At 36.7% G+C, this 72089-nt stretch overlaps 2 protein-coding genes and 1 long non-coding RNA gene across 3 annotated transcripts; all 3 read left to right on the forward strand.

The window, feature by feature from the left end:
• Positions 1–8539: 8539 nt before the first annotated feature.
• Positions 8540–21051, forward strand: LOC140139680 (uncharacterized; the record flags this gene model as incomplete). The annotated part of the gene is made up of 9 exons (XM_072161382.1): positions 8540–8564; positions 9901–10161; positions 10482–10595; positions 11971–12314; positions 14389–14527; positions 16708–16922; positions 17424–17584; positions 19287–19468; positions 20921–21051. Coding segments are annotated over exons 1-9 (1572 nt in total), but the record flags the coding sequence as incomplete, so codon positions are not given.
• Position 21052: 1 nt separating this feature from the next.
• LOC140139759 (uncharacterized) lies at positions 21053–25332 on the forward strand. Its single transcript, XR_011857179.1, has 3 exons — positions 21053–21222; positions 23506–23647; positions 24915–25332. It is a non-coding gene; the product is annotated as an uncharacterized lncRNA (long non-coding RNA).
• Positions 25333–60924: 35592 nt separating this feature from the next.
• LOC140139681 (retinoschisin-like) lies at positions 60925–62872 on the forward strand. The gene is made up of 3 exons (XM_072161383.1): positions 60925–61051; positions 61875–62179; positions 62864–62872. Exons 1-3 carry the CDS (start codon positions 60925–60927, stop codon positions 62870–62872), a joined length of 441 nt encoding a protein of 146 aa, XP_072017484.1.
• The last annotated feature ends 9217 nt before the right edge of the window (positions 62873–72089 follow it).

Below are 72089 nucleotides of genomic sequence, written 5' to 3' on the forward strand. Positions count from 1 at the left end.
TTCACAAGGTCATATCTTGAAATCCTGTCCATCAAATTGAACCAAAATTACACACAGATTTACTTCAGTAACCAAGCAGTTATCCAACTGACACAACAGCAAAATGCACTGACATGGGACAGCTTCCTGGACCACATTCACAGCCCAGCCCTGTTTCATGAACAAAGTGTATGTAAAGCATAAAGCAGCACCGTTTTATCATCTGTGCAAGGATCTTGTGTGCATTCTCACAGATTTTTTGTCCTGGGTGCCAAATGTTGGGCTGTGAAAGTGAAGGAAGTCCAGGAAGCTGTTCCATGACAGTGCATTTTGCTGTTGTGTCAGTTGGACAACTGCTTGGTTACTGACGTGAGTTTTGAGTAGAGTATTAATGTAATCCTGTGTGTAATTTTGGTTCATTTTGATTGACAGTATTGACAAGTTTCTTTTTGAGCTCAGTTTACATAATTTCGTGATTGCTTACTTGAAGGTAACACCAAGAGTCTGCACGTAAGTGTGTTTAACCCGGACTAGTATATGAAAAAATATACATTGTTTGAATTTATTGAAGAAAGTTACCTGTTGCTTAGTTACTCAACACCTTTACAAATGTATTTGCTGTGCAGGAACATTGCAAAATTATTAAAAACTAAGGCACCACATCTTAGTTGGTCCTATAGTACGATCGGTGACCGGTTAGGTACCGATGACTCTTTCTTCATACTCTGGTATATAATCAATTATTGAACTAAGCATAATAATAACATTTGCATAGTGTTTTTCATTTAAATAAGAAACGGAAGTACTATGCAAATGTGAAGAGTACAATAGAAAGAGCGTCGGTACCTATCGGGGCACATATTAGATGTTGTGCCTAAGCTATCACGTTCACCTTGTATAATAGTGTACTTTTGAAGATATATGTTGTAATAGGTTACGGGTTTTCTAAACCAGGAAGCAAGATTTCTTTTAAGCGTAGTACGCGAGCGCAACGCTTAAATCCATAATGTGCGATATTTTAAAATAAATTTGGAAAAATTCAAACCTGATTTTTGTGCATATGACTATTTGTAATGTTTACATATGTCCTACATTAGTATACCATTATGTAAGACAACAACAATTTTGAATCAATGTTTTGTTAAGACATTAAATCCACCAATCATTAATCATATTGTTGAAGAGGATAATAAGCTTCTATATATAGAATTCTTAAATAGCCCCAGTCTTTGTTTGTATTTTGTTGAGGTATGTATTAACAATGAGAGGACATTCCTGTACCTTGATGACTTGGGGGATGATTTTGATATTTATTACCAGCAATATGGAAAAAGAGACATATGTAGCACCGAAATAAGGTAACCTTTTGCTGAAGGAGCAATTTTAAACAAACCATAACGCCGCTTCTGAATATCGTTTGGAGGCAAATGATATACGGTATCATTTTAAAGCTTATGGTGTATATTTTCTAAACACGATATAAAACACAATTTACCGGAGGCCGACTTTACGGCTCATTCGTGGCGTATGGTTACATATGATGTTTATGTGCCATGATGAGACCCGGTAGGGCGGGTATTTATTATTATTATTATTTATATCAGGCTTTTAAGCGATACGACAAAAATAGATATTGTATAGTTTTGCAAAATACCCGGATGCAGTACAATATTGTTTTTTATATTGTACGCGTACCGCGTACGCCATCGCGCGTTTCCATGGTCACGGCACCTGACAGCACCAACACGCATTACAATACAACAACACAACAACACAGCCACCGTACCGGTTCACAGGAGATTTTATAAACAAGTAGGCCTAAAATCACAAACTTAATTTGCGGCAATTCTGGATGATGAGTAACCTAGGAAATATAATCAACATCTACTAAGAAACCTGCATATTTTCCGAATTTGTCTTTGGGGAAGGAAAGAGCAGAAAACAAGAAGGTCAAAAGGTAAGCAGTGAGCTTACATAATTACAATACGCATTGGTTAGGCCCGGTGGCTAGGTAAGCTGTAATTTTCATTTTACCGCAGAGAGAAAGCCTGATATAAATAATAATAATGATAACATTGAAAAAATTTCTTGTATCACACTCAAAGCCATTCAATATTATATCACACATATTTGCGCAACTGTTTCACATAGTGACGTATTTACACGACGTACTTGTCATTTGAATGGCGAAATTGTCATTTAGCCCTTTTCACACACTAACGTATTTTATTTTATATTGATTTTTTGCATAATATAAGTTATGCTCTGATAGTGATAGTGACAAATGAATTACATTGAAAATATGATATATTTGCATTACTTTTAGGTTTTGATCGACAATAATGTTTTAATTAAGATTATAAAGCAAATGAAAATCGCTAAAATTTCAAATTCGATTTCCTCGAAATGAGTATTTTGCAAATACGCCAGTATGTGATGCGGCCGACGATTTTGCTCTCATCGAATGCCCCTTACTGGGAAAGTACCAGCCCTACACCTATATCAATTTCATATTGATGTGCCCCCCGGTTACTTAACAGTAAGTCGAAAACACATTGAAAACACCAAAATACAGGCACAAAAATATATAATATTAGTATATCACCAAAACGAAGGGCAAATAATTATGTTAACGTAGGTATTATATGCAGAAAAGAGCTGTATTAAGAATAACAAAGTACAGGCTGAGTCAAAAAGAAGTAAACTCATGTTTGAGGGGCTGCAACTCGAGATCTGCAAAGAATCTGCTAAAAATAAAAATACCACTGGAAAGAGCAAATTCTATACGTCTAAATAAAAAAAAGAATTGTTGTAATTAGTATATATAAGAATAAGTTATACTCATTTGAATACAACCACCCATTTTTGTAGCTGCACACGGCTGATTGATTTTCATCCATTTCAATCTCGACGAATCAGGAAAGTGCTAACAGGATTTATTGTTGAAAAGACAACTTTTGCTTTTAATTAATATTCAACAAAGTCCATTACCCCAGCAAACACAAACACGTTTTAAAAACGTTTTAAATAAGTTATATTTTGGCTTTTGGTTTAGGTAAACACGTTTTAATAACATTAAAATGTCGGGTTATATGAAGGTCAAGATAACGTTTTAAAACATTTTGTATGGAAACACACTACAACAATATTTTTAAATGTTTTAAAAAAATGTTATTGTAAACTATTTTTGCAAACATTTTTGGCAAATATTGTGTCAATACTTAAATAACATTATGTTAAAATATTTGAACCCAGCAAACACAGAAATGTTATTAAAATGTTTTTTCAAAACCTTTTAATAACATTTAAATGTCAGGTTATATAAAGGTCATGTAAACGTTTTTAAAACGTTATTGAAAATATTTTGGGCAAACATTTTTCGCAAAATATTTTTTCAACCCCAAAATAACATTCTGTTTTGAATGTTTTGTATCAAGTTTTCAAGAATGTTTTTGGAATGTTATTAAAACGTTTTTATACCCTTTATACAACCCGACATTTAAACGTTTTCTGTAAAACATTTTTGTTTGCTGAGTAGTAGATTATCAAAAAATGTTTTTTAAGATTATGAAAACGTTTTTTTTTTTTAATATACCCTTTATATAACCCGACATTTAAACGTTTTCTGACAACTTTTTATAACCTTTTGCGAATGATGTCGAAAACGTTTTGTGTTTGCTGGGACGGTACTATAGTTTGTAGGGATACCAATTCAAGTCTTTACGAACGATCCAGCAGAAGCTTGATTGAGGAATGTTGGGTAAAGGATTGAGCTGATCTTTGGTCTTGCTGTAACGCATGTCTAACTCTAGCAATGGTCACTTGTGATCTAGCAGTTCGTGGTGTGCCTGAAGCTTCCGGCTGTCTGTTCCTTAGTGTCCCATGCACATTGAGCTTGTTCACATTTTTATATACTGCTACCTTACATGAAACCCGGTTAGCTGTAGGAAATTGGAGACGAAAAAGATGCTGAACTTCAGTGGGACTCTTAGTTTATGATACTTCGTCGACAGAAACGTGCGCTCCCGTGCGGTAAATTGTGGTGTCAATATGTTGTCATTTGGTCCGTTTTATTATAATGTAGTGCAATGAGGTAAAATTCATATTGAAAAGAGCCCTTTAACATGTAGGAATTATTGATCGAAACCACACCTGCCACAGAACTTTATTTGCATTTGAATATCGCGCCTTACCAATCAATATAACAGGTGTGCCCCTACTTGGGAAGTGAAACCGTGTGCAGCTACAAAAATGGGTGATTGTATTCAAATGAGTATAACTCGAGTTTGCTGTCTGCAATTGCAACAATTTCTTTTTTTATTTAGACGTGTAGAATTTGCTCTTCTCAGTGGTATTTTCATTTTTAGCAGATTCCTTGCAGATCTTGAGTTACAGCCCCTCAAACATGAGTTTACCTCTTTTTGACTCAGCCTGTATGTGCCCACAGTTTTGTCTTTGGCATGTCGCTTTCTTGAAATATCACCAAAGATATCAATTTTGGGGAAAACGCCCCAAAATTTAAAACAAAAATGAACCTTCCAAAATAAATACACATTTTACCCTGATGTGGCAGTGACGTCAGTGTGCATTACAACGCTATCCTGGGAGACGTTGCAGGAATGTTAGGATCCCCGCCTAAATTGGTATTTATTGAAATAATTATTTTATATTCCAAGCATTTGCATGTATTCTGGAACGTATCTGGATGGTGATTTGAACCAATGACCTTCCGAGCGAAAACCGGGGGGGGGTTGAACAACCTTGTTTAAATTAATTTTTATCTACGTGCTTTACGTTTTGAACTGCGCGTGTTTAACAAAATTGTTCAAGGAAGTGTACAACCATTTTATACGGCGTTTTATACAGCATATATCTCGGTTTATACGCATGCGTAAACCATACACATCATACCCACTGTTACTAAAAAAATCCCACAATAGTGGCATTTGAAAATAGGAGTACAACCAAGTTATGGACGTTTATTGTTAGTGTCTATCTCAGTAACGTATCGTGGCAGAGAAGTAGCCCAATGTTATACAGCGGCATTGGCAATATTAATTTTCTCCTTGCAAATGCTTTGCAAAGCGTAGTAAGGCATTTCTTAGTCATTATTACCAGTTGTGCTATTATTCATTAACTCGTAACGGAAATGTAGGCGACGACAGGATCTTATTCAAATTATGGTAAGTGTATTATGAAATAAACTGATAATACTTAAGATGCTAATGATTTTGAGCAATCTTTTTTTATTATTATTATAATCACAATTAAAGCCATACTGTAACATTTCTATAAGAAATAGATTGCTTTTCTTTTCCACCAAATGTTAGTTGTCACTCTTTGATATATCCCCTGTTATGTTTAAGCCCCACTAAGGCAAAACAAAGAAACTCGCCATTTAATTCTAGCGTCTATGTCGATAACCATTGCGTGTCATTTACTCCGTCGATTAAGACTGAGGTCGGTCCTTTAATGCTTTATGACCATCCCGTACTGTATTATGAACGCGTTTGACTAATATTTTGATCATGGGATAAAACGACGGGAAACGAAATTCTATTTAAATATCACATTGTGTCACAATTACTGTACAGCGAAGGCTTTGATTTTGAACTACAATACTGTCATGTAAAAAGGGTGCCTTCCTCAGTAAATGTTACAATATGGCTTTCAGGCGTACAATATAACAAGTAAACGCTTGACTTAGACGAAGGAGGCAAGGAACACTTTCTGGAAATAAAACAAGCGTATAAGGAACATTTCTGACCCCATGCCGACGCCGAACAGGTAGAGGTAAGATTCGTGATCCTACCCTATATAGAGGATTGCGGCAAACGTTCAGCAAGGCGGTGCTACAAGTTCCTATGGTTTGGTTAGTAGAACGGTGTATCCGTTCCAAAAATAATCCATTTCTAATCGACGTCTCTATATCAGAAAAGGTGCATAAAAAAGACGAAATTATTGTTTTGTTTAAATAATTATAGGTTGATTATCGTGGACAATTTTGCTTGTTTGAATGATTTAATAAATAAGTTTTGCTTTTTCTTTGCCACCCAGAGTTGTTCTGCATGCTATACTTGTATATGATAATCTTTTCATGTAATTTTATAATGTTAAAAAGTGCAATATTATGATAAATGTTTTTACTGTGACTTTTATATATGCAATTTTCTTAAATAATGTAATTCCAATTCTATATTTTTGTGTGTGTCTTATAATGTGCAATTTTTTGCTTAAATATTTAATTCTGTTTGTTTTATATGTGTATTTTTATATTGTAATTTATTGTATGTAATTTGGCCCACGGGCCACGAATTTGCAATAAAATAATATCAATCAATAATATCAATCAAATTTGATTTACCAACATGGTGAAGTATAATCATTTCCTACACCTTCAGAGTTGCCCATTTGGAAAGATCATGATAAACATGCAAACGTTGGTTAAACCTACGTAGCTGAAGTTCATTGTGGTGGCTACTAACCCTCTTAATGCATCTAAATAAATGTCATATTCGTGATTATGATGCTATGGATCAAGAGGTACCCCTAATGCCAATTTAATAAAAGCCATAAAGTTAATTATGCCGACTTACTACTTGGAAATGGCAATTATTATTTGATATATTCTAACCACTTCTTTGAGCGCAATGGAGTGAAATATTAGTGACCATCTTCCTTGGTAAGACGATTACAAATTAAAAATAAATAAATTATGAGCTAATATTAAGCAAATTTTACAAACTCATATAGGCTATAATGAATTTTGTATTTTTCCACTTTTTTAAAATCATTTTTATTTTGTTTTTTGTTTGACCAATCCACTACAACTCTTGAAAGCAGGTTAATGAGAAATAAGAGAGCGTATGGAAGCATCTTCTTATTCGATGTATACATGTATTTGTTTTGAGCTTATATTGAACTTTCTATTATTGAAAATATTGTGTATATTAATTAAGCAATTGCAACGTTAATTAATTTCATGGCCTCGTTAAACTTTAAATACTGAACGCACCAGAAAATATTTATCATTATCTTTGTATGCGTGTTAAATTATTAATACATTCAGTACCAGTCAGATAATAGTACGAGGGTCGGTCAGTATTTCGGAATTATTGTATTAAAGGGCATATCTACTGCAAAAACAAGTGAAACTCCATTCGAAGAGAATAACTATTACGTTAGAAGTTGACACTAGTTGCAATTTTTTTATTCGTATTTCTCCTGAAAAAGGAGAAATTGTGTTGGTAAAATATTGCCTCGTACGGTCCTCCCCCCGTTCGAAGCAAAATTGATTTCCATTACAGGAGACTGATGATGTACAGTAAATTAAGAGTAAATGTTTACAAGCAGTTACATAGACATGGGCCCTCGATATGAGCTCTTTTGAAATTCAGTCATGTATATAATGCGCGACCTTGTAGCACGAGAATTTGTGAAGGTTCAACAAAAGGTTAGTTCCTGTGCCATTGAAATTGTTTATTTGCATAATAAATACAATATGGATATGTCACGGTCAAATTCTAAGTTCGTGTACGGTAACATTGATCTAAATACTTTTTTAAATTTTTAGTCCAAATATTTCTCATCAACTTAATATACATATGAATTGTAATCACAATTTACTAATATATAATAAAGAAGCGGTCTGATTTTATCCATATGTGTAAAAACCATTAAATTTGTAATACTTAATTCAGAGGTTTTTTTTCTGATAACAAATACGTTCTGTGCATTGAGCGTGTTGACAGTGCATTCTCTCAAAGCTGGCACACTTTATTCATGACATCACAGTAGTTTCTTGGTCAAATCTGTCTCGTTCGAAGGAACTCACCACTTGCAGTTGGTTTTAGCGGAATATCAATTTTAAACGACTTATTTTCTCAAAAAAGGAGTCATTTTCATTGTCCTCATAATAATACAAATAACAAATGTTTATGAGTGCAATGGTAAGAGTTGAAAAATGGAATGTTCCATTCAACGAAGCGAAGATGAGTTGAATGGAACATTATATTTTTCAACAAATGAAAATATTCTTTCCATTGCACGAATGAAAATGCATTCATTATTTGTTTTATATGACATCTAAGTAGATCTTTGCCATTTGATTGGTTGATTGGAATGGCCTTGCCTTGTTCGAGTTTTAAAAAAAACCCGTATGAATCGTAGACGTGTATAGGCCTTTTTTAGCAATATATTTTTGTATCACTCAAAAATAAGCCATTAAACATGTACAAAAGTATTATTATGGGCCTATTTTTTATTTATATTAGGCTTTTCTTACGCGAAATAAAATTTAAGCTTACCTAACCATAGGGACTAACCAATGCGTATTGTAAGCTTATCATGCTTATTGTAAGTTACCTTTTCACTTTCTTGTTTCCCAAACATGCCAAAGAGAAAAATCGGAATAGACCTATTCGCAGCTTTATTTGTAGATGTGGATTATATTTATAACGGTTATTCATCATCCAAAATTGCCACAAATTAATTGGGTTGTTTTAATCTCCCGTAACTCGGTATACTGCTAGTATTGGCCTGAAAATCGGACTGAAAAAACATGCAATCTCGCTATGCAATAGATCGTACGGAATATAACAAAAATGCACGGTGCATATAACGAAAATGCACGGCGCATATAACCAAATGCCACGGTAGGGACGTAGGCATGTGACCAACAATCAACCAATCAAATGACTTAAGGATATACTTATTAGGTGTTATGTAATATTAGCTTGCCAATGATATGATGTTGTCCGAGCAATATATGACCTTTAAATAATTAAACAGATCAAGTTAAATCTATATAAGATATCACACCACCAAATAAATCCCCATAGAGATATGTACTAAATTCGTCTCAAGAAAACGCAATTTTTTCTTCGCAAGAGCTACTCAGATCTTAACGACAGCTATGATGGTTGAAATTAGCCCTAGCTTGATCCCTCTGACTGGGATAAAATATAGGTTGACCGTCATTATTTTTTACGACTGGCCTTCGAAGTCTATGATGTCTGAGAATTACCTAATTTACCTTCAAAATCATGCCAGTGTTTCGGTACAGAAATGACTGCTTACAGTCATTAAAAATACTCGATCTCTCCCATCTGTGGTACACTTGCAGGATTTGATATTACTAATCATGACCAATCCAAATTAATAGCCAAAGTTATGCAAATTTCTGCTCATTTTAATGCTTACTTTAGGTTATGCATTTTTTTTGAGAAATGCATTCAGGGCGCACGACCGTATAATACTATTTGGTGGTGTGAAATCATAAGATATGGAATACAAAGCAAGGAAATAAGACCCCTGACGATGCAATTTTATACCGTTTCAGAGTACCATGTGGCGCAGTTGGGAGAGGAGGAATCGCTTACAGATGATAACATGTCTTCTTTTTAGCATACATGGTATTATTATAGTAATGTATAAAATAATAAAAATGTTTTGCACAATGAACGTTTACTTTTCCCAGGCGCCGACATTGTCCAGTGCAATGACGTCCTATAATACAATGAAGGCTGACAACAACTGAGTACAAGTAACTATGACGTCATTGCACTGGACAATTTCGGCGCGGGAATTTTGAATATCGCGTGTTGAGCGCCGGCTGTTTTTATTCGTTTTAATGGTCAATATGAGTTTGTTTCAAATAAAACCACGTGATTCGCGCTTGATTATTGCTTTTCTATAAGTCATAACGTAGTGATTACCGGAGTTATCCTTCAAGGAACATTTGGATCTTCAGATTTCATGCAAATTAAGCTCCTTTCCGCTTCAGTATTTTTTTTTCAAATTTTTATTTTAAGTATTTGAAGTGTTCTAAGTAAAAATGCAACATACTGAAAAATACGTTTAAAATTCAGAGAAAAAAAGATTGCCTGGATTATACTTATTCATCAGTTTTGTTACCAATAGTCTCTTCCCAACTGTGCGTACTTGAGGAACGACCAGATCCAGCAAGAGGAGGAGCTTTGCGATGGTCGCTACCGTACAAACAGAGATGTCATTGCCAAGGAGTTGTAGCCCCTCGGAAGCCTACCCAAGTATGTGCTGTCTATGAAGACGGAAGCGGCGATATGAAACTATGGTTTGTGGATGATCCTACACCACTAACCAACCGTATGCATTGGAACAAAGAGACTCTTGATATCCTACTAGAGCGACAGGAATATTGTGGTAAGTACATACCGTATAATAATACACTATTTTACTGCTTTTAAAAGAATTAATCAGAGTTCCGCGTTCAGATTATTCGACTTGACTCACAAGTTTTACAGTCTAAAGCGCAGCGTGCGGAGCGGAATCTAAAGTCAGGTTTAAAGACATAAATTCTAACAACAGTGAGAATTATTCACTTATGAGCTGTAAGTTGATGTAATCATAAAGAGCATAATCGAGCACATGTCATTATTTCATAATTATGCTAAACTTCCAATATTTAGCACATTTTATTTTCTTGTGTACAAAATCCATTTTCATTGCATTATATTTTCCAGAATCAAATGAGTGTTCTTCGAATCCTTGTGAACACGGAGGTATTTGTTATGATCGAATAGGGGAATACTTTTGCGCATGCCAAGACGGATTCTCTGGGTCTCGATGTGAGAAGGGTAAGTCTTAAATACAATTTAATGTCCGTTGTAAGGATATATACATGTAAAGGCATCATTGGAAGTTAAAAAATAAGCTTCAGTTATTTGACTAGTACTAAATGACCATATAATAACATAATGAATTACAGCGAAATGCGCGCAAACGCGGAAAAAACAAATGTCGTGTCCACTTTTAGAAAAAAATGTTAAAGTATCACACATCCCGATCATAAATAATTAGTATGATCATGGAAGTAAGAGACATGGAAGCTGGTCAAATACTACATCAAAGTGAGTATCATACTTGCCGCAATACTGAACAAAAGAAGTACAGGTGGAAGGGGAACAACCGAGTCAACGCATGGTTAACGTGTACCATGTCTAAAATCAAAGTTCCCGCTTAAAAATCAATAGCAGTACGAAGTCGTGTACTAAGTCCTGACAATGGGCTGTGTTATATTACCGCAGTGCATGACTAGTTTTATGAACACAAACAGATTTTATAAAATCCCTACGTAATGATCAGAATGCTATCAGTTTAATTTATACAATTTTATTAAAGGTATGTAATTATGTAAAAACCTACCGATTAAATGTATATATGCTAGACTCTCAGATAGCAGTTTTAAAACAGAAAATGAAATGAAATACAATTTATTTTACGCAGAATGTAAAAATAATACCCGACCCTGGAACATTCTGGTCAACAGCAATTTCGGGCAGCCCGGGCACACAAATAGATGCGGGATTAATTTTATAATGTAACGCATGTGCCAAGTGCGCATATCAAATTTTACGGCTAATTAGCGGTTTAGAAGTAAATGCATGGTTTCCAATATTTTGAAATTAAGAAAATCTGCAAGTCTAGGGTTGAACTCGATATTTTGATTGGATATCTGTAATTATGGATTACAAATCTAACATCCCTGTCACTTTTTTCCGAATATAAACAACATACTTAATCAAGAAAAAACACGTTTTTTGCTCATAATAATAAACCTGTAAAAAAACGAACTGGCAATAAAGGCGGCAAGTATGATCCACATCAAAGACACGCTGACTACATTGTTATCACAATAGCTTGATACGGACCCTCTATAGAATGTTACGTAAATAATTCAATAGGTGTTGGATCGACCAGCTTCCATGTCTCTTACTTCCATGGTATGATGCAGCGGCTATTGGTTGTTGAAAGTTGTTTCATTTATTAAAACACATTGCGTGGGTATATGAAGGTGATTAATGATTTATCAGGATATTTTTGCCGGAATACAATCTTTTTGTCTCGGGTGGCTACACTATAAACACCGTTCTTAGTGGACGTTGGTTAAATCTCAATCTGGTGTCCAAACTTAGGCACACATAACAGGTATTGGTTTGTTTATTGAATTAGATAATTGTCTGCATCAACTTGGTATGGAAGATAAGCGAATTGACAATGGACAAATCACAGCGTCCAGTGTGTGGAGTTCGGGTCACGGTCCTCAAAATGCAAGGTTGAATCATCAAGAAAGTCATGGTGAAGTGCTAGTGGTAGGATCATGGGTGGCTGCAAACACTGATGTCAACCCCTGGATACAAGTAAACATGCGCGCCATAATGTGGGTTAGCGGAGTGATGATTCAAGGAAGAAATAGCCCAACATTGTTTCAGTGGGTGACGAAATTCAAAGTAGCATATAACATGTATGGCTCAGAATGGAAACAAGTAAAAACGTCTGATAACCAGGAAGATTTGGTATGAAATATAAAGAAATATACCGTTTTGCATACAAAAGAAAACTGTTTTTTGTTACAAAGTATTAATATAAACAGACATAAACATGACAATGAAGTTAAGATACCACCGTCATTTAAAAATACTACACACAAAAGTTAACCGTACACTTAAAAAACCCAATATCTTAAAGACACCAACCCTAAAGCTAATGGAAAATTTCATTTTGGGTTTTGTGATACCTCATTCGACATGATGCAACTTATACCAATTTGAATAAAAAAAAGTACATTTCAAAAGTGACAGAGGTTTACACAGCTAATGAGTGTGATCTGTCACACTGTGATGAGCCCGTAATAAAAGTCGCAGGGAGTCGTCCTGAAGGAAGAAATATCCCAAATGTTTCATTTTTGCAATCCTCTCTTTTCCATTCAAAATGGTATAACTTGAGGGAATAAAGTCGCATAGTCGTTCCGAATGAGGTGTCAAAATACACAGAATAAAATAAATCATCAACTTAATTCTAAAACTCGGTAATTAATTTAGATATAATTGAACTATTATACGCATATCAATATTATAAGATTCACTTTTAATTATTTGAACTGGTTTACCTTTCGGAAAAGCAGGGACCTATAATATTGGACATTTTCAAAGTGTATTTTCTTTAACCATTTCTATGCACGGTTTCTATGCAGATTTCAATAGCTTAATAATTCTTAGATTTATACCGTATAATCATGATAATAGCAGCAGTTTATGAACTACTATAGTCTTTGACTACTAGCTTGGCTTACCACCGCTGCTTTAGGGTAGATCCCGTCTATGGAGCAATAATGGATCTCTCGAAAAGCCAGCATTTGATAAGGCCCGTTTCTGCGACCCTTCAGATCCAATTCAGAGAACGCTTTTTCGTAAACGCTGTCCCGCAATGGATACACGCTAAATGTGTCTTCATCCACAGGCGTTCTAATTCTTCGTCGATTATGCAGTGTACAAATTGATGAAGCAGATGATTCTGCCTCTCAATCTCAATTTTCTTCCAGCTACATGTTCCCATAATCTTAGACTGTCGTCCGTAGCTAAAAGCTAGATGAGCCGTACGAACCCCAAAATCGCGTTCCTACCGGCAAGTTTGCGTAAAAGTTGGCAACCAGCTTATTTTTGTTAATTTGAGTATGCTGAACTAGAAATGACCCCATAGCATCGTATAGGGGGCAAAATTTATTTGATTCCAATGACACTTTCAAATATGACCATAAATGGTCCCACGGATCCCGGAAATGTAATGTTTGTGCGTGAACGGTAGTTAAAAAGTGTTGTGGCACAAAAGGTCTAAGGTCGATTCGCTTGTCAAGTCCAAGTTGCTTCAATTTTCGTAAAAGTTGAGCAAAGTATTCGCTTAGGTTAGAGGTTTCAGAAAAAGAATAGTTTGCACTACCTGCGATGTCTAGCAAAGAGTTAAAGATATGTAGGATTCTGTAGGATTTTGTATTTATTTATCATCTATCTCCTGGAATTCACATCGCACATAGTAAAAACTTTCCTGAATCTCTTGAACTTGAGGAACAGTTTGCATCCATTTTACGAAAATCGGAGCAACTTTTATTTCCCCCTCTACAGCATGCAAATAGACCTTGGACCTGTTGAGCCTCATAAATTGGTAGGTATATGTCCTACACGCAAATGTTACATATTTTGTGATCCCTAGGCCCAGACAATTAATTTGCGAAATCCAAAAAGGGGGCCTTTCCGGGGGAACATACCCGTAAGGTCATGGGTGTTAAGTTGCCCCCTCCCCGGAATATCATATTATTCAGTGAATGTAATGTTGAGTTTTGTTGGACTTACAAGGACTGACCTACTAATTTCAATTGAATCCTTGCATTTCACCCAATTGCCACCAATGTTTAGCAGTCCACACCGAATGATCTCCGTTACATCACTTACATAAAATACCCGAAGGTATTTCGTAATGTATTCCTTGCATTGCTTAATCTTATTATGCATTTTTTCTTCTGGATTTACTACAATACTTTGTTTTATATTGAATGCGATGTTTATTATAACCTCAAAGCATGTCTTTTCTGTTCAGGTTTTTGATGGCAACTCTGACAGGGACACCGCAGTCACTAAACTGTTTCCTTCAGCGGTTCAAGCAACTATGATCAAGATACGACCCATTGAGTGGCACAACTATGTTAGCATGCGATTTGACCTCATAGGATGCGAAGGTGGGCCAATAGAGTATGTGACATTTGATTCTGCTGTGCCTGAACATATTTTAATATGACATTGTGTTATTTAAACAACAGACTTTCAACTTTTTTCTCAATCATAAATGCTTTTTGTTGTTCGCTGGTATGTTTTACATGTTGACATACATTTTATAGGTCATTGAGATGTGGTTTTGTCGTGGTACAACATTAACTTCTATGCACGCGAAAATGGGGCCTCTTGCATATTCATTCATTCATTCATTCATTCATTCATTCATTCATTCATTCATTCATTCATTCATTCATTCATTCATTCATTCATTCATTCATTCATTCATTCATCAGTCTTTATTTTATTCAATTTAAAATACAACAGCAAACAAACAACACAACGGGAAGATACACAGAACGGGAAAATACACAGGAGGCGGGATGGCCTAGCGGATGTACAAAATGAATGGGGAGATACTCAGAAGGCCGGATGGCCTAGTGGGTGTACAACCCCTGTTACTTTCCTATTCGGCAATGATGACAATTTTGTCATTCTTGTCTATTTACAAACACAGAAGTAGATAAAATACCTGTCATATGTGTTCCGGTTAGCAGTTATCTAAACACTCAACTATCAGAAGGGTATTGAATGAAACGATGATATCGAAATGCAAATGGCGATAGCGTGTGTATTGCGTACCGGAACAACATGGTGGTTAACGAAGTGAAAGGCACAGGGAAAGACTCTGCTATATTCCATTGTGTCGTATCGTGGGGTACCGCGAATAAACAACTTTTCGAGAAAATCGGGTTTGAAGAAATGCCAATATAAAATCGAGTTGTGTAAATCATACATTCATTATATTTTGGAATTGATGTGAATTAAGAAATATCTCCAAGTAAAGCTTTACGCAAACACACCTGAGCAAGCTTTACCCAGTTGATGACCATAATTATGTTACCCCTTTTTACCCAAGTGTTGTGTTCTGTGTTACCCAACGTTGCTTATATAGTTTTTTTCTAAGAGTATAACTGGGTTTTGATTTTATTACTGTTAACTAATATGTACTTGGCGCAAGTAAAGTAGTTATATACAACAGGAATTTAAGCTTGAAATGCGAAATTAATGAACGCCTTTTATCATGCTAGAAATACCCAAAATGCCGTTGTTGTAACTTAATTCCCTCATTCAAAGGGGTACCGTGTATTACATGCTAGAACGTCTATGATCGGTCAAACATATTTGGCGTTCGCAAAAACTCGCTAGAAACACCAACCACTTTCTTGTCTAATGCGACTCATAATTCGGGCCATGTAAGCGTCGAACATTTGACCATTGGCCAAGAGCTTGATCTCTGTCTTTACACTACTACTACTACTACTACTACTACTACTACTACTACTACTGCTACTGCTACTGCTACTGCTACTGCTACTACTGCTACTACTACTGCTACTACTACTACTACTACTACTACTACTACTACTACTACTGCTACTACTACTACTGCTACTGCTACTGCTACTGCTACTACTACTACTACTACTACTACTACTGCTACTGCTACTGCTACTGCTACTACTACTACTACTACTACTACTACTACTACTACTACTACTACTACTACTACTACTACAATCTAAATTTTGCAACGGTTAATGTAGTTGTGAACAAATAATTGAACCGTTTGTTGTACTCGCTTGATGCTACGTACTTTGAATAAACCTGTGTACATGCAGTGCGTATATATAATTACCATCAAAAGGCCATGTGTGTCACAATTGGTATTTTGGTAAAGGGCTTGTTAGAAGACAATTTCTTTGCTCTTTATACTAATTTATACCCGAAAGTATGCGTTTGTATTTTCAGGACAATTATGTATTAACGCAATATAAATAGCCAAGAAATTACTTTTACCAATTACGAGCCCTTTTCTAAAATACAATTGGCACCTATGGCTGTTTTATTGGATTTTTTTTTCATACATCACTGTATGTACACAGGTTTATTCAAAGTGCATTATTATTATTATTATTATTATTATTATTATTATTATTATTATTATTATTATTATTATTATTATTATACTAATACTACTACTGCTAATAATAATATCCTATTAATGGTTAACATTCAATGCTAATCATCTTTCATGTGAAAGTAGGGTCTTGTTATACATGACATGTACATGTATTTTGTCTAGATCCTGAATGGCAGTTGGTTTTCAAAGCTGTGTCCGGTATCGCTTCTGCACCAATGAACAGCGACGGATTCGATGAATATGATCCTTACAAAGTATGGCAAAGAAACGAACCCGGCATTGAGGAAATTCCAGAAGCACGTCAACTCACTACGAATTTCACGGGGCATTACAAGAGCTCTTTTGCTGTCGACTGGGAGACCCGGAATATTGACAAGGTTGGAATTAAATCGATATGATGTCAAAATATGTTAGGAAACTATTGACAAGTAGAAAAAGTGATACAGCCTGGGAATCGAACTCGGGACCTCAGGTTTACGAGACCTGTACCTTAACCACTCGGCCTCGGGAGCTACATGAATAGGATGCTTGAAATATACAAACCTATATTCGGTTACCTACAACAACAACAACAACAACAACAACAACAACAACAACAACAACAACAACAACAACAACAACAACAACGACGACAACAACAACAACATTGATACGAAAAACAACAACAACAAACAAAGCAATAGCAATTAGCATTTAAAGGTGGAGAAGTAATAACCCCTCGAATCATGATTTAATCTATACGCATCACTCATGGTAAGTCTGGCGACCACAATCGACCCAAAGGACGGAAAACGCTGGTAATAGATAAAGGAAAAATTTATGTAAGGAAATGAATAAAATATAATAAATATTATATGGCACTTTCTTGTATATTTCAGGTTATGGTAGTATTGCTTGACTATACCGGTGTGGAATTAATGACTCTACAGTTTAATGGAACTGACTCAAACAGCTCAAATTGGTTTTCAAAAGACCGTTTGCTCTCCTCACCATATGATGATATTGATAGTGAACCTCAAAACTACTTCTCGGTGGAAGGGTAAGTGAAACAATGCAAAATGGTCGGACATCCGTCTTAAATCTGACCCCTCTCCCAAGCTGCGGTCTGAGAGGCTGTCACCTCATGGTTATTTTGATGTGATCATTTATTGAATTTTCTAACAAAACATAATGAAATGTTCATTTCTAGACCTGCACAGTACCAGCAGCTATAACACTAATATGTATATATATATACATTCATTTGTGGCTATTTTTAACATCGATTTTCGTTTCGTTTTCGACTTATTCATCTTTTTCTTATTTTTTGTAATAATTTGGTATGTGTGCATATTGAGGGCGCTATTATTTTTAGCCAAATAAAATAAGTTATTCCTTACATTTCATGATAATAAGTTTTGTGAAAATTTCCTTGTTACGTGTTACTCTTTTTCTGATGTTTTAGTTGCCATTAAAACGATTTAAGATAAATAGCGCCATCAGTGTTTACTATTACTTTCAAATGGCGTAGTTTTACATGCCATCAAACAAGCGTGACCTCCCTTTTATTCAAGCCACAAATAACTCACTTAAACCACTGAGTTTTAGAACGTCCTGAATATTAATGTAGATGCTTTCAGGACATGAAACACTAGATAGAAAAAAATACGTAATAGGAAAAATAAATCACCTATTTTAGATATCTTGATCAAGTGTGTAATTTGTTGCTTTCTTGATTCGACCGTGACTCCTGTCTAGTTATGATATTAATAATAATATTATTAGTTATTCTAGTTATTTTAGTTTTATTTTAAAGGGTGCAGGTTTTAAATGGAGTCGCCCATCCAGTTATCTTCACTTAAAATTCACTACCTATGTGGAAAATTAACGTATTGTCTTCCATAGGAGTTTAAAGGATTTCAAATGGAAGGGCCCATTGTCAGGGTTGCGTTATTGTTATTTGTGCAACGAAATTGTGCAACATGAAAAGATAAAATAAACCTCAAACGCATTAGTAAATAAAAAAAAACAGCAAGCACAAAACGTTTTCGACATCATTCGCAAAAGGTTATAAAAGGTTGTCAGAAAACGTTTAAATGTCGGGTTATATAAATGGTACATTAATGGTATAAAACGTTTTCATAAACATTAAATAACATTTGTTGGTAATTTACTGCACAGCAAACACAAAATGTTTTACAGAAAACTTTAAATGTTGGGTTATATAAAGGGTATAAAAACGTTTTAATAACATTCAAAAAACATTTTTGAAAACTTGGTACAAATCATTCTAAACAGAATGTTATTTTGGGGTTGAAAAAATATTTTTCAAAAAATGTTTGCCCAAAATATTTACAATCACGTTTTTAAATTGTTTTCACGACCTTTATATAACCCGACATTTAAATGTTATTAAAACGTTTTGTAAAAAAAAACATTTTAAGAACATTTCTGTGTTTACTGGATGCAAATATTTTAACATAATGTTATTTAAGTGTTGACAAACTATTTGGCCAAAAATTTTTGCAAAAATAGTTTACAATGACATTTCGAAAACATTTAAAAAATATTGTTGGAGTGTGTTTTCATACAAAATGTTTTAAAACGATTTCATGACCTTTATATAACCCGACATTTGAATGTTATTAAAACGTTTTTACCTAAACCAAAACCCAAAATATAACTTATTTAAAACGTTTTAATAAGGTTTTTGTGTTTGATGGGAAGATGGTGCTTTTTTTGTTGTTCTTGTTTGCTTGCAGAGATACTTTTGTTGAAAGACGATGGTTTATAAATATGAACTACTACGGTTGCGATAACGACGCTGGTTGGATGGTTGTAGCTTATGATTTTACACCAGATTGTGCCTGGGAAAGGAAGAACCTGTTACCAGCTTTCCTCTACAGTTTGAAAACGACTTACATTAACTGGAATAATAATACCGGTAAGATATAATGGTCTATAATGTATATAGTGAAGGCACCACGAAATCCCACGTCACCATAGCATTGAATTGCCAATATGCCAGTTGTCCCAGATTGGACTATTTGTTGTGATTTACAACTGAGCCGTAAGTATTGAACTTGGTCTTTGGATGGTCAATATGTTTTGTTTAATGAGTTCCTTTTGTTGGGACTTAAAATGGTGATGGGGTAGAATGTTTTTTGCAAAATAAGGTTGAATTCAAATTTGAAATATAATTCCGACCAAAATAGATAAGGTTGTTTGTTTTTAGCCAGAAATTGTTTCCAGATTAATTCAAGCTACAAAATTAAATAGATTTGTGAACTCCACATGCATTGTAAAAAACATATTTAAGAAAAGTACATTTTTAAGGTCTCAAATAAATGGGTATGAATGCAATGCAGCAAATACATGCAAAAATCATTATACCTTCGATATACAAAAGATAACGGATTATTAAAGCTGGAAATGCACTAAAATTAGCACGTGTCTTATTGTTACTTACCTACATGTTTTAGCTGAGCTAGTTTTGGGCCTTTCAATTTATTACGCGATGGTGTAAACGTAATGTTGAGATGTGGTGTTGGAGGAAGATGATGAGAATATCGTGAAAGGAACATAATAAATGAATTTGTTAGAAATGAAATTGGAGTACATACTACCCTGTGCCCAAAAATAGAACGCTTCAAACTGCAGCATTTCTAGACGAGACAATATCAACAGGGTCACAAATACCCCGTTTACGTTGGGCGAAAGTCGTAATCGAATTCACCAAAGTCGTAATCGACTTAATTCGTATCATACGTGTAAATAGATACAGTCGTAATTAATCGTAATTCAAAAGTCGTAATTCCAATGATTACTTGTATCATCATTCATTTCAAGTGAATTCGAATAAGTCGTCATTAATTACGACTTTTCGCTAATGTAAACAAACGAATGAATCTGCTGTCGTAATTCAAAATACAGCTTAAGTTGATTACGACTTTTGCCCAATGTAAACGGGGTAAAAGAGTCAGCCATGACCCATAGGACGACGACAACGTAAATGCAAAAATCAAATTACAAAATGCTTTAAGCAGTTTAAAACAAGTTACATGTATTTTGTATCACACGAGGAAATAAAGGTCGGGTCAGTGGTCACATGGTTTAAGCACTTGAAATAGTAAAATGGATAATATATTAAAATACATGTGAGCCATTTCACCATCATTCCCTTCTCAAATTGATTGACAAATCAAAGGTATGGCCGATGGGCCATACCGGTTGTTGTCTTTATTGCAATTAATGTCGCCCATGGATGAATGAGCACTGCAACTGTTAAATAAAACGATAGTGGTAACATCCTACTTTACGAGCATAATTCACTGAAACCCAAAATAAGTGTAGATATTCTAATTAAAATGCATTTTAATGTTGTTGTTTTTCACAGACATCCAACCTCTTGGACTTGAATCTGGACTTGTAAAGGACATTCAAATCATTGCTTCGAGCTACCATCCTGATAATCGATTGGCTGAGTTTGGGAGACTCAATTATAATAACTACTGGGCACCTCCAACTAATGATTATATTACATACCATTGGCTGCAGGTTGATTTCCTCTCCGCTGTTGCTATAAATGGGATTCAAATCCAAGGAAATGGTGACTCGCAGTGGGTGACGCAGTTATCAATAAAGACTGGAAATGATGAGAATTGGTTGGCGCCATTTATGGAATCAAGCATCGAGAAGGTGAGAGCCTATAATTTGGATTACATTCATAGTGCTTTTCAATCGCAATCGTAACCCTTCACCTGATCCTATGAGGATGTCCTCGGTTTCCAATTCAGATTGCACAAATCGAGGATTCAGAACCAGAAAGCCTTACGGGTGGTCTTAACCCTGGAATTATGAAAACTTTCGGGCCTCATAACTGCTAAATTATTAGTCTAAAGAATATAAAAGTATACATTTTTAGAATGGCAATGACTTTATGAATTAATCTGTGAGGTCAAATTTGGGCCAAAATCCCCCAAAATGTGTTTTTTTTGTTACGTTGACCAAAACAAATGTTGGGCCAAAATTTGTTTTTATTGATTTTTAAAAACTAGATAAAAATATCTAGGACCCGTTTTGTAATTTTTGTGAATTCATTCAGTGATACCAGCGAAAGTGTACAAAAATTACATCGTGTATGAATTACTTCAAAGTAAAGGACTTACAGTAGTAAGTGTCATTGAGTATTTTGGGAATGAATATTAGGGAAAAAACGAAGAATACAGAAATATTGACAACGTTGAAGCCCTATTCAAATACATGTAGGTAATATCTCTATTTAAGGGTAGACGAGCTATTGTTGGTCGAAGCAGCAAAAAAAGAATCGATTTTCATTATCTTAATCAATATATTATTGAAAAATAACACTTTGATGCTTTGCAAATGTTCTTTCTGCAAATCATATACTTTGAAAACTTCCTTGATTTAATGTTGTTAATGAGTTATACGTTTTGCAAAAGTGTTATTGTTTCAGTCATCTTTACAACATAACTCAAGAACCACATGACCTACAAAAGCATATCTGTGATATTTGAATTCTTCTACACACAGTTTTAGCCAACGCTCACTACCGATGCTGTGAACTACCAAATCGAAACAGTTTAAATTATATGTCAACCGTAAGAGCAAAATAAGGGGAGACACAGATTTAGATTTCTTGATACTTGCGAACACTAATATGTATTCTTTCACTTGAAACTGATAAAATGCAACAAAATGTTAAAAAAAGATGCAAATTTAGAGTATTTTCACAAATAAGAACGTTTTGCGCATAATTTTGACACATTGTTACTAAAACGTCAATTTTTCACTTTTGACAACATTGCACGATTTTTGTAACAACATAACAATAACATAATATATGCAAGCAAAAGTTGAACGTTTGGCATTATCGTTTAGAGTACATCAAAGAGTAGGGAAGTGTTTATTATTGTTTAAAAAAAAAATTTAGCTTAGTAATAGCGTGAAAAATTGCTTTTTTCATATGTTTTTCAATATTTCGGTAAAGAGGCGTAGCTCATAAAAATTAAAAAACCTTCCCTAATTTTATGTCTATTCTTCATGAAAGGTTAACTTAAACTTATTAAAACTAGAACTTATTTTTCTTTACGTTGTCACAAACAAATTGGCGTAAAAGTGTATTATTGTGATTGTTGCAAAAACTAAAGATTTAAACAAAAATCTGACGTCACCATGTGATTCTTTTATTCCTTTCTAAATTATATGGTGTTATATACTTTGGACATAAGATTCAGAAATAATGATGCTCGAAAAAGTCCATAATTATTCTCTCGCATTATTCTGGCCTTAAATTACATTTTCTTTTTTTTTCTTTTTTGTTTTTTTGTTTTTGGTTGATTAGTATGGCGCTTTCAACTACTGAGGTTATTTGCGCCAGTACTCACTCCTTTGTCAAGTTGCACCTGTATAATTCCATTCAGTCACAATACGTAATTATCTGCTTCACTGCATCTTAGTTGTTTCTATCTTCTTCATGCCAAGCTCGTTGGATATCTCCTGCTGTAAATGCTCGTACAATAAAATCCAGATTTTTCCTTTGTCTACGTGGTAAAAACCAAACGGTGTCTCTTCAGAGCCACACCAGGCTGAGTCAGCCGAGGAAGGGCTAAAACGTGGTCAAAATACTTTGCATGATCCTCCGCTAGCTTGACTTCCTCGCATTCAAGCCTGTTCCCCAGAGCCCAAGTTTGCATTATCCATCCGACACCACGTGGCGGTGTGGGTTGAGTTGCCCGCGAGCAAATTACTATGCCAGCTCTGCGGGCCTTGCCGGACACATTCTCTTTTTTGTCATTTGTTTGTCTTTTATAAGCGGCTTTCGGCTTAAACACTTGCAGGCTATGTTAGCATATATGCTACTAACAAGTGTAAAATACTTAATTTTGATGACATTTATGATTTCTTCATCACTGAATAGGCCTTTGTGTGTTTTTACATTGTCCTTTACTGTTTATCAAGATCTTCACAGCAAATGTAAACGGCAATGATGTCGTGTATATTGAGTTTCCAGTCAAGATCTTTGCAAGACTGTTGCGTGTTGTTCCGAAAGTGTGGAATGAATGGCCTGCAATACGCATGGAAGTCATGGGCCTCTATACAGGTATGTGGACACATAATTATCACTACTAGCCAGTCAATATTCTTGAACAAATTCATCAGGACTGTTCATAGAGAATTGTTAGTTGTGATTTCATACGACTAGTCCAATAAAATTTTTGGCGATCTGATAACTGACAGAAAATGAACTGGCAACTTGCTTGCTAAGCAGCAGTCACCATCAGCTGTACACAGATCGTCATTACAATAATAGCATCGAAAAAGGAAACTGACAGTTTCCGAAACATAAGTAAGTGGATATTTTATTGGACTAGTTGTATGAAATCACAACTAACAATAGCCAGACAATACTATATTTATACCATGTTTTAAGAATCGAATCAGTTTAATCCTTTATGTATTTTTTCACTTTTCTATGACACTTGCCAAGTAATCAATGTCCTTTTTTTCTTTAAAAAAAAGGCATCACATAAAATGATATCAACATGCCTTCAGAACAGTTCCGTAGTATTACAGGCCGTATGTTGTCGGGAGTGAGGGGGTAGTGTGCCAAAGATAAACATTTTCCTTCTGCCCATCATTTTGGCCCAGTATTTTGCGTGGCGTTACTGCCGATGCATAATGCATAGTAGAATAGTAACTTGGATGACTTTGCATCCACACGGTACAGTGTCATCGCACCGATATATTCATGGCAGAAATAGGCATGATGGTAGATCGAATCCACTTGTTATTCACCAGCCACGCATGGCCATGTTATTCCGACCTGTTTAATAGTTTTGAGAAGCATAATGGGCTGAGGGACAGACTAAAGCTATTGACAATATAGCCTGGTGACTGACCTCTGTAGATGTGAGTGAGCCTGGTAGGTCCCACTGCGCTATAGTACCGTGTTATGTTCCGTAACCCGAGTGTTTACGAATGAGGGCAGCCGTATTTTTTTGTTCTGCACATAATTAGCCCGAATTTTTGTCAGGTTTTGATTTCAAAACGCAGATATTCACCATTTTCTACCCCGGTATCCAAATATTTATCTTCTGAATATCAAATCGTGCATAGCAGGTACACGTGTATTGATCCCGGGTATTGATTAAGTTTCCCTGCCTGTGCAATATGAATATTTACCCGGCGTTGTCGCTGTGCACGGGATGGTCCTCATCTAAAAGGATAAAATCAAAGCAAACACTCGAACAATCTACAATATTTCTATTACCTCGTACCACAATTTGTAAAATGATTATCGTAATGCTTGATGATCTTCACCTGATTACTATTTATGAATATTCATTACCACATTGTTTATTCTACAGATGTGGGAGAAGCCGGCATCTTTGCTATTTTTGTCCACACTCCTGGCAACTAGACTCAAAGAAGATAATACGTCATTAAGTGAAGCTAAAATATGACTTGAGTCGAGGAAGATAATGGTAATAATGGTAATTTTCTTCAGGATTTTTTTACGTGTGATGTACTAGACGAATGAAGAAACTGCATGAGTCTCTCTGCGATATGGTTTAAAAGGACTAGCCTGTTTAGAGTCTGGATGACTCGGCAATGCAAATTTAATGCTAACATTGAATAAATGCGGAATTATGTTACTAGTACATAGAACGTCTGACGACTCTATCTGAGGATCTAGCCTGAGTCCTACGGGGTCCAAAATGGCTCTCCACACCCAAATGAACAAATACAACTCTCTATACACAATGAACAAATACAATGGAGGACTCCGACTGCCATGCAAATTAGCATATGCCCTCTCAAGAATATGTACTCTGTGGTACTATTAAAGGCTGCCAGCTTCGGATGTCTGTGTAGTGATAAATATATGATTAATTACCATAGCAACGTATTTACAATGAAGCAAACATTGAGCAAGTCTGACTGATGTCACGCTAAGGTTGCAGTGATGTGGCCAGGATTCCCAGAATATCACGTGGACGAGTCTGCAGTATTTTGAGATCGGCGGCTGGCACATGTAGTTAATTGTTATTTGTGCACTCGGTTGATTTACTTGCATACATATCTGTTAGAATTCAAAATATTTTTAATAGAATTATATCATCCAGACAGGATGCAGCAGAATTTCACAGTTTTAGCTATTCACCCGAGTTCGCCATATATTTTAGATGCTGAAAAGTCACGTACAAACTTGAAGTTTACACACAATAAATTAATTCAACAGTTACATTTATTTTATAATGAAACGGTGTACTATGGAAAGCCGGCCATTTAACAGCTATATAATTGACGCATTTAACCTAACATAGAATTCGTATAATTATGAACGCCCTCTATCAAGGTCAGAACATCGTTTTAATAACAATACGATATTTAAATAAGAATTGGACCCATGCGAATGATCACCTGTCACATCCTGATTACTATTATCCTTGGCCAAACCCGTACATGTTATCACTCATAACGCTAGTCAACCGATAGCTATTTATACAAGGCTTTATTTAGGCACTAGAACCGATCAAATTCGGTGTTCAAATGGGCAAAATGTTATGCTTCACCTGTTCACGTTAAAATAAATTTCTCGGCCAAATGAAAAAACAACATTTTTTCCAGCAAATATCAGAAGAAAACAACAATGCTTGATACGATATATGTATTTTGTTTTTAAATCCTGGTGTTAAACTTAGGGGCGAAATTTGGTTAGTTTTGTAAAAAGTTTCGTTTTGATTGCACAATTTTTCACTTCTTCGGACTGCCAATTTTTCTAAATCAACGCGTGAACATATTCTATGGTTGGAAGATTCTGCCAGAACATGCGGCGCGCATGTCACGTTAAAAATATCGATTATTTTGTTGGATGTATTCGAAATACAGTGGTAAGTAGGATATTTTGGCAGTTAAAAGTGAAAAATTGTGAAATCATAACAGACATTCTGACAAAACTATAATATACAGATCCGTACGATGTGCCTTATAGAGGTGGGAAAAATCTTTCTTTAGCAAAAAGCTAACTCCAAAAAAAAGCTCAAGGGCGAACTTCAAGCCTATAAATATCAAAAATTTTACACTGAAATGTTTTAAAGGATATTCAAGCACTATGTTTTTATATAACATTACTGGAAAAAATATTGTTTTTTATTTGACCGAGAAAATTAATTTCAAATTCTATGACACTATTAATGGTGCCAGAATCAGAATGTTTTTATGTGACGTTACTGAAATAAAAATAAAAATATTGTTTCTTATTTGACCGAGAAAACTAATTTCAAAGCAAAAAGGTGTGTCTCAGAAATGTGTTTATTTCAACATGTGTCGATCGACATTTAGCATGACCATGCATAACAATAGAGGCTGCACACCGACATCGCCTGGTTAATAATTACATTGTACAGCAGAGACACTAAAATCAATACCCGGGATCGATACACGAGAATGTGCTATGCACGATTTGATATTCAGACGATAAATCTTTGGATACCGGGGTAGAAAATAATGAATATCTCCCGTAATTTGTTTTATTCTAAAGAAGCTATATTTCGATGCTTGCACTTGAATATATGTGTTGAAAGAATATGATAGTCGTTAGCTTGCGTATTGAGAAAGAACCGTGCTTATTGAGCTCAAAATATGTCAAAAATTCTGATTTTATATGTGCCGAACTATTCGCTGTCGTAGTGCACGTTAGAATGTAACCGTTGCTAGGTCAACTGGATCACGCTTTCTTTGTTACGAACCACTGATCGAAATAATCACAACACAAAGCCTATGGCATATCAAAATTCGGAACAGGTGTATGAGCCCAAGCTTGGAGCAGTAACCAATGGTTACTAACGTGCACTACGACATCGCGGATAGCGCAGCGTAGGCCACTGGTGGAGGCAGTCTAAAAGCAGATGACCTCGTGGCGTATACCATGCTCACTGATATCTACAGAGGTCAGTCACCAGGCTATTGTCAATAGCCTTAGTCAGATGTCCCTCGGCCCATTATGCGTCTCAAAAGTATTAAACAGGTCGGAACAAAATGGCCATGCGTGGCTGTGGATTCAACCTACTATGGCGATTTCTGCCATGAAGATATCGGGGCGATGACGCCGTGGGCTACTGACTAGCGTTCTGAGTGTTATCGATTTTCAAATGAAGCACTAGCGTAAAATCATCTTCTCATTTCCGAACGAATGATTACTTAAAACTGCAACGGTTTTCTGAAAGACGTTGCGGGAATGTTTGGACGCCATGCATGAATTGTTATTGTTTGAAGAAATTATTTTATATTCCAAGCATTTGCATGTTTTCTGGAGCGTATCTGGATGGTGATTTGAACCAATGACCTTCCGAGCAAGCACCCTTGATGTCATGTTTGAACAACGTTGTTTAAATTAATCTTAACTATGTTCTTTACGTTTTGAACAGCGCGTATCAACTCTTATTCAAGAAAGTGTACAACCATTTTTATACGCAATTTTAAGCAGCGTTTTCTCTGTGTACCTGAGCTAGCCCCAGACTATTATTCATCAACACAGCATATATCTTGGCTATATACGCATGCGTAAACCATACACACCACACTGGTTGTTGCTAAAAGAGTCCCCCAATATTTGCATCTGAAAATGGGAATACGACCAATTTATGGACGTTGGTTGTTATAGTTTCTACGTAGCTCAAAACGTCTCCAACGTATTGTGGCAGAGAAGTAGCCCAATGTTGTACAGCGACGTTGGCAATATCAATTGTCTCCTGGCAAATGCTTTGCAAAACGTAGCAAGGCATTTCTTAGTCATTATTGCCAGTTGTGCTGTTATTCATTAACTCGTGACGGAAATGTAGGCGACGACAGTATCTAATTCAATTTATGGTAAGTGCATTATGAAAATAAAGTGACAATACTTAAGATGCTAATTATTTTGTACAATCTTATTTATATTGTTATACTCAATGTCAACATTTCTATATGAAATAGATATGCAATTCTTTTCCACAAATTGTTAGCTTTTCACTCTCAGATTTCCCCCTTCTAATTTTGAGACGAACTAGTGAGACAAAACACAGCAAATGACGATTTAATTCCAACGTTTATGTCGCCATTGCGTGTTACTCAGTCGATTAAGACATGAGTCGATCCTTCAATGTGTTATGACCACCTAAAGTTTCGATTTTGAAGTACATTACCATCATGTAAGAATCTGAATTATGAAAAACATTGAAGGTGTCTTCCTCAGCAAATATTACAATATGGCTTTGCAAGCCTTACGATATCACAAATAACGCTTACGATCTTAGACGAAGGCTATTAACAGGAGGCAAGGAACACTTTCTAGAAATAAAACAAGCGTATCATGGTATACGAACATTCCTGACCCCTCTACCGACGCCAAACAGGTAGAGGGTAAGACATTGAGAGATTGTCGCAAACGTTTTGCAAATATTCATGAAGGTGTTACTACAAGTTTCAGACCACACAATACGCTGAGAAAACTGCATATTTCACCTATATTTTAGTTGAAAGAAGGGGTATCCTGCACCCTCGGAAATAAATTTATAATCGACGTCTCCCTATGGCTCAACAGGGGTCAACATTTATTTAAAAAATAGGGTTTCAAATCTCAAAATTGGACACATTCTGTTATAATCCACGCAAAGTATTCCTCTGGTTATAACGAAAAAGTATACAGTTTGACCAATCTGCGATTTATGGTTCGCAAGTTATTGACGAAAAGGCCAATGGTCACATTATGGGGCTCCACAGACGTCAAAACCTAAAATGCTCAGATGTTTATAAAAATGGTATCAAATCTTTTGTCTTGCACAAATAATTCAAATTAAGACCTTATTTTCTACGCACCCAGACAAAGCCTTGTTCATGTTGTTGAAAGACTAATTCAGCAAAACCTCTCACATGGGTATAAGGCGTAGGAAGAAGAAGGCATGTCTAGATCTCTCAAACACGCGCACATGATTATGTGAAAGTCATCTTAGCGCGTAGCCCTTTGCGCTGGTTCTTTTTTCAGGCTTCTAAATAGCTGCTTATTCGTGACTACAGGTCATACTATAGTCGTTAGTGTTTGGCGACTGAGATCTGACCAGATACGTAGACCTTTTCTTTCTGATCGTTTCAAAAAAATCGCTTTCATGTGGCTGATAACTTCGGTTAAATTGAAATTGGTTTATTACTGTTTCAATATTAATTATTTCGTTGCTAGCGATCTTTCCAGAATAACAAAAGAAGCACGTTGAAAATGGTAAACCGAAAATGTCAAAAAGCTAATGTATTACTCTAATTGAACTTGTCGAAGTAGTAATAAAGCCGAATTTGAAGCGATTGAAAACAAGTTAAGCAGACGCATTAAAAACATCCGTCATGCCATTACTGTAGAAGTATTTCTTTGTCATACTAATTCAAATGTTTCAACTATAGCCGGCTTTATTTGTCATTATTTTGTTTGATCGGGTCTATAGAAGGGGATTACACAGATGCAAGAGGGCGGAAGAGACAAGAGAAATATAAGAGTTACAAGAAACGTATGCGAGCACTATGTCTTACAAGTCGTTACACAATTTAATCAAACAATTCAGCCTATAAATGCCCCGTTTTGGAGTAATGGCCCTTTCAATATTAACGTACCAATGCTCCTTAGGAATAATATTATAAGATAAGGATCCTTGCGACATTTAAGTTATGCCTTTCGGAATAAACCTTTTCGGGCAAAATTAATCTATAATAATATATTTCCCCCTAAACACCAACAAAATGTAGGTCTTTTGGGAAAAATGTATATCTTCAATATGAAAGGCCAAAGTTTTCATTATTGATGGTCGGCTTTTCATCACAGCTACATAAACTTTTAAGTGTCAAAATTTTCAAATAATACGTGAAAACGTCGCCATCCGATCCCTTAAATGTATGCATAAGTGCCAAATATCACCCACAAAAGCCTCTATGCCGATGAAAACGTCGATGTCCAATTAATAAAAATATTTCCAGCATCCAAACTGAAAAAAAAGTTCTAAAATTTAACGTTTAGCCAATGAGACGCGCTGTGTTTAACCTTTACCAAAAACGACCCGGTTTATTTGTCAGAAATAAATCGCTCTCCGAGTATAAACCCAGCAAACATACAATGTTTTACAGAAAATGTTTGAATGTCGGGTTAAATAAAGGGTATAAAAACGTTTTAATAACATTCATAAAACAAACGTGATGCAAAACATTCTAATAAATGTTATTTAACTAATGACAAAATATTTTGCAAAAATGTTTGCCCAAAATATTTTACAATGACGTTTTAAAAACATATTCATGATCTTTATATAACCCAATATTCCCTTTTTATATTTAAACGATTTTAAGAAAATTTTGTGTTTACTGGGATAGTAACTTGAAGGGGGAAATATACTTTTACATACCGTAAAACCTCGTCTACAAGCATATATAATGTTTTTTATGACAGCTAAATTAATTTGAAACACGGAATACGCACCTGGTATTATTTCATCATGTTTATTCAAATACATGTATGTATGTAAAATACCACTCTCACAAAAGCCTGTATGTCGGCAAAAAATTCAATTTATTGTTCGATAGCCACCACCCAATGCCTTGCCGGTATCGTCTACCATTGTATATACTCTTTATTCAATCTTCGATTAAATTAAGGGTTGCGCGAACTTTATTGCCGAAATAAAACAGATGTTTCTAAAACGTTATTTTTTTAAATCAAGCATACTGATTAAAGCATTTACTTCGCTAATGTTTAAACAATATCAATAGCCCATGATGAACCCTAAGAAAATACGAGTAATATATGCTGTTTAAATAAAAAAATCGTAATCTGGGCGAAAATGTTAAACAATTCTCTCCTAAACAGCGTTTCCTAACCAGTGATAAGAGTGTACAATGAAGGCTGACGACAATTGAGCACTGATATCCATTACGTTATTGAACTAAGACTATTTTGGTGCGTGAATTATGAATATTGCGTGTTGAGAGCCACTGTTTTTATTCGTTTTCGTGGTCAGTATGAGTTTGTTTTAAATAAAACCACGTGATTCGTGCTTGATAATTATTTTTCTAACATATAAGGCATAATGTTATGATTGCCAGAGACTCCCTTTAATGTTTGATTTTCACCGATTTGGACACTTGTTTCCACCTCATCACTATATTTTATAAGTTGTTAAGTAATAATTAATTTTAAAAAATATAACAAAATAGTCAGGGTATTCTACAGTGGACTTCGGGTATATATATATATATATATAAATAAATAAATATACAGATGGATCAGTTCATTAAATTTTATTCATATCCTACAAACTTGTTTCAAGAAGACTGCTGTCTCCTCTCATCAGGGATAGTCAAATGAAATGAAAACAAAACAAAACAAGATGAAGTGTATCTTTCCTGTGCGTAATTGCGGAATTAGCGTGCGCATTTAACTCTCGCGCGCGCATTTAACTCTCGCGCGCGTATAGGTTGTGTCCACGCGAGATTTTTACGCGAGATGTTTCAGTTTGAAGTTTGCCGCATGTCGGCATGCGCTAATTAGTTCAGTTTTTTTTATTCAAAGATGCCATTTTGGGGTGGCGTAAGATGAAGTATTTCTCCATGATGCATAAGTTGCATCGTTTGCTCACATTTGAGTATGCATTGGCATACTTCAATATTTTCCATTCGATAGTGAAATTAACATTATTGTCCTTTAGCTTCCAGATGTGTTTGGAGAGTTCTGTCTGGTGTTTGTGCTTTTCGTTTTTGAAAGATTGCTTGTGGTTAGCGAGTCTTAGCTTAAACTCGTTGCTGGTTAGGCCTACGTACGATTCTTCTCCTTTATCAGATTTTATATATATATATATATATATATATATATATATATATATGCGCTTTTATAAATGCGCACGTGACATCTACAAGTCGCCATACCGTGTTCAACGATGTAAGGTACCCGGATGTACACAAAGTCAACACGCAAAAGTATAGGCGAAAATGACAGGTTACAAGGAAAATTGTTTTTGCAAAATAGTGGCATCGATTGCAAAGGGCAAAATAATTTGAGCGAAATATACACTCTTTATTTAGATTTTCCATTACGGACAAAAAAAAAATGAAAAGCTAGATATAGCCGATTTCAAAACTTGTATTTCAGTATTTCCGTGCTGGCATTAAGGTCAGAACTGAGTAGCTGCCGATGATGTTATTTGATAATTTTTGCACGTGATGATAGGGAACTTAGGGGGCTGTCATTTTCTTCGAGAGGAATGGGTCATGGATTTATTTATTTGGGAGTCAAGATAAGTATTTCCACCCCTCTCCGTAGTGCCCCCCACTCCCCCTCCCGTAGTGCCCTGACCCTAATTTTAACTCTAATTTTAACGTAAATTGACGAAACTAGCCCTTTTCGGAATAATGACCCTCTCGAACTTAATAGGCTAGATGTCCCCACCCGACCTCCTCAACCCCAACTTACTCATTCGCTCGCTCACATTCAATTAAGTATCAAAATGGACAAAAAACAACAAATTCAAAATGTGTTTTAAGCACCTTTTTGTGTCCCCCATGCTAAATCGGTAATCGGTACACCCTTTGACGTACAATTTAGAGTATAAATACGTAGATGACTGTACATGATCTAATCATCCAGTCCGGAAGATGTTGAGGAAGACTCGTATACTATACATCACGCTCATACGTTGTATGACAATTTGACGTACAATTACGTATGTTATGAATGGTTTATTCTTCTAGTATGGTCGTCATACACATTATTGTCATGGTATTATATATTGTAATTGTATACGTCAATTTTGCTCAGTTTGGTTCAAACGGCTTAAAAAGTTTTACTTTACACGGAAGGGAAAGTTAGCAAAAAAAAAACAATTAATTTATGAGAGTACGTAAAAGGGGGAGGGTGGGTTTTGTAAGTAAGGCTAAAAAAAGAAACTCTGTTCTACGGGCGGACGGACCTTTCAAGTAGGGTCGCTCGGTCTGTTTTTGTTGTTGAAATAACCCAAAAAATCACCAAAATCTGTAAATAATTTGCAACTTGAGAAAATAAAAGAACATTTATTTGTACCGAAAAAAATTATTTCTCAATTTGTTCAAAATCTGGGTCGGTCGGGCCCGTAGAACAGGGTTTTCTTTTTTCGTCGCCTAAGTACATAAGTAATAATAAATAAATAAATAAATAAATAAATAAATAAATAAATAAATAAATAAATAAATAAATAAATAAATAAATAAATAAATAATAAAAAATAAAAAATAAAGAAAAATTAGTTATGTTTGTACATGGGGGTGCTGTGCAATAACCATGATCCTTCGATATCCATGATTTATCCTTGCAAATTTATAGCATCGAACCTCCAGCCAATGTTCCTTGCCATCGACAAGGACGATATTCGGGGAGAAGGCAATTAGCATGTGTTCAATTGTTATTCAAATTACGTATTGTTATTAAAATGAAGACCAGAGTTTGCTAGAGGGCGCCAATAATGTCTGCAGACTGACCTTGACTCGAAAGTATGATGCCGTATTCCATGAAGCCGAAGGCACCGTAGATATTTTACGGCACCGTAGATATAAATTTTATATGTTCCAGTATTTCGTAAGAACAAACAGGGGGTAACGATTTTATCCTTTTAGTGAACATGAATTCTATTATCTTCCGACTTATTCGTAAACTTTGCTGAAGGAATTTAGTTTGATAATCTTCCTGAAAAAATACGAGTTTCTTTTTGAGCCCAGTTTACTAATGAAGGAAATAAAGACCTCTGACGATGCAATTTTATACCGTTTCAGTTTACCATGTGGCGGTGTTGGGAGAGGATGAATCGCTTACAGGCGGTAACATGTCTTCTTTTTAGCATACAAGGTATTATTATAGTAATGTATAAAATAGTACAAGTGTTTTGCACAATGAATGTTTGTCTTACGAGGAAAAACAGGAAAAAGCACGTGATATTATCATTGAATCACTTTGACAAAAAAAAAAAAAAAAAGATGTCTAATTTAAATCAAATCAAAATGTTCAATAGAACATGGGTCAAATTTCCAAATGTTGGCGCATCTCCGAAGTACAGTTCTCAAATTATAGCAAAATGTCCAATGTCAAATGTTGGACTGCATTGGGATCTAATATCAAAAACAATCTTTAGATTACTCTAAATTCCTGACAATATCCAGATCTGGTCCATCACTGATACCCTGATCAAAAAAATCGAAAACTTTGGATAATAGTTATGCAGAAGTATTTTCTTCAATGTTTACGTGGCATCATTTTAAAAACGAGTCTGTGTTAATCACATTGACGTGACTGAACTATTTTAGATTGTCTTGAGCTTGATCTTTATTTTCCTGAGATAGGACTACGGAAAGTGTGGACAATGTAATACATTTGAATGATCCGTGCAGTCTTTCTCCTTGAACCGTGTAATACAGTAAGCCAAATAATTAAGGTACCAGTTACGTTCACCCCTGTATATCCTAAACAAAGGCCGATATATCATTATTGGAACCAACAGCCAATAGCTGCATCTTTTAGCTCGAATTTAAAACCTAATTCGTTGCAATTGTTCAAGAAATAAAGACACGACGATCCAAAAACCCAATATAGATGTAAATTTAAAAGTTGCAGTTTGCCACATTACATGCTCTATTGATTTGTGCACAAAGCGTTCGCGAACAAGAGAAATAGCGCCGTGTGCTTTCATTGATTAATTACAATAAAAAAAACTAGCGTCGTGCTTTCATGGATTAGAACACACAGGTGCAACTTTTTTATTTCGTATCTTCATTAGGTTTTGGATCACCGTTTCTTTAATTCTCAACCAATTTCAACAAATAGAGTCTTAAATCAGAGCTAAAGAGTAAGGGCATTGGCTGCTTGTTTTAATTTTGACACGTTTGCCTTTATTTGGGATATACACCGGTGAACAAAACTGCTACCTTAATTCTTTTGCTTACTGTAGAATATATTCTACATGAGTTGCAAATGTTTCAGTAACATAAACTATATAATTGTCTATCTATCTGTGGTGATGACAATACGGGATCGGCTCTGTTACCATGGTTACTATTGTTTAATGCTCAAGATACTTGGGTTAGATATCTGGATATAGTTAGGATTACTCAGGAATATCGTTTGGGCTCAAGATGTTTACATAATACCAAAACATCCAAAACACTCAATTTTTTTATTATTTATTTATTGCCAAAGGAACAATTTGAGAACATTTAGATTAATATCAAAGCACCATTCTACAGCCTGTCTCAAAAAAAGTTGTGCAAGTGAAAAGCGCCCTCTTTGGCAATTAGAAAATACCGTTGTGACACAATGCTTACATCAACGTCACGGGCGCAGTCTTAGCTCTCAAATGCCGTTAGTTCTGTTCAATTTGCTTTTTCCAATTTCGAGATATGTTTATTTAACAACGAAAGGGTAAAATCACAATTGTGCCACTTTTACTAGGGAAGAGAGCTGTACATGTAAATCAACGATAGCTGATGTTGATGCGTCTAATGCACTCCCCCTTTCGGGGCGCATGCATTAGACGCATCAACATCAGCACGCGGGCATTATTTTGTCTAATATCTCTCCCAACAAGTAATACGCTTTCATTAACCTATAACATGTATAAGTGCACAAGATTTGTTTGTCTTTTAACATGTCTTAAACAGTATTTACCATGATAAAATCATTGACACGCACATGCAGAACAATGTGAAATCCATTTTTACAGCAGAATGTGAAATATTTATTTATCTTTTAATCTCTTTTAAGTGGAAAAAGAGAATCATCATTCCTGCATCATGATAAAACAGTAAAAACAGTCAAAAATTGTGTGTGTTGTGTAATTGATACATTCTTTTGATTTCACGAAGGAACTCTTGATAAACTTGATGCTATCACTGTTACATGTAAAGCCATCTTCCCTAGTAAAAGTGGCACAATTGTGATTTTACCCTTATCTCGAGATTAAAACAAGCAAATTGAACAGAACAAACGGCATTTGAGAGCTAAGACTACACCCTGAACGTTGATGTAAACATTATTTCACAACGGTATTTTCTAATTGCCAGAGAGGGCGCTTTTCACTTGCACAATTTTTTTTGAGACAGGCTGTATTGACCCTCCCCATGGAGCCCAACATTTGACATTTGATCTTTTTGCCTATAACTCAAGAACTGTTCGTCGGAGAAAAGTTCTCACGTATACATTTTCTGAGCTGGATGCTTTTTAAACATTATTGAACAACGTTGACATTTAGCCTGTGAATAAGCATTCCAAGGTTTCATGCAAATTAGGCTCATTCCGGTACAGCATCATTTTTCAAACTTTTAGTTGCGTGTTCTTGGTAAAAATACATCGTAGTGACAAAATACGCTTCAAATTCACAGGAAAAACCCAGATTACCTGAATTACCTTTTATACTTATTCATCAGTTTTGTCACCAATAGTCTCTTGTCAATTGTGCGTACTGGAGGAACGACCAGATCCAGCACGTGGTGGGGCTTTGCGATGGTCGCTACCGTACAAACAGAGATGCCATTGCCAAGGATTGTAGCCCCTCGGAAGCCTACCCAAGCATGTGCTGTCTATGAAGACGAAAGCGGCGATATGAAACTATGGTTTGTGGATGATCCTACACCACTAACCAACCGTATAAATTGGAACAAAGAGACACTTGATATCCTACTAGAGCGACAGGAATACTGCGGTAAGTACGTTAATATTATACACCATTAGACGACGAAAAAGCAGCTTGTTTTACGGGCGGAAGGACTTTTCAAGTAGGGTTGGTCGGTAGGGATTTTTATGGAGGTTAAAATGACCCTAAAATATCACTACAAACTTTTAAAAAACCTGGCAAAAATTTTATGATTTTCTTGCAAAGATTTTTCATAATTTTTGCAAAACTAAAAACAAGTCAAAAATTCTCCCAAAACGCAGGTTGGGTCGGTTAGGCCCGTAAAATATAGTTGTTGCTTCGTCGCCTAATATGTTTTAAAGTCTTTAAGCTTGTCTTTAAGCTTAACAGACAAATAAAAATTCCTTTAAAAGGAATAGGGCGGCCAAATGAAAAGTTGTCAAGAGAAATGAAAGAATGAGTAAGTCTTCACAATTAAAAACAGGGAAAATATGATACAACATCGATTTCCAATGGGGGAATAACACAAAACGTATAAACAAAGTTAAAAGAGTTTTTAACTTTATACGTTTATCGTTTGTTATTGGAGGTTGTGTCATATTTTCCCGGATTTTAATCTTATCTATTGCTTATCCTTTATTCTCTGCTGGTCAGTTGGAACAGATTTTCCCTGTTTTTATATTAACCCTTCACATCATAACAGAAGACGTTTTATGTTAACATTTTATATAAAACATTGTTATAAAACTTTTGTAGATAATAGTTATTTCAAACATTTTCGTAATCATACCTAGAGTTTTTTTTATCATCAGATAGAAAGACTTCTGCTCATCTTCTCTGGTGAGACAACAGGGCTGGGGTATCTTTCCATATCAAAGTTTAAAAATCTGTCATATCAATTTCCTCAATATGTTGTTTTGATACAACTTACGAGGGGAAAACTTTGATTTTACAATATTTCGATATTATTTTTTAACTTTGTAACTTTATTATGATTAACATAACTGTATTTCAAAGCGTCAAACTGTATCATTATTTTGTCCCAACAAAAATAATCCAGGGAATAAAATATTCATTCATATGTTTATTTATTTTATTCAACCTGGGCCATTTCTACTGGTGCACATGCACTCTAATAATGTGTCTATAATACCTATACAAGCATCATCAAGCTTATTTGTCACAAGATTTGAAAAGTAAATAGCCTATGTACACACTGAACACAATGTACATACAAGCTGTATTTAAGTCCACACAGAAGCTGTCCGTATAAAATGATGACCTTCACGATGCTGTTAATTTAGCCCAAAGATTAGGAAAACTAGCAAAACTGGTGAACTGGTACTGTTCAAATAAAAACATCTGCAAATCTTGCTGCAATTTCCAAATAGTATTTCTATTACTTAAATAATTATTTTTGTTATTTCTTTTAATACAAACACATTACTGCCTATGACGACTTTATCGTATTACTTATATATCAAAAGCAAGTAATAATTACAAAACTTGCCGTAAACGATCACCTCTGTAGGTGTTTGGGATATAACCGGCACAAATATTTTCTCAACACTGCGGCATGTGAAAAAGTAGGTCAATAGTCAGAGAATACAGGGCGGGTGCGGCACGCCGCACCCGCCCAAAAAAGGTACATTATAAGGCTGCTTTGTGCGATTTATAATAACATGATATCTTCTAACAGCAGTGAGTAGTGCTGCTTTCATGTTACGGGCAAGTTGTGATAAACTTCCAATATTGTCACATTTTATTTTCTTGTGTTCAAAATCTAAATTCATTGTATTGAACATTTTCCAGAATCAAATGAGTGTTTTTCGAATCCTTGTGAACACGGTGGGATTTGTTATGATCGAATAGGTGAATACTTCTGCGCATGCCAAGACGGATTCTCTGGATCTCGATGTGAGAAGGGTAAGTCTTAAAAAAAATTTATTAATCGTTGTAAGGATTTGGGAAGTTAAAAAATAACCTCAGTTGTTTGATTAGTAATAAATTACCGTATAATAGCACAATGAACTGAAAAATGTAAAATTGCTTCATTAATTTATATATTTAGTCCTTTCAAGCGAAATGTACGTTAAGAATGGAAATTAAGTGTCATTGTGATATTTTTACCCCTTTCCACTTGTTGATATCTTAATATAGCAATAATATTAAACTTTAAAATCTACATAAATAAAGGTAAGGCCTAAAAAACTGGTTGCGTGCATACACGTGTACCAGGGTTTCACGCGCTTGTTTGTCGCGTCCTGACGTCGACGTGAAGTCAAGTGATAATTCATGTGAAACCTAATATTGTTTCAGTCTCATTTGGTTACACAACGACGACTCTGCGGATGCGTTTATCGTGAAAATTAAGGCTGCTGTAATTGAAAATATCTATAGGTATAGGTATAGGTATAGTAAAACAAATACAACATGTTCAATTTCACTCAGAGACAAATCTGTGAAAACTAATACAGCGCAGATTTTTCATGGATTTTTCAACCGTTCACATAGTTTTCACGGAAAATGTCCCTTAGTGATTTCGGAGAAGTATTCAAAACTACTAGTCCTTCGCGGTTGGATGATTTGACAAGTCCAACACCTTGGGATCACACATGTCCACGTAACAGATTGTGTCCATACGGGTCGTATGGGAACGGTGAACTCCGTTGTCAAAATACCATGTACTTTATTTTGCACCCTCAGTTGGTTAGCTGTTAGAATTCATTTTATTACGTATTTTCAACGCAGTGAATAAATATTTGAGGTAATAATATGCGACAACAAAGAATATAAAAAGCAGAATATTGGCATGCTAAATATCGAAATGAGGTATGGGGCTGGCTGGGGGTGGCTACGGGGCGTTAGCTCCAAAACAATATTGCTCAAAGAAAATATTGTTCAAGGTTACGCCGCAGGCTTACAAAGAAACAATCTTGCTTCAAAAATAATAGCAAATAAGCTTAAACTATAAATTAGCCCCCGATAGAGGGCAGTGCCTAAAGAATGAGGGAAATTACGGGGTAAAGAGTTATAACATTTTTAAGTATGAATTGTGAAAGTATGAAATCCCTGGACTGTCGAACGCCTTCGGATATGATCATCATGGATTTCTCGAAGGCGTTCGACACGGTCCCACACACAAGACTTCTCCATAAAATTCAGACTTATGGTGTTACAGGCAACACACACAAGTGGATCACAAATTTTCTCACCAAACGTACTCAGAGAGTTGTTGTCAACGGAGATCATTCAAAGTGGGTTCATGTAAAATATGGTGTCCCACAGGGTACTGTTACTGTAGTGGGCCCGCTGTTGTTTTTGCTCTACCTGAATGATCTCACTGACAACATCTCATCTGAAGTCAGGCTATTCGCCGACGATTGTGTAGTTTATCGTCAAATTAAAAACAACAATGACATTAAACACCTGCAGTCTGACCTAGACACACTTTTGTCATGGCAAAATACATGGCAAATGAAATTTAATCCGGACAAGTGCTTCGTTCTCAATACATCTCATCAATACAAATTAGGCCAATATACTCTTAAAGAACTAAAATCCCATTCTTACTTAGGCGTTAATATCTCTAATGATCTGAAATGGGGTGAAACATTAACTTAGCTGTCTCTAAGGCCAATAGAGTATTAGGTGTAGTACGCAGGAATTTTCATTCCTGCTCCACTGACTTGAAAGCCACAGCGTATAAGTCATTGGTAAGACCACACTTAGAGTACACTGGAACAGTTTGGGACCCGTATACTGCTGACCTATGTACCAAGCTGGAAGCCGTTCAAAGACGTGCGGCGAGATTTGTGTGTAGAGACTACTCACCACACAGCAGCGTTACAAAGATGCTAAACCAACTGCAATGGGACAGCCACCAACTTCGCAGGAAAGCCTCCACGGTTGTTTGATGGGATCATTTATTAGTTTTTCAAATAAAACATCATGTACAACCAAATTTTAGGCTTAAACAGCTAAAAGTGATATCATGCTAATGTATACAGATGCTTTTGAATCATTCTCAACTATAATTTCCCCTCTTTTACAAAATTATTTACTATTATAGGAGTTTTTTAAGCTTTTTCGGATATAAAATGTATCTATTAATGACAAAATTGGTGGCGCTATTTAGTTTTTGGAAATTACTCTTTCAAGCTTTTAATACAAATAATTCCTTTTATTGTTTGATAAAATATGTTTATAAAATGTCCTTGTTCTTTGTTTCACCTATTCCAGCTGTTTTAATGGCAGTATTAATCACCTACCCCTTGCAAATAAAGAAATATGATTTAGGATAAATAGCGCCATCTATAGTTTGCATTTAGTTAATAATGAAGCCAATTCTATATACCTCAAACAACCGTGCCTCCAGACTGACGATGATGAACAAGATTGTTAATGATCAGGTGGCCATACTGGCGTCGACGTTCTTACAGCCAACCCAGCGCCCAACCCGTCTGCAGAATACAAAAGCCTTCAATAGACCATTTGCCAAAAAGGACTGCTTCAATCAGTCCTTTTTTCCACGTACCATTGCTGAATTTAACTATATTCCTGAACACATAATCAACATAGCAAGCCCAGACACTTTCAAGAGTCAAGTTACAGCATACCTCAGAGAGACCTCAGCAAAAAAGAACTAGCAAACCCTCGTGCGCACCCACTACCCTCTGCGGGTGACCACATCAGAGGAGTTGCAGAGTATTCTTTTAAAGTAAAATTGACGGGCTGTCTCTAAGTATAAGTATAGGTGATGGGCTGTCGATAACATAAGAGGGCGCATTACCAAATCACTCCACGATTTATGTACCAGTGAGATTCTGTTAAAATAGTCCACCGCTTATTTGAGCTTTTTGCGGCTTTGTTTTCAAAATGTATAGTCAACATTTGCCCATTTGTAGCTCATTTGTAGCTCATTTGCTTCCGACAAGTGTCTACATGACAAAATTAGAGAAAAAGTCCCAATGTTTTATTTCAGAGATGGAATTTTGGCGCGAATTTGGACAATGTCCAGTTTCGAAAATTGAGTGATTTTAATTTTAAGGTTAAATTGGCACACTTTTTCTTTGCGTCAAAATAGCAACAAAAAAAAGTCGACGGTTAGCAATATATTCCGTTGAAAGAATAATATTCTATACATGATTAGCTTTAATTTGATACCAAACTTGGTAGCTGAAATACGTTTTAGAATTGCTGAGCGCCATCCAAAAGGCGTCTTTCCCTGTGCATTTCAATGGCGCATTTAATGGTGGTGCGCTCTCATAATCCACCCTTCAGTTTACTCATGCTTTTTGGCCCTACGGGGTCCCACTTGGAGTGTTTAGTCGTCATATGGTAGTCGCCGGCCTCGGGCCTGCCGGCCCTAGGTCCTGATGTTTTTTGTTGATAGTTTGATGATTTTTGTTGGAGTTTTAAATTGTGAGAAATAAAGCAATGAATTTCTCAATTGTATTACACAACACTTACCAGGGACACAGTGACATAGTAATGATTATATCATTAGTTACAAGAACTGGATGCTCGCGTGTCGTATGGGTCCACACTAGCTGTGTTAACGGGACTGAGAACGGGATGACTAGGCGATTGGTACCATGCTGTATTTAATATTCTACCCCCCCCACACACACCCCCACACACTTCACACACCAATATTAAAGAGATTACAAAAAGTTACCCTAGATGCAAATCAGCTAGTACTTATTTGATGCCGATACACATGCACAGCATGAGAAATACTGCCTACATATCAAGTGCCATGAAAATCCTTCGTAGCTTTGTAATATAAAAAATTTGATACCGACTATTTTTTAAATGACGTCAGAGTGACTGACAAAATTAACATTGTATATTGTATGTAAAACGTTTGTTACCAACGAACGAAGTAAATGACGGCAGAGTGACTGACAAAATTAAGAATGAATATCCACTCGTAAAATTAACATTGTATTTTGTATGTATAACGTTTGTTACTAACTAACGAACTACCAGATAGACATGATAACTTATTGACCTGTGTAAAAATGTGCAAAAGTTCGACTTAAATTATGTAACTTTAGCAGGTCGTTTTATTGTCAAAGAGAGTAGCTTCTTGATAATCTGGTGGACTCTTCTTTGCAATGTGTGGGTCTTGAGAATAGACTAGTGGCAGTATTGCTCTAAAAAAGTTTTTTTTATTTATGATATAAACGTGACTGGCAGAATTATCATTGTATAAATAATGTTATTGTTGTGTCGTTAGCAACGAACAAAAAACAAAACGCTGTAAAGCATGACACTTTCAATATACCTTATTCCATTTGGTGTTATTGTTTATCATTAGACGATAAAGCTCCTGTTTTATCGTCCTGTCCTGCAAACCAAACAACCAACACAGATCAAGGCCAACGGACCGCAATGATCGTATGGCAAGGGCCGATTGCTACCGATAACTCCGGCGTTAACCCCGTAGTTATGTGCGACCCGGAATCGGGAACTGACTTCGTTATTGGGAGAACAAATGTAACGTGTACGGCTGTGGATGGATTCGGGAATGAAAATAGTTGCTCGTTTTACGTTGATATCAAAGGTAAGAGCTGTTGTAGATGTTTTGATGTTTATAGCCACAAAAAGACATACACTCGTTCCTTACAGACCTACTCGCAAATTAACGATAATTAGCATTAAGCGCTTTATCACTGGTATTGGCGCTAATATCGCTAATTAGAAATAAGCACTATATCGCCGGTATTAGTGCTTATTAGTGTTAGTAATCGCTAATTAGCAATAATTAGGACAATTAACGCTAATTAACCCATAATTGCTAACACCGCTAAATGACACCATTGCTTTCGAGAACCGCGTTGTTAGAAACCAAGAAAATTTATGGGAGAATCATAGGTACAAGGATGTTTATAGCAAGAAAGAATATCCGAAAACTGCCCTAATTACGCTTATGCTAAAGTTCTGGACAGGACATTCTAGCTTCTGGCAAATGTGTCCACAAGGGCATCCACTGTTCTGGACAAGTTCAACCCCAGTCAGCAGGCGATGGTATTTGACGATATGGCACCGTAGTACTAGCCCAGATATGTCCCCCTAGCAAGACTGCTCATCTAATATGTTGCAGTAAAGCAGCCCTGGTGGGAGGAAGAGACGACATCTGACGACCTTTGTGTGTAAAGAGAAGCTTTCGAACTTCGTTGATAGAGGCGCATGTTGCTGTCCTGTCATAGAGAAGTATAGTGAAATACTCCAATGAAGCTTCTGTCTCTTTAGTTATTTGCTCTGGTGAATTGTGCAGTTCGTAGAAGGTTGCAGTGAATTCATCATGCGAGGCCCATACTTTCCATGCAGTCTTCTTTCCCACTTGGGCAAATTGGGATACAGTGTCGCAGCCTGTGAACGCATGAAACACCGGAAGTGCCACATATTTCAGTGGTCAAAGTGATGCACATACCTCATGAGCAGGGATGTAGCGGAAGTTCTTGCCCGTATCAAATTCAATCCAAAGTTCTGTTCTTCTTAGCTGTGGCTTCTTGTGAATATACTAGTGGCAGCATTGCTCTAAACAAATACTGATATTTTAGCAGAAATAATTGCTGATTTCCTGAAGTTTTTTTTTTATTTGTGACATCAACGTGACTGACACAATTATCATTGTATGAATAATGTTATTGTTGTGTCGTTAGCAACGAACAAAAAACAAAACGCTGTAAAGCATGACACTTTCAATATACCTTATTCCATTTGGTGTTATTGTTTATCATTAGACGATAAAGCTCCTGTTTTATCGTCCTGTCCTGCAAACCAAACAACCAACACAGATCAAGGCCAACGTACCGCAATGATCGTATGGCAAGGGCCGATTGCTACCGATAACTCCGGCGTTAACCCCGCAGTTATGTGCGACCCGGAATCGGGAACTGACTTCGTTATTGGGAGAACAAATGTAACGTGTACGGCTGTGGATGGATTCGGGAATGAAAATAGTTGCTCGTTTTACGTTGATATCAAAGGTAAGAGCTGTTGTAGATGTTTTGATGTTTATAGCCACAAAAAGACATACACTCGTTCCTTACAGACCTACTCGCAAATTAACGATAATTAGCATTAAGCGCTTTATCACTGGTATTGGCGCTAATATCGCTAATTAGCAATAAGCACTATATCGCCGGTATTAGTGCTTATTAGTGTTAGTAATCGCTAATTAGCAATAATTAGGAGAATTAACGCTAATTAACCCATAATTGCTAACACCGCTAAATGACACCATTGCTTTCGAGAACCGCGTTGTTAGAAACCAAGAAAATTTATGGGAGAATCATAGGTACAAGGATGTTTATAGCAAGAACGAATATCCGAAAACTGCCCTAATTACCCTTATGCTAAAGTTCTGGACAGGACATTCTAGCTTCTGGCAAATGTGTCCACAAGGGCATCCACTGTTCTGGACAAATCCAACCCCAGTCAGCAGGCGATGGTATTTGACGATATGGCACCGTAGTACTAGCCCAGAAATGTCCCCCTAGCAAGACTGCTCATCTAATATGTTGCAGTAAAGCAGCCCTGGTGGGAGGAAGAGACGACATTTGACGACCTTTGTGTGTAAAGAGAAGCTTTCTAACTTCGTTGATAGAGGTGCATGTTGCTGTCCTGTCATAGAGAAGTATAGTGAAATACTCCAATGAAGCTTCTGTCTCTTTAGTTATTTGCTCTGGTGAATTGTGCAGTTCGTAGAAGGTTGCAGTGAATTCATCATGCGATGCCCATACTTTCCATGCAGTCTTCTTTCCCACTTGGGCAAATTGGGATACAGTGTCGCAGCCTGTGAACGCATGAAACACCGGAAGTGCCCCATATTTCAGTGGTCCAAGTGATCCACATATCTCATGAGCAGGGATGTAGCGGAAGTTCTTTCCCGTATCAAATTCAATCCAAAGTTCTGTTCTTCTTAACTGTGGCTTCTTGTGAAAATACTAGTGGCAGCATTGCTCTAAACAAATACTGATATTTTAGCAAAAATAATTGGTGATTTCCTGAAGTTTTTTTTTATTTGTGACATCAACGTGACTGACACAATTATCATTGTATAAATAATGTTATTGTTGTGTCGTTAGCAACGAACAAAAAACAAAACGCTGTAAAGCATGACACTTTCAATATACCTTATTCCATTTGGTGTTATTGTTTATCATTAGACGATAAAGCTCCTGTTTTGTCGTCATGTCCTGCAAACCAAACAACCAACACAGATCAAGGCCAACGGACCGCAATGATCGTATGGCAAGGGCCGATTGCTACCGATAACTCCGGCGTTAACCCCGCAGTTATGTGCGACCCGGAATCTGGAACTGACTTCGTTATTGGGAGAACAAATGTAACGTGTACGGCTGTGGATGGATTCGGGAATGAAAATAGTTGCTCGTTTTACGTTGATATCAAAGGTAAGAGCTGTTGTAGATGTTTTGATGTTTATAGCCACAGAAAGACATACACTCGTTCCTTACAGACCTACTCGCTAATTAACGATAATTAGCATTAAGCGCTTTATCACTGGTATTGGCGCCAATTAACTCATAATTTAGAAATGTTTAGCTCAACAGCCTATAATTTGGCCCAAATTTCAGTTCTTCAAGCCCCTATTTTGCCCAAAAATCACTTCTTAGTTCTGATTTTCAGATGTTTTGAAAAGAATAGGTAATTGAAACATAGAGCAAGTACTAAAATCATAGCTTTTATCCTTTTTGATATATGACACTAACTAGTTCATCTCCGATATCTACAACACAGCGCTACCAGTAGGGGTCAATTGTCTATTGTGAGTGCCCCTGCATGATGTAGGTTATGATCTTTCAAAGTTATCATATTGTTAAAACATATTGTGTGGGTACATGACGCTGAGAAATGATTTGTTAGAATATTTTTGATTTAGTATGCCAGACGAAAAACATTGGTGGGTGTGCTACAACAACAACACCATGGACAAGGGATAAATTCAATCTGGTACCCAAATTCGACCTACTTGACATGTATTGGCTATTGGTTTGTTTACCTGAATTAGATAATTGTCTGCATCAGCTTGGTATGGAAGATAAGCGAATTGAAAACGGACAAATCACGGCGTCCAGTGAGTGGAACTCAGATATTCACTCAGGTCCTCATAATGCAAGGTTGAATCATCAAGAAGAAAGTGGAGTGAATGCAGGATCATGGAGCACGGCAAATACTGACGTCAATCCCTGGATCCAGGTAAACCTGCGCGCCATAATGTGGATTAGCGGAGTGATGATTCAAGGAAGAAATAGCCCAACCTATTTACAGTGGGTGACGAAATTCAAAGTGGCATATAACATTTATGACTCAAGATGGAAACACGTAAAGACGGCTGATAACCAGGAAGAGTTGGTATGAAAAATAGATATAACTAATTCTAACATAGCTTTTTGTTTGTTTGTTACAAAGTGCTTATAACAGCAACTTGAAAATTTAGATAAGCCATTCCCGTCATTTGAATACAATATGGCTGTCTACTATATCAATATCAATCTTTTGGAAAGATACTGAGGGCCAAATACAGAGTTCATAAGAAATACCCCCCCCCCCCATTACAAAACATTTCTTTGCATAACTTAACATACATTTTGTTGATTTAAAAAAATCACAAATCTGTGAATAGATTAATCGTTTTTATATCCTCTCAATGTTGATCCATTTTTAAAACCAATTTCTTTGGTCAAAAATCACCACATTATCCAAAAATGATGCTTTCAGAAATGTTCCCATACACAAAAACGTTCTCGATATCAATTTTATGATTGATTTAATTGGGTTTTCCCTTTACCTTTCTGTCTCTGATCCCTCAGTCACCCATGCAACCATCACTCAGTACAAACAATAATTTGTTGAAATGAATTTTGACATAAATGAGGCTTTCTTTGAAGTATTTAATCAGCATTTGTTTCAGAATGACAAAATTTACTAGGAAGGCGAAATGACTTCTCTACGCATACGTTTGTCGAAACGGTGAACATAAACTGTAATCGGTACTGAAGCATCTTGCATCTTAATCTAAGGTGCTGGCTTTCTTGGATAAAGGCGTAACAATCATAATGTGACCATTAGAGATTGGCGTCAGTTAAGGGCTAGCTGGATACTGACATCCAACCGCTTAATTCAACCAATCTCAAATGGCCACTTCTTCTTTGACTTGCATGCCTTTATCCAAGATAGCCGTTGCTCATCCTTGTAACTGTTTCATTACCAATTACAACTGAATTTTCATCTCTTCTTGCAAACGAAAGAACTAAACATTACACTACAAACCTTAGACAGTAGACTTCGGTTATATATATAAATGCGCTTTTATAAATGAGCACGTGACCAGATGGCCAGCGCCATATTTGCATTACATCACTGTCAATCACTGAAATGGCGACCATTGAGGGAGTGGCTACAGTTGTGACCTGACCTTGTTTGGTGGCTAGCACTGGCAAGGAACATTGTCTGGAGGTTCGATGCTATAAATTTGCAAGGATAAATCATGGATATCGAAGGATCATGATTATTGCACAACAACCCCCCCCATGGACAAACATAACTAATTTTTATTTATTTTTATTTATTTATTTATTTATTTATTTATTTATTTATTTATTTATTTATTTATTTATTTATTTATTTATTTAATTATTTATTTACTTATACTTATAATTTTATAAATATTATTTGTTCCCCCTTTCGGCTAGGCAAAACCCACCCTTCCCCTTTTTACACTCGATTAATTGGGGTTTTTTTGCCAAGTTTCCCCTTCCTTGTAAAGTAAAACTTTATAAGCCGTTTGAACCAAACTGAACAAAATGGACGTATACAAGTACAATATATAATACAATGACAATAATGTGTAAGACTGATACCAGTATAATATTTGGCAGGGGCTCATCTCGGGCAAACAAGCTTGACCACGCTTAGCAATATTGACCGCGTACATTATTTTGATTTGCAACTTTTGAAAATACATACTGGTATCGATCTTTGTCAATTTAGCATATGTTTGGTAGCAAATTTGGTATCAAATTGGAGCTAACAAGACTCTGCACACGACATTATCAATCAGTGGCGTAGATTTCTTTTTGACATTGGTGGGATGGGGTTGGAAAAATGTTCTTAAAGTATGGTGAATAAAGCAGCTTTTGGCGACAGAATAAGTTAATGGTACAACCGCGCGGGAAAAGTTTAGTCATATTGAAGCTAAACTGATGAAATATGGTGCTAATGCGGGATAAATTCGCGCGAAGTGCGTACAAATTTGCACTTTTAGGGCTAAATGGCCAAATATGAGATTAATTTGTCAGAAACCCATAATACAGACGTAACATTGGGGAATGATTGTATGGACCTTCCCCTGGCAAAATATTGGGGTGGATCTACCCCCCGGATCTACGCCTTTTTTATCAATCAAATTATCATACCAAGATCAGGTTTTGGTAGCATGACTTTTCTGTTCAGGTTTTTGATGGTAATACTGACCAGGACACCATAGTTACCAAACTGTTCCCTTCGCCGGTTCGAGCAACTATTATCAAGATACAACCCATCGAATGGCACGACCATATCAGCATGCGTTTTGACCTCATAGGATGCGAAGGTGAACAAAACAAGTATATAATAGTGTCGGCGGATTTTAATAAACATTACAATAATATTAATAATAACAATGATAATGTCCGATAAACGGTTAACTTTAAATACTAATCATCGTTCATGTGAAAGTAAATATACATGTATTTTGTCTAGATCCCAAATGGCAGTTGGTGTTCAAAGCTGTGTCTGGTATTGCTTCCGCACCTATGAACAGCGATGGATTTGATGAATATGATCCCTACAAAGTATGGGAAAGAAATGAACCCAGCAATGAGGGAATTCCAGAAGCACGTCAACTCACTACGAATTTCACGGGGCATTACAAGAGTTCTTTTGCTGTCGATTGGGAGACCCGGAATATTGACAAGGTTGGAATGAAATCGATATGATATCAAAATCAGTAGCGTGGTCAGCATTTTAGTGTGAGGGGGCAAAGCGAAATTTTAGTCCCCATTTGTCACTTTTTTGTCCCAATTTTAGTTATTATGGATCAACATTTGCCGATTTTAAGTAGCTGAACCACTCTAGAGGGCCCTACAATTCTATAGGGGGTTCAGAAATGTTTCTTATTTTGAATTGCTCATAGACATTGGCACACGGTTAAACCATTCTGAACATAATCCAGTACGAAGTGCCGATTTTGACCCCCTCCCCGGAAATCCCAACGAAATTTAGAAATCTATCTTTTTGGCATTAGGTATTTGCAGACACAGCCAGTGAGTGACCACATTCAACAAGAGGGTCACAACTGACTCAGTTAAGAAGAAAATGCCCCTCAAAGAGAGCACTTTGTCATTTGGATCCCTTAAATTCCAAATTTTGATCAAGGTCTCTAAACTTTGACGACCCGCCATTTGCAAACGAAATGGAATTTGAATTTTTTTACAAACCTCACATTGGGATTCATAAAAGGTACCCCTGAGCCAAAAGAGAGCAAATTCAAGAGGGTGGGTGTACACTCAGTCAGTTTTGGCATGGACTGACCCACCCCAGTTGGTGAAAGATAAAAGAAAAGTTTGTGACACTTTATGGTCTATTTCAGGTTATGGTAGTATTGCTATACTATACTGGTGTGCAGGTTATGACTCTACTGTTTAATGGAACTGGTACAAACAGCTTAGACTGGTTTTCAAAAGACCGATTACTCTCCTCACCATATGATGATATTGATAGTGAACCTCAAAACTTTTTTCTCTGTGGAAGGGTAAGTGAAGCAATGCAAATGGTTGAACATCCGTTTAAAACCAGACCCATTGCCCCTTCCCCCATGCCCACACCCTTGTTCCCTGTGACCTTGTGATGGGTATAATAAGTTTGTCTCTACTGTGTTGACTTAAATACTCGACAGAACCTCGACGGCTGCATTCTAATGTCATATTCCCTTTGTTTAATTAAATCAAAAACGTCTCACTTGATATCCTATTAGAACATCGTGGATGTTAACATAGATGCTTTCAGGACATGGAAAACTACAAGAAATGTGTTTTGTTTGTTACATTATTATTGTCCACTAGCCTACTCCCTATCCCAGAAACTAATTTTTTGAATAAAAAAATACTATCCTGTTTTGCCACATGAAACATAGCTAAATCCTAATCCTTTAGTTAGTCCTACATTGTAACTAGCGATAAAAGTCAAGAAATAAGGGCCAAAAACATGTTTCGTTGCAGAGATGAGACTCTTAAAAGACGATGGTTTATAAATAGGAACTACGTCGCTTGCGATGTCGACGCTGGTTGGATGGTTGTAGCTTATGATTTTACACCAGGTTGTGCCTGGGAAAGGAAGAACCTGCTACCAGCTTTTCTCTACAGCTTGAAAACGACTTATTCTACCTGGAATACTGATATCGGTAAGATATGATGGCCTCAGGTATGTATAGAGAAGTGAAGGCACCACGAATGGGAACTCACAAGTTACCAGGTTCTTAACTTATTGAATTGTCAATTTGCGAATTGTCTCAGATTGGACTACTTGTTGTGGTTTACAACTGCTCGTAAGAATTGAACTTGGCCTTTGTTCATTAAACTGGAAATGCCACAAAAAATAGCCCGTGTCCTATTGTTATTAAACTACTTGTTTTTGCTGAGCTCGTTTTGGGGTCCTACAATTTATTACGTGATTGTGTAAATGCAAAAAAAAACACCCCAAAACACATGTTTTTAGAGACAAAAAGCAGGTAACAAATTACGTGGGGAATCAATGTATTTTGTTATCACACGATGAAATTGGGAGAGCGAGTTGGCGCAGCGGTTGTTCCCTCGCCTTGCACCAATGAGGTCCCGGGTTCAAGTCCGGCCGTGCCCAAAACATGTATGTGCACTTGGTTTATCCGGATCCATGCTCGCTCTCACATATTTTCTCCGGTTTCCTCCTGCTTTCAAAATCGGTGATTAAGTTTAGTTGTTTGGTTATCAAAATACGTCCTTTGCCCAATGGAATTTGGGAAGCTGCACAGATAATTGGTGGAAGTTACAATCTAAATGCGGATAGGTTAGCGCCGGGTTCGGCTTCAACTGGTCTGGTTGATGCGAAATAATTGTGATGATTCACTATGGTAGCGAAATTACAGTGCTTTGAATCCTCTTGGGAAAACGCGCTGTATAAATCCAAAATTTATTATTATCATTTATAAATAAACACAATTGAATGTGGCGCTTCGAATCATGTGAAGTGAAAGGTCAGGTCAGTGGTCACATGTTTAATCACATGTGAGGCCTTTCCTTCTTGTTAATGTGGGGAAAAGTTATAATTTCGAGTTATTTGACAAATTGTTTGACAAATCAAAGGTATGGCTGATGGGACATTAGTGATCTCCAGTCTGTGTTGAACTCGAGTAAGAAGTTTGGGGAAGCTCTGCAAGCTCAACTAACAGGCAAAGTTAGCTGAACTCTAGCCGTCTTTATTGCCAATCTTCCTTGTAGTTTATAACGTGTCTCAAATTTTCGTTCACAAAAACAGCGGAATTTTACATAGGTTTGCATTGGTAATAAATACTACACCCGTGAATTTAGTATCACTTCTATCCACGTATGAATGAGCATGGTACCTGTTTCATTTAAACGATTTAATACCTTTAGAAAACGATGGAGGTGATATTCTGCCTGACGTACATAAACCCACTATTAAGGTTGGTCTTAACCCTGGAATTATGGAAACTTTCGGGTTTCATAACTGCTAAATTGTTGGTCTAAAGCAGGGAGGTTAGATAGAAAGGAGAAGAAATAGATTACGTAACGCATATTGTTCCTTTGTGCCTATTTGAGTTTCCGAAACGCTATTCATCGAGAGGTACCTTTTGTTCGGGACAAAGGGCTTCCGCCATTAAATCGGTAACTGACCTGACAGCGTATTAATGCTATAATAGGCAGGTTACTGTCAATAAGTGATCAAAAGAAAGTCACGTGAAAGCGCCTACACGAGCGAGAGGTACCCTTTGTTCCTATACATCCCAAGGGTGTAATTGAGTAGCCGTATAAGCACGAAAACCACACATTAGCAATGGGTGTACAGTTCGTTATCACCCACTGACTTTAGGTGCTTCATTTAAATCGATTGCACATCAGAATTAATAGCTCTGTCACACTACGACGGACTGGGTTAACGATACAAAAATATTTTATCCGTTGGAAAAATCACCAGTCCGGCAGGAGATTCGGTGGGGATTTGTGGTCCGATTTCCGTTCGTCTCTTTATGCGTTGTAGCCGCTAATAATCCTGCAGGCAGCAGGCGTCTGATATACGATCGTTCAACGTCCGACAAATGACCGGATTTGGGGGTCCGATTCCCGTTCGTCTCTCTATGCGTTGTGGCCGCTAATAATCCTGCAGGCGTCTTATATACGATCGTTCAACGTCCGACAAATGACCGGATTTTGGGGTCCGATTCCCGTTCGCCTCTCTGTGCGTTGTGGCCGCTAATAATCCTGCAGGCGTCTTATATCCGATCATTCAACGTCCGATAAATGACCGGTGAATCCGTCCCATGTGGCACCAGCAGGGACGTCGACCTTATCAGAATAGTGGGGGAAGAGAGGGTGTTTGAGAGGGTTTGAGGCCCCTCAGAGGCAGTGGCGTAGCATGCACGTTTTCAGAGGGTGGACCACGTGGGGAAAGACAACTTATAAGGGGAAAACATTGACGAAAATGGTCAAAAATGGGCTAAAAAGTACAAAAAGGGCTACAAATCTTACATATCAGGGCAACCAGCGTCCGGGGGTGGGGGAATAGAGGTGAGAAACCTTTGGACAATGAAGGCCCAATTGAAGCCATTTGTGGATCAATTTTAGCACTAATATTGGATACTATTTTAGTTTGAAAAAGCCGCAAATTGGTGAAACGAAAGCCTAATTGAAGAAATTGAAAGGTTTTCACCATTATTGTATAATATAAACAATTGAATATATGAATACAAAACCCACCCAAGTCCATACTTTGGCCAAATTAAGTTAAACAAAGGAAATTGTTGCTATACATATGCCTGTCATATGTATGAAAGAACAACTCAAATTCATCCTCTGTGTCTATTGAGCATGTGAAAAATAGAATAATATATAATATAATATATTACATGGCAGAATGCTAATCAACATTATACATACATGTGTGCTTTATTTTGTATCATCTTACTAGTGGTAATCTCATTCTAACATTGTTGTCTTTGTATATGATTAAAAAAACCACCCAAGTCCAAAATTTAAAATGAACCCCACGAAGTCCCTGAAATGCTAATCGTCATATCTAATACAGGTTAATCCACTCATTTTTTTTTATTTTTAAAAATGGAAAATTTGGAAAATTGTTTTTTGGTGCATCATTTTTACACTATTATTGCCTTAAACAATAAACAAAGAAGGCCCGAATTGAATTTGCAAAATTTAAAATGTTACACGGGTCCACTGACACTTCGATATAAGACTTCAGACTCGTAATTTCAGGTAAAGCGTGAATGGATTGATATGTTAAAATCAGGAATAGACCTTAGTCCGTCTTAAATACAGACTTTGGTGACAAAATATCACGGGCCCTGCATATGGACTGGCCGGCAGTAATTTTCACAGGCTTTTGGGCCAAGAAACCACATTTAAGCACTGCCTATAATAATCACAGGCCCATACTTAGGCTTACTACTTTCCTGGGCCTACTCAATAACGTACAATTTAACTTTTTCCATGTTTTCTCTTCTTTTTTCTTTCTTGTCAGTCACTAAAACTGGTAGGAATTTGACATTGCGTCCTTTACCCTTCAGAAAGTGCCCCTCCCTCAATACTACTTACATGCATAGGCCTACTAAATTACGTGCAATTTAACTTTCTCTTCTCTTCTCTCTTCAATTTTTCTCACTTTCTTTTCTTTTCTTTTCTACTCTTTCTACTTGTCAGTCCGGCACTAAAGTACTGGGGGTATGATATTGCGTCCCACACCCTTCAGAAAGTGCCCCCCCCCCCCTGATCGATGTTCGCCATAGGCCTACATCCGGCACAAGCGCCTGCGAAACCTGCGAAAGCACTAATATTGGATACTATTTTAGTTTGAAAAAGCCGCAAATTGGTGAAACGAAAGCCTAATTGAAGAAATTGAAAGGTTTTCACCATTATTGTATTATATAAACAATTGAATATATGAATACAAAACCCACACAAGTCCATACTTTGGCCAAATTGAGTTAAGCATGGGAAATTGTTGCTATACATATGCCTGTCATATGTATGAAAGAACAACTCAAATTCATCCTCTGTGTCTATTGAGCATGTGAAAAATAGAATAATATATAATATAATATATTACATGGCAGAATGCTAATCAACATTATACATACCTGTGTGCTTTATTTTGTATCATCTTACTAGTGGTAATCTCATTCTAACATTGTTGTCTTTGTATATGATTAAAAAACCACCCAAGTCCAAAATTTAAAATGAACCCCACGAAGTCCCTGAAATGCTAATCGTCATATCTAATACAGGTTAATCCACTCATTTTTTTTTTAGTTTTAAAAATGGAAAATTTGGAAAATTGTTTTTTGGTGCATCATTTTTACACTATTATTGCCTTAAACAATAAACAAAGAAGGCCCGAATTGAATTTGCAAAATTTAAAATGTTACACGGGTCCACTGACACTTCGATATAAGACTTCAGACTCGTAATTTCAGGTAAAGCATGCATGGATTGATATGTTAAAATCTGGAATAGACCTTAGTCCGTCTTAAATACAGACTTTGGTGACAAAATATCACGGGCCCTGCATATGGACTGGCCGGCAGTAATTTTCACAGGCTTTTGGGCCAAGAAACCACATTTAAGCACTGCCTATAATAATCACAGGCCCATACTTAGGCTTACTACTTTCCTGGGTCTACTCAATAACGTACAATTTAACTTTTCCATGTTTTCTCTTCTTTTTTCTTTCTTGTCAGTCACTAAAACTGGTAGGAATTTGACATTGCGTCCTTTACCCTTCAGAAAGTGCCCCTCCCTCAATACTACTTGCATAGGCCTACTAAATTACGTGCAATTTAACTTTCTCTTCTCTTCTCTCTTCAATTTTTCTCACTTTCTTTTCTTTTCTTTTCTACTCTTTCTACTTGTCAGTCCGGCACTAAAGTACTGGGGGTATGATATTGCGTCCCACACCCTTCAGAAAGTGCCCCCCCTGATCGATGTTCGCCATAGGCCTACATCCGGCACAAGCGCCTGCGAAACCTTCCAAACACCTGCGGTATATAATCGAAAGAATAACGAACAAACCCAGAACAGAACAGTACGAACACACATCGGACAACTTCCGAACATGTGTAAAACTTGAAACGTATTGTCGACGGACTAAACAAACATCACCTAACACGAAACGCATTTGGCGGATAATAGCAGGACATATGAAGAACATAAAACGAACATTGACGAACACTAACGGATTTGCTAAAATACCATCCGTTTCTTATACGGAAGACCGATCCGGTGTAGTGTGACACTAAGACGGTCTGGGTCAACGTACATCACCGAATGCAAAATATGCTATCCGGTGGCGAAATCACCAGTTCGGAAGAATATTTGCGGATGAAGGCCTCACAGGAACGTATTTGCAACGAACACGGGCCGAGTGCAACGAACAAAGAACGAACATGAACGAAAGGAGAGTGAACAAACTCCGGCAATATGCAGCACCATACGAACACACATCGGATAAATACCGAACATGTGTATTCGGTACACTCCGTTTCAAGTTTTGTGTATTCACAAAACTTGCCGACGGACTTAACGAACACCACCTAACACGAAACGCATTTGTGATGATAGCAGGACATAAAAAGAACATAAAATGATCATTGACGAACAACAACGGATTTACTAAAATACCATCCGTTTCTTGTACGGAAGATCTATTCGGTGTAGTGTGACAGGCGCATAAGGCTGCCATGTCCACATATCTTTAGTAATGTATAATGGTAATACTAGCTACGTTTTTAGCTACGTATACATGTAACATATAATAAGCACTGGTACAGTAGGCCTATATAAAAATTGTTTCACAAAGAAGGAGATTGGGATATACAGTGGCGTACCCAAGGGGGGGGGGGCAGCTCTTCTGTGAGAGGTTTTGGGAGGGGATGAGGGGGGGGAAGAGATGGAGGAGGGATATGGAGAATGAGAGGGGGACCGGAGGAAGTCCAAAAGAGGAAGAAATGAAAAGAAAAAATAAATAGAAGTAAATAAATAGAAAGAATGAAAATGATAGGAATGAGAGGGGACAAAAAGTAAGAGGGGATGGAGAAGGGAAGGGAGAAAAGGAGAGGGAGTGATACTTTATCAAGGAATGAATAAGTACAGAGAAAGGAAAAGAAAAGAATGATAAATAAATGTAGGCCTAATAATAATTATCATAGAAAATAAACACAGCCCCCCCCCCCCATATAGGCCATTCGATGATGTCAATGCCATTATGCGTTACGTAATTAAAACGCCCGGTCAGATGTACTTCACGCCTACAAGCACAAGTCACCCAATTTCGAAAATTGGACGTTATTGATTAGCAACATTTTCCAATATGTCAGCGCTCAAATCGGATAGAACAATAGACCTTGCAGTGCGTTGTCTAAAGTATATAAAAGTATACATATTTAGAATTGCAAAGAATTGATAAATTCATCTGTGAGGTAAATTTGGGCCACAGGGTTGGGCCACTAAAAAACTAGTTTTTGGCCCAGCAAACACAAAACGTTTTTGACATCATTCGCAAAATGTTATAAAAGGTTGTCAGAAAACGTTTAAATGTCGGGTTATATAAAGGGTATATTAAGGGTATAAAACGTTTTCATAACATTAAAAACATTTTTGATAATTACTGCCCAACAAAAACAAAACGTTTTACAAAAAGCGTTTAAATGTCGGGTTATATAAATGGTGTAAAACGTTTTAATAACGTTCCAAAGACATTTTTGAAAACTTGATACAAAACATTCTAAACAGAATGTTATTTGGGGGTTGAAAAAATATTTTGCGAAAAAATTTTGCCCAAAATATTTGCAATGACGTTTTAAATACGTTTTCATGACCTTTATATAACCCGACATTTAAATGTTACTAAAAGAATTTTAAGAACATTTCTGTGTTCGCTGGGTGCAAATATTTTAACATGTTATTCAAGTGTTGACAAAATGTTTGCAAAAATAGTTTAGAATAAAATTTTGAAAACATTTTAAAAATAGTGAGTGTGTTTTCATACAAAACGTTTTAAAACGTTTTCATGACCTTATATAACCCGACATTTTAATGTTATTAAAACGTTTTACCTAAACCAAAAGCCAAAATATAACTTATTCAAAAAGTTTTTAAAACGTTTTTTGTGTTTGCTGGGGGCCCACTTCTTTTTCGGGCCATTTAAAAAAAAATTAAAAACAAGATAAGAATGTCTAGGAACTGTTTTTTTATTGTTTTGAATTTTGACCCACTTGGCCAAAAATATTTGAAATTTGGGCATAAATCATGCTTTTTTGAGATATTTTTGAAACTTTACCCTTTTTTGACCATTTTTGGTGCAAATTTTTCAAAGTTCAAAGTTGGTCAAAATTCAAAAAAATAAAAACCGGTTCCTAGATATTTTTTATCTAGTTTTTAACAATTAATAAAAAAAAAACTTGGCCCAATAATTTTTTGTTACGTTGAAAGTGGGCCAAAAAACCCCGTTTTGGGGGATTTGGCCCAAATTTGACCTCACAGATGAATTTATCAAGTATTTGCAATTCTAAATATGTATTTTAAAGGTTTCCATAATTCCAGGGTTAAGACCTTAAACCTTAAAGTGTACATATTCTAATCAAACTGTTCACACTTCAAGGCGTTTGAATAATACTTGTACTCGATCGGTTACGTAATCGAACCTTGTTCCGATTCCTCGTCAAGGCCAAACCTGTCCAGCTCTGCCTATTTTTTTTCTTACTAATACGCAATCGCTGAATAACAAATTTGAGGATTTTCAATGTGTAATTAAACAAAATGAAGCGGATGTGATGGTTATGTGTGAAACATGGTTTAAAAATCTCCCTGACAAATCTCTTGTTGGTGGATACCACTGTTATCGAAATGATCGTTACCATGCTAAAAAACCAAAGGTGGCGGTGTTTTTTTTTTCTCTTTTCCACTGAGCACACACTTCGGTGCCAATGCTTTTATTTCGTTTTGTTTGCTGTATTTGTCAGAGAGTACATTAAAAGCGAGTTAGCCTCTGATATTAACGTTCCTTCTGAACTCGAGGTGATTTGGCTTAAGATAACAGTGCCTACTTACAAGTTTGATATTTACATCGGATGTGTTTACTTTCCATGTAAATGTAAGCTCGAGACACAGCTTCAAGAGCATTTGGTAAACACCATTTGATAGATTGAATTCTGAAAAGAATACTTCCATCATTATTTTGGGTGATTTTAATGAATCTCTTGTGGAATGTCATGCCAACACGAGCCAGATTGTTACCTTTCCAACGAGGAAAGATGCCACCCTTGATAAAATTGTCACTGATATCCATTCGTGTTATCAAGACCCAGTTAAACTTCATGTCATTGGTAAGAGCGATCATTGTTGTGTTGCATTACACCCAAACAAACAAGTTCGCAAATCTAAAGCTGATCGTTAGTATGTGCGTCCTATAACTGACTCTTCAATTGATGAGAAAGCATCTGTTTTGGAAGAACTCGTGTTGGAAAAATTCCATACTCATTTTCCTGAGAAATGTGTCAAACACAGGGAGGATGACAAACCCTGGCTGACTTAATCCATAAAGCGGTTACTAAACAAGCGTCAGAAAGCCTATATGTGTAGGAATATGGACACCTATAAGCAGTTACGTAATAAAGTGCAACGCGAGATAGTCAATGCAAAAACCAACTTTTACAATAAGGACATCGACGGGTTACGTTTTAACCAACCAGGTAAATGGCACAGGAATATCCACTGCAAAGACCATAGAGATCGATGGAATCTCAAAGGATCCTCCTATTATCGCTGAAGCAATCAACAATCATTTTGCTGATATTTGTAACCAGTTACCCTCGCTTGATCTGAGGAAACTGTCCGCTTATTGCCCTACCCTACCTCCGCCGCGCATATTACTCACATATTTAATTGTTATTTAAACCAAGGTGTGTTCCCAGCAGTATGGAAAACCTCATCAATAACTCCGATACCTAAAACACCTAATGCAAAAAGCCTTGATCAACTAAGGCCTATCAGCCTTACCCGTCTCAACGGTACGATTTTGAGAGCTTTCTGGCTGAGTGGACTATGGTCGACTTTTACCCTCACATTGATAAACAGCAGTACGGTAATGTGAAGGACAGCTCAACTACTCACTATCTAGTGGATGTTGTAGACACTGTCCTTAAAGATATTGATGAGGCTGGCCATTATGTAACCGTATGTGCTGTTGACTTTACTAAAGCCTTTGACAGGATTAATCACAATATTGCTGTTCAGAAGTTAAATCTTTTGTGTAATCGCACCCAATCTGTTAGAATCAAAGGCAGGTCATCAGCATGTCAATCTATTACGGGGGAGTGCCTCAGGGCACTAAATTTGGTCCGATTATTTTTTCCGCCATGGTCAATGGTGCTGCATCTGAAGCCTTCCTGAGATGGAAATATGTTGATGACCTGACGTTTGGTGAAGTTGTAAATGCTAAGACAGATTGTTGTTCACAACTGCAAAAAGATCTTGATGGTTTAGGTGAGTGGTGCAACAAAAATGACATGCTACCAAAACTTTCCAAATGTCATATTATGCACATCAGTTTTTTTGAAAAGGGAGCATTCCTTCAATCCTTTGACTCTCAATGGATCTGTTTTAGATGTCACTCAGAATATGAAACTTCTTGGTATCACCTTAGAAAGTGATCTTAGTTGGACTACTCAAGTCAATTAAATGATATCTCATGCCTCTAGACGAATGTATATGCTTTATGTTTTGAGACGATTCAATGCTACGTGAGATGATTTATCTTCTGTTTATCAAATGTACATTCGGCCTATCATGGAATATGCCAGCCCTTTATGGCATACTAGTATCTCCAGGGCACAGTCTGAGCAGATGGCGCTCGTCCAGAAGCGGGCGTGTCGTATCATCCTAGGCCATAGCTACACATCTTATCGGGCTGCTTTGGAGAAACTAGGTTTGGTTTCCTTATGTGCCGGAGAGATCACCTGTTGGTGCGATAAACATTCTCAAATGCTGCCTAAATCCAAAGGTGATCGGCCCGGTAGGAATCTTAAGTATGCCCAGCAGATTGATCCTCCTTGCTGTACGAGAACCGGGAACATGCAATCTACCATTCCTCAAGTTGTTCAGCGTCTTAATAATCTGTGATTTCTTTTTTGCCTTTGAATGTTATGCTATTATATGCATTTTGTTGTTGCTTTGTCTGTTATTTTTATACATACTTTTAATTGTTACCCAGGCGTATCAGGTCGGTGACCTGCTTGAATTCTGGATTGTTTTATACCTTAATAAATAAACAAATAAATAAATATTTAAATGTTGTTGTTTTTCACAGACATCCAACCTCTCGGACTTGAATCTGGACTTATTAAGGACAGTCAAATCACTGCTTCGAGCTACCATGTTGATAATAGATTGCCTGAATTTGGGAGACTCAATTACGATAACTACTGGGCACCTGCAACTAATGATTACATTACATACCACTGGCTGCAGGTGGATTTCCTCTCCGCTGTTGCTATACAAGGGATTAAAGTCCAAGGAAGTGGTTTCTTGCAACAGTGGGTGACACATTTATCAATTAAGACTGGAAATGATGAGAATTCGTTGGCGCCAGTTATGGAATCAGGCATCGAGAAGGTGAGAGACTCAACTGTAATTCGTAATCCGTCGACGGAGGAAAGTAGTCAAATCATCCGACACCGAGGGACCAGTAGTTTTGAATACTTCCCCGAAATGGAGCATGTTGTATTTATTTCACGGTAAAATCGTAAACAAATGTCAAAACACACACCGGCCGGCATAGTCAATAAGCTTAATATTTTGCTTACCTGATTTTATTGGAGGATTTCTGCTCAATTAATATATATTTTGACCTATTAGTTTAATTTTCTTTTTAGCATTCCATAAATAACATTTTGTTTCATAAAACGTCAAATTCGCGTGTTATTATCCATTGGAAATCTCGGCAAAATAACTGCAGCAGACGCCATTTTCACGATAAACGTATCTGCAGAATCGCCGTTGTGTAGCATAAAATGCTACGTCTGAATGAACGGTGGCGCGCGGGGTCGAGCGGGGGGTCGAGACACCGTGTAGTAGTAGGGGTGCGGAAGTATACAAATATAACATGTTTGAGGGGAAGTAGTCAAAACGACTGGTCCCTCGGTGTTGGATGATTTGACTACTAGGGTTATATTATCCCGTATATCATCTCACTATATAATATGTTTTTAGTTTTTGCTACCCTTTTTGCTCGAAATGGACAAAAATCAGATATCAGATTTTTTCATTGTCTTTTACTCTTCATCAAGATCTTTACAGCAAATGTAAACGCCAATGATGTCGTGTATATTGAGTTTCCAGTAACAATATTTGCAAGACTGTTGCGTGTTATTCCAAAAGTGTGGAATGTATGGCCTGCAATACGCATGGAAGTCATGGGCCTCTATACAGGTATGTGGACAAATATCACTACCAGCCAGTTGAAACTATATTTATCATACCATGCTTTTTAGAATCGAATTGTTCATGTCTTTTAAGCGTTTTCTGTGACATTGTCCTAGTAATCAATATATTTGGATCATTTCTCCCTTTAAAAAATGCATAACGTAACTCACATCTAATAATAAACATGTATTCAGACTTCAGTAAGTCATTTTGGCCCTGTATTTTCAGTGGCCATACATAATACACTAGAATGACTAGAAAAGTAACTTGGTGGATTTTGCATGCACGCGGGGTGGTCCTCAGCTAATAGTCTAAAATTAAAGCACATACTCAAACAATCTACAGTATTTCTATTACCTCGTACCACATTTTGGAGCTTTTGTTTACCGAATGAAAGTGATAATCGTTGAGCTTGATGATCTTCATCTCATTACCATATTATTTATGAATATTCATTACCATATTGTTTATGCTACAGATGTGGGAGAAGCCAACATCTTTGCTATTTTTGTCCACACTCCTGGCAACTAGACTCAAAGAAGATAATACGTCATTAAGTGAAACTGAAAAAAAATGAGACAAGTGTAAAGTAATTAAATAAATTGATAGGAACCCCAACTTTAGTGGTTTTTTTGTTCTTTTCCTCCAGCTAGTGACGTCAACGCTGTTAATGCGCGTGCGCGTATTTTACCAAAGCAATTTATTCAATCTGACATGACTTGCTATGATAGAAATTGAATGGAGTAAACAAGGATATCTCAAGACCGTATCAAAACGATAATAAAGGGAGAAAAAAGATACGAGCTTCATAATAAACTGCATGGAATAAAATCAAATAACGTTTAGTTTGTAGACAAAATGATACAACCAACGGGACGGGGCACTCTTAGTTTGTAATAATTTACAGAACCCCGAATTCCCGGCTCTGAGTATGCATGTCATATTGGTGCGTTGTTGACAAACCTGGAGGAAAGGAGAATATTACGTAACAAGTAGAAATGTATCGCAAAAGGAAACTCTTCACACTCTCATCGGTCAACATTTTTTTTCATCCATCGGCAAAATGTTCATTATTTTGAAGTATGTTTTAGAGTGATTTAGAGTCCACCCATTGTATCCCTGATGTATGTAGTGCAAACGTGTAAAACTGTTTTATCCACTGCACAAAATGACACTTTGGAAAGATTAATAGGTTACAATCAAAGTTGATAACTCAGCCCAAAAGGGTCACTCCCATATATTTTTACGTGTCGTGTGCCTGTAAATAGAAGCGAACTCTACGCCCAAATGACCCCCTTTTTTCATCAGCTTACATCCAATAAACCCCTTTTGTTTTAGAAGTTAACACCAAATTTGCACATTTTAGCGCGTTTCGCGCGAATTTAGAACAAATTAAAAACGTTTAGGCAATTTTAGCTTCAAAATTGCCAATTTTGCCCATTTTGCGGAGAAAGTTATTTTTCACTGACAATTTTTAGCGTTCCCACAGTGAATGACCCCCTTTTTTCGAAAAAAAAACCCCTACTGATAGACCCCTATAGGCACAGGTACGTCACTTTCATATTCGAGTAATTGAGGTATGTACCACTGAAACTCTTGATATATACCTCAGCTATAGAGTGTATGCAATAAACCCAAGCGGAACGAGAGTTGCTAAGTAACCGCTACACGAACCATAAACACATGCATGATCAGACAACAAGTGTTCAATTTCCCCATAACTTCCCACGTTGTACACATGTCAGTCGAATTTGGCGGTGTTGGTTTGTTTGTCCTCCAAGTTATAGCATTGTTCACTTTGTGTTGAACATTGTACGTGGGCCTCACTGTAATAACTCAAAGATAACTGTGATCATCATTTCAAGAGGTCACTCTCCCGATTAAGCTAAACAACCTATGTGGAGGAATTTTATGCATGAACAATCACATCAATGACGTAGTAATGAATACCCTCTATATGATTTGACTAGTAATCAAATGAATATATTCCACGTCCAAGACTACTTAATGTTAAAGATCGCCTTAATATTCTCGTTCTATAAATTATAATCAATATCACGAATTTTCGCATAAAGTAAATTTTGTGTATCAAACAACAGTTATATTATTACAGATATATTTTTAACGCAGACGGGACTTTGGTCATACATTCCTAAACGACCGATTAAACGTGCAGAATTTCCTTTTGCTGATTCACAATTTAGATTATATGTTTTGTAAACAAGAATTTAAATGTGAATTGTAGAACAATAATTAGCCAGCTTGAACAATTACATTATTTCCTTCTTCCTTTTTTCTTCATCTATTTCTGCTCTTCTCTTCTTTTTCTTCTCCTCCTCATTATTTCTTCTTCGTCCTCTGCCTCCTCCCCCTCTTCTTCTTCTAAACATATCAAAAAAAGTAACCTCATCCCTTAACTCAATTTAGCCAAAGCAGAGAAGATGTAAAAGAAGGAGATAGATCCAGCTATCCTCAAACAAAATATGTGTGTTGCCGCTCATTCAAAAGCAATCACGCTATTTAGGTTTAACAATAAAATACAACAAAAGGGTTCGAACCCATGACGGGTGTGATACACAAGTTGCTGCTTACTGGTTTTAGGGAAAGGTCAGTGTCTGTATACCATCAATACCATGCATACCATGCATGCAGATCCTAACATCCAGTTTATTTCAAATAAAATATGACCGAAGTTCCATGGCAAATAATAATTTTGCACGCTTGGTTACGCTTTCAACCTCTACGATTTATGATACAGACTATTTTCAATTATCAAAATATCTTTATTAGGTTTGCAGGAAATGACAGGAAAATACATTAAAACAATAAAATATAGATGATCAAAATTATCCCGTTTCTAACAAAATCCTAAAACACTCTCCTAAATAATTAATATATATTCCAAAATGGGCGGATTTTTTTGGAATCTTTACAAAACTACATTTCTTTCTTATAGTATCCACGTGCGGTATCCCTGCAGAGCAACATCAGGTACTTAACACACACGTGTCATACTTTCAAGGAATTATCTATAGAAACATTGGATATGGTTTCAATTCTGGAGTGAAAATTAATCAACCGTAGTCGGCAAGGCACATCACATCAAAGGCTACTTTCAAGTAGATGTGTAACTACTTGAGAATAAAGGACTATGAATAGGTGCGACAGGATAACCTACGGGATTATCTCAAGGATATAATTCCGTTCTTCCTCCTTCTTTTTCAACTTTCCTGGCCAAAGTATGGACATGGGTATTCATATTCAATTTGTGGATCAGTCGATATAATCCGGCAAAGAAGGAGGACCAATGAACGGGTGACTGAACATGGCTTTATATCGGCAGACACGCATTAATTAAAAACCTCGCGTCGAGGTTTTCCCAAGTTTTAAAAATAACGGTTACTTAATGAAATAACGGTTAGTTCATGAAAAAGAAGAAGTGAAATTTAGCAAAACGCGACGAGGTTTATTTACCCGTAAGAGAGCTCTATTGTTCCGCTATTGTATCCGCTATTGTATCCACTATTGTATTCTATTCATAAAAGCTACTGCAAGAATCGCGGCAATCCCTGATCTTGCAGGTGTCTACCGCCGGCGTTTCGCATTTATTAACATTCAAAATGATCCCATACTCTTACATTTATAGACTTATTCCCGCTTTTTATATAATATTCAGAAATTGCAATTATGAAAACTACAAACTTTGAAAGTGAAAATATATTACCATCGAAAATATATCATACTTAAATTCTATAGAATCTATAGAGGCATTGCATGTGACGTATCATCCCGTAAATATGGCAGACTACTCAAATGCATTCAACAAAAGCATGATTGCAATCTACCGTGACAGTTCGTCTCACACACATAACCCTGCACTACGATCAAATAGGTTGATGACAACATTTGATTGAATGGACTGTACTCCGCCATAACTACGGTGAAGGACACCGGTTCAAATTCTTTGTTTGGAGCCAATCAATAATTTCATGCAGGGCCCAACCCAGAAGTGCCCATTTATTTTCTAATTTTTTGTAATCGCGCCCAAATATCCCCGCAAATATCTTATACACGGTTTTATTGATTCATTTTGGGCATTTCAAAAGTTAGAAATCGTCAAAAATGGCAACATCCATTGATAGCAATGGTTGAGTAAACATTGTCTAAACACTAGATAAAAGACAGCTTTGTACTACAGAGAAGATGTGAGGAAAAAAATATGTGTGCTGCCGCTCATTCAAAAGTAATCACGCTATTCAGGTTTAACAATAAAATACAATAAAGGGGTTCGAACCCATGGTGGGTGTGATACACAACTTGCTGCTTAATAGTTTTAGGGAAAGGTCAGTGTCTGTATATCACCATACTATGCATACCATGCATGCAGACCCTAACATCCAGTTATATTTCAAATGAAAATATGACCGAAGTTCCATGGCAAATTATAATTTCTGACGCTTGTTGACTCTTTCAACCTCTACGATTTATGATACAGACTATTTTCAATTATCAAAATATCTTTATTAGGTTTGCAGGAAATGACAGGAAAATACATACAACAATAAAATAAACATGATCAACAATCATCCCTTTTCTAACAAAATCCTAAAACACTCTCCCTAAATAATTATAATTCGAAATAATAACGCCTATTCATTTATTCATTATAATAGTTAGGGGGAAAAGTTCACTTTGGTGACCAGTCTCTGGCGAGTAAGGTTTGACGATTGATTCGACTTCTATGGAAAAAAAAGAAAAAAAATAGCCACAATGTCCCTCGCGAAAATCCCGGCATTTTTCGCTAGAGGCCAAAATCCAAAATGGCGGCCACCACCATTTTGAAAATTTAAGTTTTGAACCAGAGCACCTATAATCATGCACAAAGACACTTTTTCGGATATGTCGAGTACAATGATTCCGATTCTGACATTAGTTTGACATTACGGCATCATTTTCACCCAGAAATCCAAAATGGTGGCCGGCACCATCTTGAAAAATTTAGTTTTGAACAAGAGGACCTTAAATCGTGTACAAAGACACTTTTTTGGATAAGTCGACCACAAGGATTTCAAATTTGACATTACTTTGACATTACGAACTCATATTTACCCAGAAATCCAAGATGGTGGCCGCCGGCGCCATCTTGAAAAAAATAAGTTTTGAACCAGATTACCTTAAATCGTGTACAAAGACACTTTTTCCGGTAAGTCGACCCCAAGAAATCCGAATCTGACATTAATTTGACGTTACAAAATAATTTTGGCCAGAAATCCAAGATGGCCCCCATTTGGTAGAGCGTAAATGTGATTTGTGAATGAAAGCAGAAGCATAAATGTGTCATTTCCGCCTTATCTGGGGTTCATGTCCCTTATATGGGGTTTAAACTGCCTTATCTTGGGTTTACATCCCTTATCTAGGGATAAGGCACCTTACCTGTGGTTTAGACGGCTTTATCCTGGGTTTACGTTCCTTACCTGTGGCTAAGATGCCTTAACCTTAGCATATCGCAGTCTAAACCCAGATAAGGCATCTAAACCCCAGATAATGCGCCGTAACCCCAGATAAGAGACGTAGACCGTCGATAAAGCAGTCCAACCCCCAAATAAGGCGCTTTAACCCTAAATGAGGAACATAAACCTAAGATAAGGCATCTAAACCCCACATAAGGTGCCCAAACTCTAGATACGGGTCGTTAACCCCAGATAAGGGTCGTAAACCTCAGATAAGACATCTAAACCCAAGATAAGGCGCCTTAACCCCAGATAAGAGACGTAAACTCAGATATGACAGTTTAAACCCCCGATAAGGCGCCGTAACCCCAGATAAGGAACGTACACCTCAGATAAACCAGTCCCAACCCCAAATAAGGCGCCTTAACCATAAATAAGGAACATAAACCTAATATAAGAGAAATAAACCCCAGACGGCGCCTTATCTGGGGTTTAGACTGCCATATCTGAGTTTACGTCTCTTATCTGGGGTTAAGGCGCCTTATCTTGGGTTTAGATGCCTTATCTGAGGTTTACGACCTTTATCTGGGGTTAACAACCCTTATTTAGGGTTAAGGCGCCTTATTTGGGGTTTAGACTGCTTTATCTGGGGTCTACGTCGCTTATCTGGGGTTACGGCGCATCATCTGGGGTTTATATGCCTTATCTGGGTTTTGACTGCGATATGCTAAGGTTAAGGCACAGGTAAGGAACGTAAACCCAGGATAAGGCCGTCTAAACCACAGATAAGGCGCCTTATCCCTAGATAAGGGATGTAAACCCAAGATAAGGCAGTTGAAACCCCATTTAAGAGACATGAACCCCAGATAAGGCGGAAATGACACACTTATGCTTCTGCTGTCATTCATAAATCACATTTACGCTCTACCAAATGGGGGCCATCTTGGATTTCTGGGCAAAAATTATTTTGTAACGTCAAATTCATGTCAGATTCGGATTTTTTTGGGGTCGACTTACCGGAAAAAGTGTCTTTGTACACGATTTTAGGTAATCTGGTTCAAAACTTATTTTTTTCAAGATGGCGCCTGCGGCCACCATCTTGGATTTCTGGGTAAATATGAGTTCGTAATGTCAAAGTAATGTCAAATTTAAAATCCTTGTGGTCGACTTATCCAAAAAAGTGTCTTTGTACACGATTTAAGGTCCTCTTGTTCAAAACTAAATTTTTCAAGATGGTGCCGGCCACCATCTTGGATTTCTGGGTGAAAATGATGCCGTAATGTCAAACTAATGTCAGAATCGGAATCCTTGTACTCGACATATCCGAAAAGTGTCTTTGTGCATGATTATAGGTGCTCTGGTTCAAAACTTAAATTTTCAAAATGGTGGTGGCGGCCATTTTGGATTTTGGCCTCTAGCGAAAAATGCCGGGATTTTCGCGAGGGACATGGTGGCTATTTTTTTCTCTAAATGGTCCATAGAAGTCGAATCAATCGTCAAACCTTACTAGCCAGAGAGTGGTCACCAAAGTGAACTTTTTCCCCTAACTATAAACCTCTCGCAAACTGGAATGTGTATGTGGTGAATTGTAATTTTAATAACCGATATGGAAACAAACAGGTACTATAATATTATTCAAAATCAAGAATAATATCAAACAAATCCTCCTACTCGAACAGTACACTTAATTTAGGCCCGGGATTTAGGCCTGCATTATGATTATAGACCTAAGGTAAAAATACTTGAAGAGATAACAAGAAACCTTTCGTGCTTGGCCACTGTTGTGCTTGGCTGATCCTTGCTGGATGAAGGTCAATATTGATCTATTATGTGAGTGAAATCAAACACCGTGTCCTCGTTGCTACTCCCATGTAATCGAAGGTCGTAAAAATTAATCCGATAACAATAGAGGGTATTCATTACTACATCATTGATGTGGTTGCTCAATGCTCATGCATAAAATTCTTCCATGGGCTGTTTAGTTTAATCATGTTAATCGGGAAGTGACCTCTTGAAATGATATCATCACAAAGTGAACGATGTTATAACTTGGAGGGCTAACAAACCAACACCGCCAAATTCGACTGACGTGTGTACAACGTGCGAAGCTATGAGGAAATGGAACACTCGTTGTCTGATAATGCATGTGTTTATGGTTAGGATAGCGGTTACTTAGCAGCTCTCGTTCCGCTTGGGTTTATTGAATACACTCTATATATAGTCATCAATATGTCGTTTCAGTCCCTGGCTGAACTATAGGGTTCAGCTATTATTTTTTTAAATAATTCTTTTACCCCATGCAGCTGATTGGGGTGGTTACAGGTCGTTTAAAAACCACTAACCGCGTAATGAGGATATCGAACATAGGCCCCCGCAGGGCTACAAAAGACTGCTAACCGCGAAATATGGATATCCAACTAGTTTGCCCCGCAGGGCTACAAAGAACCACAAACCGTGAAATATGGATATCCAACAAGTTTGCCCCGCAGGGCTACAAAGAACTGCTAACCGCGAAATATGGATATCCAACTAAATTAGTTTGCCCCTCGAAGTTTCAAAAAACCACTCATCGCGAAATATGGATATCCAACTAGTTTGCCCCTGCAGGGCTACAAAGAACCATTAACCGCGAAATATGGATATCCAACTACTTCGCCTCGCATGGCTACAAAGAACCACTTACCGCGCAATATCTTTTTACCTCAAAAAAGAATTAATATCTACCAAAACACGTTTCAAAACGTAAAAGGGGCCAAGTTTAAAAATCTTTCCTGTGTGGCTTTTCACCCTTTTTAAACTTGGTCCCATTTATGTAAGTTTCTAAAGACCCATACGAAGTCATCTTTAGGCTACTTGTTTGTTTTCTTAGTTGTCAGTGTTCATTTTGTAGAGTAAATTAATTAATGTTCGTGCTTGATTGAAGTTTTTCCGTAAAGACGTTATAATGTATTTTGATTTAAGCAAAAGTAGCAAATACTCACTTTGTTAAATTCTTCATCGTCTTGTGCGATCCTGCGCCTTATGTACAGATGTAGGGCCTATAATATGTAACAGGTTGACAGACAGTCAATTTGCTAAGTATATATAATACTCTACTACTCTTTATGAACACGCAATACAATGGAACATAAACCTTCAAATGTTTTTGATAATACATAGCCTACGTCATATTGCACCGCTTTCGAACAGTCTTAAACCTAATTGTTGCATGTAGAAATTAGGACTCATTCTTCATGTTATTACAGTACCACTTTACTGAATGGGACCAAGTTTAAAAAAGGGTGAAAAGCCACACAGGAAAGATTTTTTAAACTTGGCCCCTTTTTACGTTTTGAAACGTGTTTTGGTAGATTATGTTATTGCATATCGCAATAGCATACTCAGCAGAGTTGCATTTTCGTGGATCAGTGTCTTGGGTTCCGGGCACGCCGATGAGTTAGTCGGCGAGATTTTGTATTGAATCCTCATTAGGCCAATGAAAATCGATTCCGAGTTTATCGTCCCTTTTTTTTTCCCGGGTTGGTGAGGTGACTTTTTCATTTTTCATTTTCATTATTTCATCAGATTTCATTATTGACCTAAAATGCGTGTTGATTTAAAGCCACACTCATTCATGTTATTTATAAATAGGTTTTTATATGGGTAGGGAC

The sequence above is a fragment of the Amphiura filiformis genome, chromosome 18 (assembly GCF_039555335.1).
Source record: "Amphiura filiformis chromosome 18, Afil_fr2py, whole genome shotgun sequence".
Classification (NCBI taxonomy): Eukaryota; Metazoa; Echinodermata; class Ophiuroidea; order Amphilepidida; family Amphiuridae; genus Amphiura; species Amphiura filiformis.

Excerpts from the sequence above, each read along its gene's own strand:
- LOC140139681 (XM_072161383.1), top strand. The coding sequence starts at position 60,925 with ATGGTCAATGGTGCTGCATCTGAAGCCTTCCTGAGATGGAAATATGTT. Across the intron at positions 61,052-61,874 it reads AAAAGATCTTGATGGTTTAG|ACATCCAACCTCTCGGACTT; the intron begins GTGAGTGGTGCA and ends TGTTTTTCACAG.